Genomic DNA, 71,890 nt, shown 5'->3' with positions numbered 1-71,890 from the left:
CTGTCTCAACTGATGTTAAAGGTGTTTAAACATTCACTTTGGAAAGGCAGCCCTAACAGGATTTTCCTTGCAATGGAGTAAGAATGTACATGAGAATAAATTGAACAACAAGCAGGAGTTAGATTACACCATTTTTATGTCCATAAGTAACAGAGACTCTCCACCTGTACCTATATTTGGCTCCAGTTGCCAAACTGCGTATGCTAGGGGCTTTTACCTTCTGGAAGTTGCAATCCTTCTCTGACAAATTTATGCTTTATGGCTATGTTTTTATGAAATCATTTGTTAGAGAGCATTGGGCCAAAATCCAGAGCATTTCCAGATTGGTGTGGATTGCCAAGAACAATTGGAGATAAAAATAGATTGGATAACACTTTCATGCAGGGGAAACTAAAATCTGTAAACTCTTTTTTAATCTTAAGGTCCTTGATCTGAGAGATGAGTGATATATATTCCAATTCTAATTAACTCTTTGCTTTTTTGTCTGCTTTGTTCATTCCTGAACAGATTTCTATCATTTGCCTGTGCTGTTTAATATAATGGGCCTGATTCTCACAAATAATAGGTTTTTGTCCCCTTCTGACAGTGAGCAAAATTGGCAAGAGGAGGTTACACTCCATTTTCATGCTCCTTGTACGCTTTTGGAGCAAGGCCTGAGTCCATTATATATGGACTCCATTACATGATAATAAGAGCAGCTTTGCATTTTAAGAGGAAACGGACATATTCCTTGCACTGAAGCCTTGTAAGCACAACTTGGACTCTTGCTCCAGTTTGGCTACAGTAAGCAATACAGATAAACAGTGTCTACAAAGAGAATCACTAAAAGACTATGTTTATCCTCCTGGCTTACTTAACTTCTGCCAGCAGCCAATATATCCTAACACATTTCTAAGTCTCCCAAGAGGAGAGCTGTATCCTTTTTCTATTATTTCCATGCTAGTAGCAATGACCTGAAATATGAAGGTCACTGACTCTCCAAATATTCTCACTTTAGTGTGACTATTCACATTAGGCTGATTCAAGAGTGTAACCACAACCTCACAAATGAGGGTCATCTTTGAAACAAAATTAGACCCTCTTGACTACTTCTTAAATGACCCTCTGGATTCTCAATTAATTTACACAGAATAAATGGAGGTTAAATTTAGGCTTTGAGGTTGATGATGTATTCCTTGGAGTACACTCAGGATAGTCACTATCAGTGTCATTATAACAACAGACGTTGAAGCTTTGTCTTATAGAGCATCTACTCACATGTTCTCAGATTTTCTTGAAGGGGAGCTTGAATTCAGATTGCAGATTTAAGCTGGCATCTAATTTGATGCCAAGATAATATGTATCACTGCACATCATCAAGACAGGGATAAAGAATACCACTGAAATGAGTCTTTAGAGACACTCACAAGTATGGATGCTAATGAGATAATCCACTGCTTAAAAATCTCTCTCAAATCAATTGACATGACATGTTTCCAAACTTAAAAAAAAATGATTTATTTTATACCTTGCTTATTAACCAGCTTCACTCCATTGTGGCCTGCTAACCATCAGTAAGGGAAACAAATTCAGAGGATGAAGAAAATGATGAAGTATAATGAAGAAAGCTGTATGCAGTTCTATGTTAGCGCAGTCCATCGACAGACTACCCATAGCAGTTCAAATAGAGTCAATAGAAGTATTGGCTCTGGTGTCTGTGCATCATTTACTGCTGGAGAGTGCTTCCTTGCTGTTGTTTGTAGTGAAATGCGTAAGGCAAAATGCTACATTGAACAGGGGACTGGAGATAAGCTAAGAGAAGGCTTGTTGCCTGCAACTAATCTGTGGGATGGCAGTGTTTAAAGCATGGATAAATGCTAACTGAGCAGGGAAAAAAATGCAGTATCAGAAAAGACATTGCATATTTTCTCATCAGCCATAGAATATATGTCTCACAATATTCAGTACAGTGGCTGTCATAATCATATTCAATACAGCACGTGATTGTTTCATATGTTTAATTTTGTTATCTTTAATTAGCAGCAATTCTGTCTTTTTGTACATTAAATGAGTTTAGTTTAAGAATTCTAATTCTGAAAGTCTCTCAAAAATTAACAGAAAGGGGAAAATACATTCATAATTAACTAATTTTTTAGATTACAATACACTATTATGCAGAACAGAACAAATGTGTGAAGGCAAAATGATTAAACTGCATAGTGTTCCCCACACAGTACCACTTTACCCTGCCTTTTCTGTTTCAGAAAGACATATCTTGTCTCTTTCATGTGCACAGCTTTCCTTTCCTTCAGCCACAGTCATTTAGTTCCAGTGGAGATGCTTCCTGAGCTTCAGCCACCCAATCAGAGGAAGAACAAGAGCACAGTCACTCATGCTTCAGATCATCATTTTCAAAAGCTACAGTGACTGGAAGATTTTCTGTCACTAATATAGCAATGGGTGTAATCTTCCAGGAGACATTTCACTCTTCCGCAGCCTTGCCTGGAATCCTCTATGAAAGGAAACAGGCTTATATATATTGCTAAAACATCTTGAGCAGATTTTGACACTTCAAAGTGTCGGTGTACTCGGTGCAATGTGGACTAGCTAGCACTTTGAAAGCTGCTGTACACTGAGGATCATGCCAGTTGGGAGACAGGAGCAATTCTTCCAAAACAGATGTCAAAACTGACACAGCAACTGATCTCTCAGACACTTCTGCTGTGTACATTCACTGCTGAGTTTCGTCAATTCGCCACAGGGCAATGATCAGCATACTTGCAATTCAATACGTGTGTTTGCAGCTTTTTCATGATATATTACAAAACTACTGCCGTGAAGCCAAAAGGACACGTGAATGTAATTTCTTTTTCCACAGAGCATTTGCTGTGTTCTTAGAAAGGTTAACCCGCCTTAGTAAACTGTACAAACATTATTTCATTTTTATTGACATTCTTTTCAGACCATGAAATGACTTGAGTTTTAATCTTTTTTTTATTTTTTTATACTGAAAGGAGCAGACTAATTTAATAAGCTCCTCACACTCAGGTAGCTCAAAAACATATTTTTCCAAAGCTCTTTCTTGAAGTTGCAAAGAGGGAATGGAAATGGTGGGTAACGTAGAAGAAGTTATTGTTGAGATAAAAACAGTTATATATAGGGCGGATATTAGAGCTCTTTTAGTTTTTAGTCCAAATTATGCTTAGAGACTGTGGCATAGCTCTGACAAATATCACTTAGAAAGTGAATAGTAGGGTTCCATTGCTTGGTTGGCTTCTCTTGCTACATTTTTTCACAGAAAATGTGTATGGTGGCTGTAGGTTTGGTTTCAGGTCCCATGTGATGTTTCCATAAAGCATGTACCCTCCCACAGGAACATCTTGTGCCAAACCAGTGCAGTGGGCTGTGTTCTTCCCCCATGAGCAGCAGTGGACTTTTGGCACACTAGGCTGTACCAAGGCATTACTATTGAATACTCCAATCTCTGACAACAAAAATATTGCAGAAATGGGGGGCATCATGATCCAGCTCATAGCTTTATATACTTTATACATATACTTTACTGATGATTTTACCCTGCATTTTCTGGTGTGGAAATGATTCAGAGGTGACCAGGCCACAAGTGCTGCTTCCTAATTCAGTTAAGTATTTGAACATATGTGTAAGTAGCGCTGTTTTGCTCCACAGAATTAGATTTGGCTGTGTTCATGTACTTGGGTTTCAAAGTTCATGAAATTGATTCACAGAACAAAATTATAAAGAACTCATATTGATTATAAAGGCTATGTAGATTTAGAAAACAATGGCACACAGTATTAGACAGCTGATGCCTGGTACTTAAAAGGAAAAAATTTGTGCAGTTCAGACTGCCCTACTTGAGCCTATAGAGACTTCAGCTTGTAAAAATGGGCTGAAAAGTTTCTTGAACATCAAATTCATCAGAATGATCAGAGTAATAATTTCAATCTGTATTAAAGCCTTCAAAGTGCAACTGAGAAAACAAGGTTTCTTTACAAAACAGCCCTATCAATGCCAAAATCTGCAGCCCTTCTGCTTTCTTCTCCCAAACTTTTGGGCTGAGCATTTGGGCATTACTAATCCTGAGATTCACAGCAGTAAACTTTCAAGTAAGAGGAAAGACTGCACTAGGATTGCTGTTCATGAAGTTTCTGCCATGAAGTCTGTACTGATGAGCAATGGTGAGGCCACCAGTGGTGCTGGGTCTTGTACCAGGATCCCCAGCACAAAGGAGTTGTGCAAACACTGCAAAGTCCAACAAAGGCCCACAAAGATGAAGTTGCTGAAGCTCCTCTCCTAATAGGAGCTGCTGAAAGGTGGGACTGTTCAGCCTGGAGATTGAGGGGAATCACATCAATGTCCATAAATACCTGAAAGGAGGGTGCAGAAAGAATGGAGCCGGATTCTTTTTATTGGTGCCGAGTGACAGGGCATGAGGAAATTGGCTCAGACTGGAATACTGAGGTTTCCTCTAAACATCAGAAAGCATTTCTTTACTGTGCAGATAGTAGAGCACTAAGGTACCAACTGTAGGAGCCATACCCCAGATCAGCATTCAGTTTGGACCTACAAACAGGAAAAATTATGTCTCTCAGTCATCTTAAAAAAAAAAAAAAAAAAAAAAAAAAGCAAGTGCTCATTTTCTTACATTCAGCTAGTCTGTTCATTCATGATCATTCATCAGGCCTCCCCTCAGCTCCTCTGCTCTGGGCTGAGCAAGCACAGGGACCGCGGCTGCCCTTCGCGTTTAGCTCTCTAGATCCTTTGCTGACTAAGTAACCCTCCTTTGGATGCTCTCTTAATAGCTTCATGTTCTTATATCGTGTTGCCCAAAACTGCACAAAGGGCTCAAGATATGTCTGTATAAGGGCAGAGAATATTTCACAGTGCTGCAGTAAGCTAATGGCCAGAGCGTACCATCCACAAGGTCTGTTCTGTCAGGCAGTAGGAAACACCACACCCATTCAAGCATAGAAATTGAGCCCTATGTACAGTAGATGCTTCCAGATGGGCGCTGTATTTAATGTGAGATGGTATTTTCTAACTGCACTTTTTACTGACTTGTTCTATTTTAAGACCAAGTCCTTTTAAAGAGAAGAGCTTTAACTATGTGCCCTATCTATACCGTATAACCTGTAAATTTGATATGATGCTTTTGATATGAGGCATTTTTAAAACGGGAAATAAATCTAGGATTTTCCCACTTTAACGTAAAGTAAAAGTTTTAAAACTCATGCTTGTGGTTTTTTAATAGAAAAAATTTGAAATTTATTTTCCAGCCCTTGAAGGGCGTTTCATATACCATTTATTTCTGCAACTAATTAATAATTCCGCTTAAAGTCTGCTGCCTATATTTTCTGATATTATGTTAGGAGCCTGCTTTTTGCTTATCACAGAATCACAGAAACACCAAGGTCAGAAAAGATCTACAAGATCATCCAGCCCAAACATCCACCTATCACCAATAGTTCTCACTAATTATTTGAAATCTCTCACCTTCCCAGGTGAAAGTTCCCAGAAGAAAGTCTCCAGTCTCCTCACCCACTTTTAATCCCAGGTACCGACATTAGACAACACAGTCATCTTTTCTTCTTTCATTACTTTAAACCAGCCATGGGCTGCTTGGGACTCCATTTTTTTCTCTCATAGCATGAGAAGTCAGCACTTTCTGGAAGCCAGATCCATGTGCAAAAAGTAAAATCCCAACACACTACAACATCCTGGGTTCTCTCACCAAAACACAGTGCTCCATAAGACCAGCTCCCTAAGCACTTTATAAAATTCCATTTCTTCCCAAGTGGGATAGCACTGCAAATATCCTGAAAAATATACACAAATATGAGAGAATAATGTACTCAAATGTAAAAATTTAATGTCAGTTGTAATTCTTCAGTTGATGATTGTTGATAACATCTGGTTATGAGCACATAACTCAGGAGAAGCATTTCAGATGGTTGCAGTAGCTCCTGTTGTTGTTCCAATTAAGTTATGAAAGTATACATTAAACTGCTGTAGATGAAAGAACCATGATATGGAGAAGAGATAAACATTTAGCAGCTGGGGTCATAGCAAGCAAAGGGGTAAGGAAGAGGAGATATCATGTATGTTGATTTTCAGAAATCCTTTTTCATTTTGGATTGCTGAGCATTTCAAAACAAAATCTATGACAAATATTTAAGTATACTGGTGCGATACTAAAATTGAAAGTCTCTTTATACACTCATGTTCAGCAGCAAAAAATTATACTTAGATTCCAAATTTATGTAAGTAAATTTAAGTAAATTGATTTTTCTAAAATAACAAGAACAAAGACATTTTGCTAAATCTAAATTTTGAATTTTTTTTTTAATGGAGAGAAATAAATATTTATAATCTCATTAAAAATACCTGTTGTGATGCATCATCTCAAGTTTCTATGAAATTGAAAATTACGAAATTGTACAAGCTCTGCATGTCATACTAATTCCACTTTTACAGCATCTGCAGATACTCTCCTGAGGGTTTTTTTCATTAGTTCTTGACACCCAAAGACTAAGCAAAGACTTTCACAAGTAGCAAATAAAACAATTTAGGGATTTAATGGACTGTTACTTGGAAGCAAAAGTATCCAAACACAGTCAGCTATTGGGTTTCACTCTGAGCATCCTGCTTTCAGTGCTTTCCATTACCCTAACCTTTTGCACCATGGTTAAAATACATTAGCAAGAATGTGAATGTGGCTGAAGTAGTAATTTAACCTGGCAGATTCAGGGCCATGTAAAGTAGATTTTATTAGAAAGTCTTGTTAAGACGGACAGAAGTAATTTGGTTCCATCCTCCTATTCCATTTAACTGTATCTGAAGAAGAGCAGCAGTTCAATTTGCATAGGAGCTTACATTCCTACCAATAAAGAGAACAAAATTGGCACAAACTGCAGTCAGGAATTTGATTTCCTTTTTTGTAAGGGACTGGCCATTTGCTCTCTAGTTAAAATACATAGTTGCAATATGGGAAATATCCCTATTTATTGTTGCAATCAGTGCATGAGAGCCGGTGAAGAAATTTTCTGTTTACCTTTTCTCTTTAGAAATCAAATGAGGTGTGTGAAATTTAGCAAGAGAATGTTAAAGCTTCATTGTAAATTCAGTATATTTTTAGAGATGTGCTATCTGCTTTAAATACTTTCTAATTTGGATCTGAGCAAACAAAATCTGCTAGCTGAGATAAATACCTACGTAGGATGGAGATTTTGGCTGGTATTTATGCAATCATCCATATTAAAACCTTTAATAAAGCACTGAAAATCTTTGTGGTGCTTTCTCAACACATAATAAAATATAATTTTTAAGATTCAAATTTTCACAGATCAGAACAAAAGTATTCCTCGCTTGGGAAGTTGTGAATGTGGACATGGATTCTCACCACTGCTTCAGTGACCATCTTCTCCCACAAAACACAGAAGTCTTCAGTGACGCCTGGGTCTGGACACTCAGCACAAAGTTTAGACACCTATGGATCTGCAGCAAACGCTGCCCCTCGAAAAAGAGTGATTTGTATGTCTTGACATGAACACCTGGAGCCATTTTATTGGCGTAGGTTGTCCTGCTCAGCTGTCTTTTTCTAACAGAGTACAAGATCCCTGCAGGTAGGGATCCTGCAGGTATTACATCTGCTTGCACTGTGCAGACATTTTGGGTACACTGAGCATCAGAAAAAGCACTGGACACCTGTGGTTGGGCAACTGAATCTCAACTCCAGTCTGTTCTCATAGGAGTGAATATCTAAATAGCTTCAAATGTATAGGCTCCAGAGACTACGTTTTTTGGTAGCACAAAAATCATCATAGAATGCTACACTAAAAAAAAGTAGAAGTATTCCGGTAGCTATTCTTAAGTGTATTTTGAAAAAAGGTCTCTCCAAATTTGCATACTCTTCACCTCTAAAACTCCTTTTTTGACTTAATTGGATAATTTTTTGCTTGTGTAAAAGATGGTGTATTTGGCTACAGAAAAGCTTTTTTGACATTCACAGAGCACATTAAACAACATACTCTAACAATACTCCCTTAGGCTAGGCAAGCAGTAAGCATTTTTGGGAGTCCCATCACACAAGTGCAGGAGGATGTCTTCTTTAAGGCTTCTACACTTATGTAGTGGGGAGAAAAAAAAAGACAAAAATATGCACTCCAGTCCATTTGTCCAACTCAATCTGCTGTGCAAAGGGGTGAGCAATGACCTTTCTTCCTCTCTTTCTGACTCAGCCTGCTCTCACAGGCCACACTTCACTTTCCAAACTGCAGCTGCAGTGAGGTATAGGCCCCCACAGTCTGGTCTCTGATCTGAGGGTCTTTCCCATGCTTCTGTGACATTCCAGTGGAAAACAGCCCTGCAAAAACAGAATTTGCCTACTCTAAGCTATGACCTTGGCTAAGAAAAGTGGAGTCAGCTTCCTCAACATCTTCCTTCTGGTTCAGTGAATCTTGTCCTGCTCCAACACAGCTTGTATGGCTCTTACCGGCATGTAGCCTCTAAAAAGATCAGAGTCCAGACTTCACTGATTTACTTATCCCTTCTGTGAGCTGTCTGGAAGGAGCTCTTTGCTCAGGGAATGGCTTTAAATCATCTCCCTCAGTCCTTGGATTTCGTTGTGGTCAGCATGTGTCTAGAATGAGGAATTGCAGCATCCTAGTTATAAGCACCCAAGGCTTTTATTAGTTATGGTCCTAAGAGACTAATTCCATGGTTTAATCATTAGATAGCTCTTCCTGCTAAAGATCAAACTTCAAAGTCGGTCTTAGTTCAAGTTAACATTGTTTAATAAACATTCCCCAATAGCAAATTCTGCAGTGTCAAAAGGTTAGTGATCACCACCGCATCACTTGCCTTTTGCACCTCTGAAGTCAATTGGCTTCAGATAAAATCAGAGATGAGAAAAGATTTTTCTATTGTTTAAGAACAAATCTCATCTACTGAAAGTTACAAGTCATCAGTAAGATGTAACAAGTAAAGCAATGAACCTTGCCTCAGCTGTGAATGAGACTCATTCATCTCTGTTACATCAACACTGAGACTGTGAGATTTGTAAAATCAGTTAAGGAAAGGCACTCATTATATAAACAAAATAGCTTTCTTTCATATTTCTGGGAGGAATAAAGAGTTTGAGAGCAGTTACCTTTAATGCAACCCCTTCGTTTTTGTTCATATTGGGCACACCAAGGTTTTATGTATCAGATAAAAGACCCACTTAGAAACTGAGTATTTCTCTCATTTTGTGAAATACCCAAATTGAAGGAATGCTACTGCAGGGCAATACAACCAGAAAAGCTACAGCCACCTGACAGACAGCACCCAAGTTTTCAAGAAATTCTTAAAGTGTCCAAAGAGAATTGGAATTACTCTGTCCGTATAGTTCAGTCTTAAACTTTTGGCTATCAGTATTCCTCACAACAGGAGGGAGATTTGCCAAAGAATTTTGGATCAGGTCTCTACATTTATTCTAGGCTTTGAAATGTGTTTGCAACCCATGGAGAGAAAAATACGGAGAAATTAAAACTGTGAGTCAGAACCATCCCTAGAAGGTGTAAATTAAAGGGTTAGAAGACATCTCACTTTTAAATGTTATTCACATTCAATAGAGAAAAGCAGCCCCTTGATGTTGCACTGACTTTCTGATTTGGAGCTCAGTAATTAAAAGCAGCTATTTTTAAAATTGATGTTTGTTAATCCAAGATGCTGTTTCTTTGCATTTCATTCCAGGCAGCAATTTCATAAGTCTGCTCAAAAAAAAAAAAAGCACCCCCAAAATGAGAAGTTTTAAATCAGAAATCTTGTGAATATTTATCTACTGGATTTAAGCTGTAATGAATTTAAGAAGCTTAGGAGAATGCCAGGAAAAGTCCACCAGCTTTCTAGTACTGCAACTGATGTGAAAAAAAAATTGGAAATGAATTTCTTCCAGAAGAAAGTGGTCTCACTGAAAATTGTATGCTCTCAGTGGAGCACCAAAGCATGAGAAAAAAAAATGTGATTCTTCCTTGTTGGATCTCTCCATCACTTATCATCTCATTAGAGGGAACTGGACTGAAGGACGAAAATCCAAAATTGTTACCTGATTAGATATATGTAAATTGGTTAGATTTGAACCCCAAATGTGCTGAGCCACTGAAAGAAAGCGGTCACTGTAGGTATTTCAGAGCAGCTGTGGGGAGGAGTGTCTGGAATTGTATTAGGGTAGATTTCAATCAGCTAGGCAGAAAAGATCCCGGAGATGAAGTTAGATGTGAGGTTTTGGGTGGCTGGTTACAGATCTTAAAAGGACATCTAAACCCTATTTTTGGTAATACGTTTAAATTACTCAGTATTATTTCATTTTTCCATTTTATACCACTTGTCTGTAGGTTCCATATTCTTCTTTCTGTAGAACTGAGCTCTCATATTTTCAATCCTACCTATAAAGTACTAGAGTGTAGGCTTAAAATGAGAAGGTAGACAGCATGCCAATATTCTGGCCACCAGTTTCCCAGTTAATGGGTGCAACTTAAATTTTCATGATAACACCTTTCTCCAGGTGTGAAATCTGATGAAAATTTTCATCTTCATTGAATAGATTAACAAAAGGATGCAGGAGATCTGTTTTCATAGAAAAAAAAAATGCACAAAAAACACTTTACTTAAGGAAAATTCCTAGTTTGAATCATATAATAGAATGGTCTGGGTTGAAAAGGACCACAATGATCATCTAGTTTTAATCCCCCTGCTATGTGCAAGCATTGCCAACCACCAGACCAGGCTGCCCAGAGCCACATCCAGCCTGGCCTTGAATGCCTCCAGGGATGGGGCATCCACAACCCCCTTGGGCAACCTGTTCCAGTGTGTCACCACCGTCTATATGAAAAACTTCCCCCGATATCTAACCTAAACCTCCACTATCTTTGTTTAAAACCATTCCCCTTCTCCTATCACTATTCACCCTCATAAACAGTTGTATAATTTTTCATTGAGTGTGGACCACAGTCTTATTTCCAACCAAACCTCTTACCAGAGAAACAAGTTTTCTGCCACAGATGCAATGTAGGTATCACGGTTTCGGATTGAATACGGCTAATTTTCTTCATAGCAGCTGGTACGGTGCCATGTTTTGGATTTCAGATAAAAATAACAGTGATAACTCACTGATGTTTTTAGCTGTTGCTTAACAGTGCTTCCAAAGTTAAGGACTCTTCTATTCCTCATACTGCTCCATCAGAGGACAGGCTGGGGGTGTAAAAAGAGCTGGGAGAGGACACTACCAAGACAGTCAACCCAGAGTAACCAAAGGGATGTCCCATGCCATGTTGCATTATGCTTAGTAACGAAAGCTGTGATAAAGGTAGAGGAAGGGGGAATGTTCAGAATGGTGGAGCTTGTCTTACAAAGTAGCCACTACATGTGAAGAGTTATGCTTTCCTGGAAGTGGCTGAACATCTGCCTGACAACAGGAAGAAGTGAATGAATTCCTTCTTTTGCTTCACTGGCATATGCAGATTCTGCTCTACTTATTAAACTGCCTTTGTCTCAACCCATGTGTTCTCTCTTTTCCTTTTCTGATTCGCTTTCCCATCACACTTAGAGGGGAATAAATAAGCTGAGTGGTGCTAGTTGCCTACTGAGGTTAAACCACAACACTGGGTTATAGATATTACCCTGAAATTTACTTGGTAGATAATTTTATATATATATATTTTTAATTATCCAGTTTATTATAGATAATAACTGAGACAGCTGGGATGCCAGATATCAAGGGCTATATTTCCCTCCCTCCACTAATCTACATAATATCCCTACAACAGTATGGGACAGACAACAGAAACAGGTCCCTGAGCCCTATTTAATTTGGCAGTGCAGAGTCAAAATGTGTAAGTTTGGTAAATGCTATTTCTCAGGGAGACACACTGGGGACCATAGAATGCTAGGCTGGAACTTAAGTGGCATTAGTCCACAGATACATTTGCTCAATTAAACTTGAATGTGGGAACATCATTACATTTGATCTGAGAACTTCAGTAGGAAAACAGGACTCCATTCAGATAAGTTAATATACTTCAAATGCTTCCCTTCTTTTGCGAGCTTGTATTTTGTCTGTTTTGGACTAATATCTTAGATATTTGTCAATAAAAATGAGAGAAACGTAAGCTCAGAAGCATGTCAACACCTTCTGTTTTGTCATCAACTATGATAAGGTTAACCCTGAATATTTTCAAATCTATTTGGTAAAGAAGAAAAATGACATCTGTTTTGTAACCTCACATCTTCCTACACTTTCTGACAGCATGTAGCTTTTCCACTGAACTGTAAGATTTGCTTGTGAAAGCTGAGCTAATCAGAGCGGCTATCCAAAGTTCAGTCAATAAATAGCTCAGCTTTCTATCTTGTGACAATAGAAAGGGATATCAATAAGAATTACAAAGATTATTTCTCCACTTCTTTCTGCTTCCCATGAAGGATGGGCTGATTCCCCTCCATCCATATTTTTCTCCTTAACTGTTGTGCTGCCCTGCTCAGTGGAAAAAGGGAAGTGTTGATCGTAACATAGCCTTTAATATCTGCCTTAAGTAATACATTCCTAAGCAATACCTGTGTATAGATTTTTTGAATTTATACCATCAAACCATAATATTTAATAAATGCTGTAGTCCCTAGAATATCCATTGATTTTTCTTATTGTTCCTACAGGGCGTAGTTATGAATATTTAAACCAAATCCCTGTCCTGTTTTGTTGTCGTTGTTGTTGTGTTTGTTTTTTTAAGGAAAAAAATTCCTATCAATACAAAGCAACATTTTGTTCTGAAAAAAAGTGCATAGTTTCTACCTTAACAACAGGGAGTGCAGTCTCCATCCTGGAAGCCTACAAAAAACTTGTAAAATATCCGTTACTCCAGATTACCTTTCAGAGATAGTTGTAGAAAGCTATGTACCAAAATAATGAAGAAGTGTCCAATTTGAATATAACATGAAGATTAAGCATGATCAATGTGAAGAGAAAGATACTTCTGAGACAAAAATTGAAGAAGCTAAAGTGAGTGAAAACACACACCATTTACATATTTAATGTAGGCTGTAGAGAGGAAAATGTAAGAAGGATCTAAGAAAACCAACTCAGTTTTAAGTGTTTACCTAAAGGCCAATTATCAGCAAAAACAGTAGCTCTCTGTGTTGGGATTTATTTTTTTTTCCAAGCATTTAAATTAATGTATACTTTATTAGATTTATATCTATTCTACACTTAGGGCTATTTTTAACCAAATAGCTAATACAATTTTATACACAGGACTAGGAAACAGATCAGAATCTGGAAGAAAATGATTAATATTCATAGAGTTAAAGGTATTTTAATTGTTAGGATGGATAAATTTTCAAGAAAGAGTCTAGGGAAATAAGCCAAAATCATCTTGAAACAAGTCTCTTAGAATATTCACTGGGGACAAAGAAGGCCTGAGAACAGGAAAAGTTCAGAAATTACATCTAAAAAATAAAATCAATGAAGAAAACAGAAAGCTCAACTTCAGCACAATGAAGAACAAGTTATAAACTAGCAATTACTTAAAGGCAAAAAAAAAAAAAAAAATTGCCTACCTGCTCTCTAGGATGATGACAAATATTCAGTTGTGCTGTTCATCACAGATTTAAAGCAGATGCCAAAAGACCAATCTGGATTTGTTCAGTGGAGGTTTAACAGTTTTCTGGAGATTGCTCAGCCCTTCCTTCCAGCCAGCCAGTCCTGAGCTAATCACTTGTATTTGCCTGGGCTGCAGTGCTGCCTCTTGCCCTGTCATTACATACTGACAAGTCTGTCCCTGTCCTGTCTTTTAATTAACATCCATGTAAGAGGTAGGCAGCAATTCAATCTTCTTTATTCTTTGCTTTTTAAAGATGAACAAGTTTGTGCTCTAACCCCAAGCCATTTCTGTGGCATGCTCCAGCATGCCTGTACATTAAGAAATTACACAGCTTAGGGCCCAAAATAGGCCACAGGTCTCCAGATGTGATTTCAGAAGAGCTGAGAAGAAAGGAAGAAACACTTTGCTCAGCCTCTTCTCCATAATGCACTTATGCAGATGATTTCCACTGACATAAAAGTACATTGCTGACTTGTGTTAAACTCTTCCATCAAGATTCCCTGCTTCCCAGCCAGCAGGGCCCAGTGCAGGCACTGATTACCCCATCGTAACTGCAAGACTTCACTACTGTCTTTGCTGAGCATGAAAAGATTTGTCAGCTCACTGTTTCAGTGTCCTGAGGCTCCTCATCTTGCTGAGACTTCACTGCATCCCCTCATCCAGATGACCAGTAAAGTCATGAAACAATATAACCCCTATCAAATACCAATTTTATATGGTTGCCAGAAATTTCAACTACTTACCACCGTTTTACTTCAGCAACACAGACAGTTACTTATTCACCTTACATTACATCCACATAATCTATTTGTGTGCCTGTTTGCCTGGAAGTTTACTATCTTCCAGGGGAGATAGTAAACTTGTCAAGGAGATCTTGTCAAGGCAGAAGATTAATTAAAGGTGTTACATCAGGCACTGCTCTCCTTTTATCCCCAAAGCTCATGACTTCTACTGCAGAATGTAATCATGCTGGTTGGTCTCCATTTGCTCATGGTAAAGCTGTTTCCAAACACTTCTTCGTTCTTCGTGTACCTGGAAATGACTTCTGCAAGTATCTGCTCCCTGAATTCCCACCTACTGAGGTGAGACTGCCCAGCTGACAGTTTTTCACTTCATTACTTTAAAAGTGGACAGAATATTTGCTTTCTATCGGTCATTTCAAAGCTTTCCTGATTGAAAAAAATTTTGCATGACATTGACCATCTCTCCTTAGTTCCCTTCCTGAACACAAATCTGCTCTATCATGAAGGGGGTACATGCCTATCTGCCCTCTACTTCACTTTCCTAGACACTGTTACTAAGAATAGAGACTGGGAGGCGTGAGGTAAATCTTGCCAACAAAGGCTGAAGAAAGAGGCCTCGAGAATCTCACCCTCTCTGATATAGTCCTTTGTCACTACATTGTCTGCTCTATACTGTTACAAAGTCTACATTCCCCTTGGCATTTCTTCTCGTTCCAAAGTACCTACACCTTATTGCCTTTCACATCTCTCCAGTGTTGAACCCAACTGTGCTTTGGGCTTTCTCTTTAGAAGAATTCTGGGTGGTAATTCTGTGTAGCCTATTCCTGCCTTCATCTTTCTCTTTTGTGTTTGAAGATTGGTTGTCAACTACGTGCTTAACCCAGCTGGCATGCATCCTGGTATATGCTTGTTTTATTGAGCATCAAAACAGACTCTTTTTTTACCCTTTTAGAACTTTGCACAGTCAAGCAGATTTTCTGAAGCTCCCTGCCTCTCAGTGCAGTATCACCCAAGATTCCAGTTGCAATTTTCCCTGGTCAAGCTAAGGCTGCTCAAGTCTACAGACTACTTTGCTATTTGTCTTTCTCAGTGCCTGAAAGATCTTAAACATTATATCTTCAAGGTTGTAGTAATCAAGCCTGTCACATCCTTTACTAATTCTTCCTTAGTTACCAGCAGCTGGTCCTCGATCAGGTAAGTATCCCTGACACACTCTAGGAATCTTATAGACCTGTTTTCTCTTCGCCATGTTGGCCTTCCAGTGAATATAAGCATGGTTTAAGTAAACTATGGAAACAAGAGTCTACTACAGTGAGTCTTCTTTCAGAGATTAAGCTTCATCTAATTATTTTTCTTGATCCCATTCTGCAGTAGACATTCACCAGTATTTCCTCTGTTCCCTACCTATAAGCTCTAGATGGACTGTTGCTTACTTCAGGGTTCTGTGAGTTTGAGATACTTCGCTTCAGAGGGTACAGATTCTCCCCCCTGCATTCCCAGGCATTGATTCTTAAAGATCCTGTGTCTACTGGTTACAGTCATACAAAATATCTCATCTCTCTAGTCCTAGTGACATGATAGCTCCGTGGATGCTCATGAACTCCTAGCACCTCCTTCTTCATGGTATTTATGCTTAAGTCTTTGTCACATTCAGTTTATTAAAGCAAAGATATTCCATAAAACCTGAGCATAGACTCAAAAATAAGAGGCTATCTCAGAGCAGACACATCCACATACAAGATTCTATACACTCATCCCAAACCAAATAACATCTTTGTAAGTGACTGGACAGTGGGATCGAGTGCACCCTCAGGAATTTTGCAGGTGACACCAAGATGAGTGGTACAGTTGACACACTAGAGGGATGGGATGCCATCCAGAGGGACATGGACAGGTTTTAGAGGTAGGTCCGTGCCAACTTCATGAAGTTCAGCAAGGCCAAGTGCAAGGGGAGCAATCCTAAGCACAGATACAGGTTGGGCAGAGAATGGCTTGTGAGCAGCCCTAAGGAGAAGGATTTGGGAGCGGTGGTTGATGAAAGATTCAACATGAGGTGGCAGTGTGTGCTTGCAGCCCAGAAGTGCAAATGTATCCTGGGTTGCATTAAGAGAAGCATGACCAGCAAGTCAAGGGAGTTGGTTTTGCCCTTGTACTCTGCTCTTGTGAGAACCCACCAGAATACTGCATCCAGTTCTGGGGCCCACAGCATAAGATGGACATGGAGCTGTTGGAGCAGGTCCAGAGGAAGGCCACGAAGATTATCAGAAGGCTGAGGTACCTTCCCTGTGAGGACAGGCTGAGAGAGCTGGGGCTTTTCAGCCTGGAGAAGACTTCAGGGGGAGACCTTATAGCAGCTTTCCAGTACCTGAAGGGAGTCTTACAGGAAAACTGGAGAGGAACTTCTTATAAGGGCAGGTAGCAACTGTACAAGGCAAAATGGTTTTAAACTGGAAGAGGGTAGATTTAGACATTAGGAAGAAATTCTTCACTGTGAGACTGGTGAGACACTGGAATATGTTGCCCAGAGAAGCTATAAATGCCTTTTGAATGAAAAGCATTCAAAGCCAGGCTGGATGGGGCTTTAAGCAACCTGGTCTAGAGGGAGATGTCTCTACCTACAGCAGAGGGGTTGGAATTAGACAATCTTAAAGGTCTCTTCCAATCCAAAGCATTTGAAGTGTAAGTGAATTCTAAGTCAAACCAGACACAGATGCAGTATTTGTTAGTCAAACTCCAGGCTAGTGAGTCCTATCCTGTCAACATGGGTAGAGCACCATAGACCACCATGACTACGTCACGTTTGTACCTTACACACCCAGCAGTACAGGGTGCTGTCTGTCCAGCAGAGGATTGCTAGTCTGCTGAAACCAATAGTTAAGCTAAATAGTTAAACATGCAGTTAATCTCTGCAGATTTACGGGGAACGGTTCCAACAGCAGTGGACAAGTTCCTAAACAGTTTGGGTGACTCCAACCTGTCTGGATGGAAACCACTGTTGGCGCTTCTTTGGAAATTTCTTTACAATGAGCTTCTTTATATAGGCCTGTCTATAGGCCATGCTGAGACAGGAAACATTTCATTCTTTAATAAGGAACTTGATAAGGCACTGCAGAAACTCAGTAACATCTCCTAGTTTCAGATAGCCAAGGATCACAATGTTCTAAGCTCTCTGTTAATCTTTATTGTAATGCAGCATCCCCAAACCAATGCTTCCCAAACATCCTTCCCTAACAGCTTAACATCTACAGCAAGTTTGACTCATTCCTGTCTGCAGTGTGAATAACTGCAAACTTCACCATATGATACACAACTTGAAGCGTATGACGTTAAGCTGTCCTTGACATTAAGAGCGCCTTTTCATATGGTATAGCCCACCTGTTAAAAATAGAAACAGACTAAAGTCTTTCTCAGGAGGATTTTCTCTCTCCCACCAACACATAAAGCAGTTCAGACCCATAATTTAACTGTTTGTCTCACCGTAGAAGCATTCAAGAATTTGTGAAAAGACTTCAGCTACCAAGTCTGCAATTTAGCTTGAAAAGTTTATTTCTTCCCATTCTTCCTACACTTTGCATAAAGAGATAAGAGGGATAATGCCTGCTTGCCATGGTAGGTGCATGAGCTATAATTTGCAATGAAATATCATGAACTGTGCCATACTACAGAAGCTTTAATTAGAGTAATTTAAACATATTGTAACTTACCAGTGATTTTGCATTCAGTATATTTTAAACAGCTGAGCCCTGAAAAAAATGCAATGATTTGCTCACCACCACTTATCAATGGGCTTCTGCAGCTGTGGTATCACACTCAAATCGAGCTTGCACAGGCAGCCAAATTATCCTTCAGGAACTGGAGAAAATCAGAGAACAATATTCCTAGAGACAGAAAGTTAAAGAAAAATTAACTGTTGGATCTCCTATGTGATTTCTGGCTATTCAATTGGAAGTCAGACTTGAGAGGTTCTTTTAAAAAGCAGTTTAATACAGCAGCTCCTAGGTATTTCACTTGTAGCCTTGCACATTTTCTGCTCTCTACTAGGGCATGAGGTGAGTCACCAGTTAGCACACAGGGTCATCGACATGTCTCTCCAGTTAGCCAAAACAGAGAACCATGTTCCAAGAGAATACACTGTTGTCTGAAGAGTGCTGTGAGTGTGGACTAAGGCCAGGCAGATAGAAAGGGAAGATAGTAGGTACTACAAGTTAACAGTTTTAGAACATTTGTTAAAGGATAGTCTCACAAGATGCTAGTTAAGATCAAGATTCTGAGAGGAAGAATGGGGATTAGAAATCTTTTTTTCTTTGCCCTTTCTTGTCAATTACATTAGCATTGTGAATATCCCTAGTGTACTCTATAAGAAATGGCCTCGCCACTTCTAGAAGCTAGATAATAATTGATTATTTCGTTCCTCATGCAGCTGTTTAAATAACTGCCAGCAATGAGTAGAGGATATCTAACTTGAATGCACTCTTATACATGTTCACAAGGATTTAGTGGGAAAATGTGCAGAAAAATTAGCATCACAGAATGACAGATGAGAAAGGGCCGTCTGGGTCCCTCTAGCCATGTTCCAGGAGCGCCACCCAGAGCAGGGTGCCCAGGCAGCTTCTGAAGATCCCCACAGAGGACACTCCACAGTCTCTGGGCAGCCTGTGCCAGTCTCCCATCACCTGTAGAGCACAGAAGTGCTGTCTGGTGCTCAGAAGGAACCTTCTGTGCACCAGTTTGTTCCCATTGTCTCTGGTCCTAGCACTGGCACTACAGAAAAGATCCTAGCCCCATTTTTCCAACATTTTTCCTTTAGTTATTTATATACATTGATAAGATCCCACTGATGCTCCTCCAGGAAGAGCAAGGCCAGCTCTCTCAGCCTCTCCTCAAGGAAAAATTAACTGTTGATCCTCTCTCTGATACTTAACAAAACTCTGATACATAACAAAAAATGGGACTGTTAGGTCACAGCTACTTGCCTGCCAGCCATTAATTGATTTTACATAACTGACACAAAGATTGAAGAGAGTCACTGGGGTTGTTCTGCCCACAAAGAAGCAAAACTGCTTCTGACAGGTTCTTGGTGATACCAGATGAAGAATACCTTATCCAGTAATTGTATACAGAAAGAATAGTCAAACCCACTCCCACTGGTGAAGAAGGCTTGCTAGCTATACATCACTCCTCAGGAAGCAACCTAGGACCAAGAGCTGCTCTCCTTTTTGTGGCTGGCCCTTGTATGAGCCTAGCATGGTTCTGCCCTTGACCTACTCCTTATGGGTACATGGGTGCAAACAATTTTTGTGTGCTCTCAGGGCCAGGCACGCCCCCTTCACCCAGTGCTCTATCACCAGCTCAAGCTGTGACCTAGTAGTGCCCTAGAGGGGGCTCACATAAGATAAGGTAGTCCTTCTGGTTGGGACACATGAGCACCTGATGTGGACAGAAATGCACCAGATGTACAAGATCTTAAAGATTTCCTTATGCAGAGCTCAGATATAGAAGATTTTTATACTTTAAAGTGGAAAAGAGTAACAGATTAAACATTCACCACACCATCTGTAAATGGTAGAGAAAGGTATCAAATCTGTAAAGGGAATTCAATTTCCACACAAGAGTGGTATTTCTCTAATAACATTTCTAAAAGGCAGCACAAAAAAACAGCTAATCATTTTAGACTCCCGGAAGAGTCTCTACATAGTTAATCCAAACTTAAAACCGGGAAGAAGAACAATACTTTCACACCATTGCTTTTTTCAAGACTACCTTTCTGAAAACGTAATCAAGTCAGCTATTCAAGTGACAGCATTCACCATGGGGAAAGGATGAGTCTTCAGTGAGTGATCAAATTCTGAAGCAGTGCATTTTGATTACTGTGAAAATATTTTATTGCTGGTCTAGACCAAAGTCAGGAATGCATGTATGCCATAGAACAAAAGAAATAAAAAAGAATTTCTCCTCCTGTGGTAGCATTTGAAATCTCTAGATTATTTCGGAGAAGAAAATACATCACAGAGGAGCCACTCACTGACTGCCAGGTTATGACATCATGCCTTTCATAACCATGAGTACCTTCTGCCCACACAGTAAACACCAAATTTCATTAGTTTTTATCCAACAGGAGACCTATTAAGGGCTGTGACTGCACTAAGGATAAGGATGAACCTTTGCTTAATTCAAATACTCATTTTGCATACTAAATTGACAGAGAAATAATAATAAAAGTCCATAAAGCAATAATAGTAATAATAAAAAAAAAAAAAAAAAAAAAACCACACACAAAAAAAAAGCTGACTTCAATATCCACTGTAGCTCTAAAAGCCCACAACAGATTCATCTAGTTCAAACACAAACCGTTACAGTTACTGCCCATATATGTTCCCATGGAGATCAGGATCCCCATACATTGCTTTGACAGGGAGCTAGGTGGGACAGCCTGTTTGGCTGAAGTTACCAAAGGGAATGAGGTCATATCAACTACAGTCCAAACCATGCTACAAAGCATAGTTATTTTCATCCCAGATCCCACAATGAGGATGAGGGTTTGATGTTTCCTTCCAGAAGGTCTCCAGAAAATCCTTCCTCCATATAATATAATACTTCCTCATTTGTGGTTCACCTGTTCCTATGATGAACATTAAATAAATCAACCCCTTGCTTCAGATGATGTTATACAGCTGTTAGCCCTCGCTTGTGTTAGGTATACAGTCACGAGGGACAGCACAAACAACTCCTCCACAAGAAGCATCCTTTACATTGGCATTTGAGGCAGAGAGATATCTAGCTAAGAGAAAACAACCTAGCTCTAGGCCTCCCTAAATCAACTGGGCATACTGCTGCAGATGAATGCTTGTGCTATATTTACTTAAGAAAAGATAGCCTTGGCCTCTGGATATATTGTGTAAGATTTCCAGATCTTCCTGCTTTACTAGCCCATTCATCTTTTAGTTGACCTTTAATAAGTCTCAAATGAAGAGTTTTCCATAAAACATACACTACCACTATATAAAAACAGCATTAGTTACTGTGACCTAGGGTGAGACAATTTATTTCTTATGATTAAAAAAAAATAAAAGTTTCATAATGTACTAGGGAGAGAATTATCAATAAGAAATATAATGCAAGGTTTCATAGTTCCTGCAGTATAATCTACACTCTTCCTTGGGACTACAATTAGAGAAAGCAACATTTTGTAGTAACAGAAATTTACACAAAGCTATTATTTACTGCCCCAGCATTCTTACCTTCTTAAAGGTCAATCTAGTCTTGTAAAAATCATTTCCTGAACTCCTGCTATTCTAACTAATTTTTTTTGCTTACTAAAGGGCATATATTTAATATTTGCAAATATATTAATATCAGAATGCTGGAATAAGCCTTACAGCAAATCACTTTGACTTTCCTCACCTTGCAATGCAATAAAGACCTCCTATTTTCTGTAAAGCTTTATCACGTGCAATTTTTCAATTTAATTTTGTCTTTAAACACCACCAAGAACCACTTTCTAACAATTTCAAAGAACACAAAGGACAAAAGTGAAAAAGAAAGTAGATAGAGAAACTCTTATATAAGTAGGTTGTAACCAGTCCTAGGCATTTATTCATTAACACTTACCTGGGAGTAACCAAGAACCCTAGATGTTCTGAGTAAGAAAAACAGTCTGAAGCAGTCAGTCTTTGGAGGAAATACTTGTTTCAGCTATGTTAGTGTTTGTCCTATTGCCTCCCTAGTTTATCAGATATATTTTAACTTTCAGTAGTTCAGCTTCAGTGTTTTTCTCCTGAATGACTGCTTTATTCACCACAGGTGCAGGTAGTTCACATTCATGAGGAAGGCTGTCATGTGAATTGGACCTGGTATAAAAATTCATGCCAGGAACACAGTTTTGCCTATAGTTGGCATAAGTTGTGGAAGCTTTGGAGGAAGTGTAGCCTGAAAGGCGTTACAAGCAAAAAATGTTTGTTCTGTTTTAAGGAATTCATGAACAAGTGGCTAGTATTGCTTTTCCTGGTAAGTAGGTAGTTAATTCAGTTTTACATATAGATATATGTATTTTAATGCTGTAGTTTGTTATATTTATGTGTTGCACTTAGTTACTCTGGCCTGTCCTAGTGTATTTAGGAAATGGTTAAGGGTAATAAGACTTCATGTGCTAGGAAGCAGAAAATAGAATGGTGTGTCTTGTCTTAATATGTTATTAGTGAGAGTAAAGCGTGTAACATATGTACAGAAAATCTAATTGCTAATTATGTCTGTACTGTGGCTTATGATCCTGCTTATGTTTCAAGGGAATCTTCCTTAAAGATATGTTCCTTGAGGTATTAGTTGTACTTTGTTACTGTCCGTTAGTACTTATGTAAAATATAGTAGGGACTTCTAGTTTGCTATGAATCTAGACCATGAATTGTTTACATCTTTCCTATTTTAAGTCCTTGCTTTTAATATTTTTGATTGCATCTACTTCCAAAGTGTTTAGAGAACTTGAAAGGAGCAGAAACTGCCTATTTGAGCTGAATTCTTGGCACCTTTTTTAAGGGGTGGGGTAGGGAGATAACAATAAATGTTTTGTATTAATATTTCACTAATGTCTGTTTCTATAATAAGTTGGCTTCAAACATGAAGTTACTGGCTAATGTATGTTTCTGGAAACATCAACATCCAAGGTGGAGCTACTTAATAGGCTGGGATATTTTGCTGTTGGCTGTACTTGGTCTTAAAAGATACAGACCTCGAATAATAGCCAGTAGATAGCATCATCCTATTTAGGTAATAGGCCTAATAAGCCACCACTTCTGGGAATAGTAATGACAGTGTCCCACTTGCTTGTGATTTATGCGTGCTATATGTGTTAATATTTCAGTATTCGCTTTCACACAACTTTCAAAAAAAAAAACAAAACCAAAAACAAACAAAAACAAACAAAAAAACAACCAGAAACAATAGTATAATTCCTATTAGTCTTAAGATTGCTCTTCAGGTTTATCATGTGACTTTGATAACAACTTCAAGTTGAACTTTGTGTCTGTTGGCTAAATGCCAGATCAGTAGCTTTGAAGTGTAAATGTCCTGTTTTGTTTTCCCAAGAAGTGCAGATGAGCACTGGTAATGCAAGTCTACCTTGCCCCTGGAGTACTTCATAGCATGTCTCCCGGGAGGGTGGCCTGTAGATGAAAGCATTTAATAATCTCCAGAGTGATGCTTTGTGGGTTAACAGTATTGCTGCTGGATGGGGGAATGCTGGTTGAGTATAAAATGAGGTGATCCTTGTCCCTCTCTTTATCTATGGCAGCCTATTTTGCCTTGCTGCCTGTCTGAATCTGCTTCCCTTTTATCTATGGAATAACTGTCTTGCCTGTAATCTGCCATTTTCTCACTTGGCTATGCAGGAAGTCTGCAGTGACTTTCCTTAGGCTTTCTAACTGCTTCCATACCAGCATGACCCTAGGAGGCATCTTAATCTGGGCAGCCAAAAAGAGGATACTGGGAGATGAGAAGTGCTCTGAAGTTTCTTGATCTGATCTGTTAGAGTGAAGTTGTGGATACTCAGCAACCTGCTAATGGAAATGAGTGCTTTCTGGTCTCTGTGATGTCTTTTGGGATCCTTTTCATTCTGAAAGAAGCATATGAACACAGGGTGTAAAGGATTTCCACTGTGTAAATGAGTTGATTTATACTGTACTGTAGAAAACACATCAATAATCTGCATGAGTAAAACTCATGTTTAGGTTATATGTGTATACGAATGCATATGCACGCACAAATACTGTTTGTATATGCATACAATACGTAATTTAAGACTCCTGTTGCAGTATTCTTAGTTCTGAGAAATGACCGTCTTTCAACCTAGAGCATTTTTAAGTAATTAATGTTCACTAATTGCTAGGTTAGTAGTGTTCTATATTTCACATACTGATGTTTCATGTAATGGCATCAGACTGCACTAAGATGTTGAAAAGGCTCAAAAAAGATACATTTTCTGCAAGGCTAAATTCAAACAGTTTCATATTCCCGCAGCTCTTTTCTGTGTTTCCAAATATGATCTCATGAATTTAAATAGATCAACTACATTGATGTCTCGATCTATTTAAATTGCTTCTAAAGCTACTGATCATATGCTTTTGTCTCATCCATGCTGATGGTGCAGCTGCTTGTTCATTAGAAGCCTGACTTCTGAGGTTCTGGGATTATTCTATGCCTCTAAAGCAGCTCTGTAACTGGTAGTTCTTACCAGTAACTGGGGCTAGTTTCTTCTCAGCAAAGATGTAATCCACCCCAGAATTCTGATGGAAAAGTTCACTTACTCTTTCTTTTAAAAATCTTGTCAGAAACCGAAGGAATAAAGGTGGGACAGTTTCCATAACTCCTAATGGCATTATGCCTTGCTCTGTTATTAACAGTATTTGTATTTTAATGTAATCTCTCTTGTCTCCTTCATAAAGAAAGGTAAGTTACAACTTCGTAAAAATCCATAATAAAGACAAAGCTCCTATAAATAACATTTTATTGTATATTTGAACTGGTAATTGAGTAGTATTATTTCTCTTTTCAGTGACTGAGCAAAACTCAAAGCCGTTTCTAAAGAAAGTATAAGTCTATATGCATGATGGATGTATGTTCTACAAATGTATAGTAATTGCTCATCTTGAAGCATTAAGTAATATTTTTCCTTTCCTTTGAATGTTTGAGCAATATTTTTCAATTTCTGTAAAAGTGATCTTGTCATTTCAAAAGTACTTATTTATTTGTTTACTGGAGTATCTAATCTAGAAAGTGCTGTAACTTCCTTTTCTGCCTGTTCTACCATCTTTTTGTGCACTGAACTTTATGTATGTAGCACCATGCACTGAGGTAGAAATGGCTGATCTATGAAGGCCTCTTCTTGCTGACCAGTACCAGGTTGAATTTAAGTAACAGACTTTAACTTTTTTGAGAAAACTTGCTAGGAAATGGTTGGAGGTAACCTTCCAAACTTATCCTACCACAAAATCCTTTCTTTATTCATCCATCCTGAAAAAGGCGATGTGAGTGCTGTGTGTTCCTTCTCCCTATGTGCACTGAGGGTTTACTTCTTTGCAATGCATCCTGCAATAGTGGAAATCCAAGAAAGCAGTATAACTTTTCCTTATTATACTTGACATGTAAGTAAATACTTTAATGGTGGGAAATGGGAATAGGCTGCTCTTTACCCTTTCCTTGTCAGTGAAGTAAACGCCTTTTTTGCTCTCAGATGAAAAGAGCAGCAGTGTAGTAAGAATTTGACAGGAGCATGTTACAGGATGCACTCAGTGAGATAAGAGCAGTAGTTCTTGACTCTCTCTGTTGGACATACTACAGTAATACAAGTGGAAATGTTTTAAAGAAAATTGAAACAGAAAAGTGCAAGGGAAACTTGGAAAACTTAATGGGCATCATTTATAGTGAATAGAGAGAAAGGAGCTTTAAAGATAACTGTTTTCTTTATACTCAATAACTGTCCTTCAATTTCAGAAGGAAATTACTTTGCTGATAACAGTCAAGAATCCCAAATACTCCTTGCTCTGTTCAATTGCCCTGCCATGTGTTTTCAGGACATAAAGGTAGTGTCATGGTTGGACTTGATCTTTAAGTTCTTTTCCAACCTGAGCGATTCTATAAATTGAGTTGCTAACTGATACTTGCACAACTGTGACAGTTCACTGTTCTGTAGTGAAATTGCATGATAGTTACTATTTCTGGCTTTAATCCGAAGTGCATATTACCAATGTGGCATTATTAATTTGCTAAGGAAAGCTTATTATTGCTATACAGGGACATGTCTGTAAAAGCATGTTTCTTTGAAGAATGGGGAAAAACAACCAAAACACTCTCTTCTGGTGTTGGAGTGTTAGATACACTCTTTGTGTCTAAATGTGGTGAGCATATGAATGTGAAATGTAAGAGGAGATTTGCCAAGTGCTGATATCTTTATTTCTCTACTTCCATATGGCATTGCACTAGCTGCCTCTTGCATTATAGTTTCTACCCTTCTGCTTTTATATCACATTTGAAAGAAGGATCTGTGTTGCTCTAACAGAACATATGCATAATATGAGCTGCTTAGTGAATCAGCAGCATTTTCATGCACTAAACCTGTGCACTAATTTTACTGGGTCCTGTTGAATAGGGAGACTGGAAAGATAAGCATTTGCTTTCCAATCTAAATAGGTCTGCAGTGCAGGGTAAACTGCAATGGGAGTGACTCTGCAGAAGCTTTTGTTTACACAGCAGAAGAATCATCCAAAGTTGCAACTCAGTGGTTAGTTGTATTTGCACCAATACACAAGATTAGCTTTTATTATTCAAGCCTTTCACATCCCAAGGAGATATGTAAAAACACAGATTGTTATACATTATTGAAAAATATTCTGAGTTACTCTGCCCGGTACAGACTGATGCATTGTTCCAACTGAAGAATAGGAAATACTGTTTCAAAACCTCAATACAGAATTAAAGAATGTTTAACAGGAGTCTTTTTTTGCAAAGCAATACTTAACTGACATAAAACCTCTGTGTATATACCACAAGTGTAATGTTCTCAGAACTGCTTGAATGCTGCATAATTTTCATTTACTTCCTGATGATACAGAGCTTGTGAAACAGGCCTTATGCATAAAGTACTTGGTCAAACGGTGACTCTTACTGCCTCTTTCAGGCAATTAGAAACATACCAACCCAGCTTGAAGAAAAATAAGTTAGTAAAGTAAATCCATCACAAGTGTAACTTGCAAAATTGTTGCAGGTTTTTTTTTTTGTTGTTGTTGTTTTTTTTTTTTTTGTTTGTTTGCTTTTTCAAAAAAAAAAAAAAAATCAACTCTGGTCCCTGGGTGAGTGAAAACAAACAAGATAGGGTAGTTTTTAAATTCAGGTTGAGAGTTGATTTGTCCAGTCTGCGTTCTGCCATGTGCAATTCTAGCCTAAAAAACACTGAAAACTGAGTGCTTTGCTCTTGTTACACAAACTGCTAGTCTGATTAGTGAGGCTATTGGCAGGCATGAACTTGGTACCTGATGGCAAGTGGCCTGGATGCTTGTGCTGAGTTTGGAAATATGCATAAGTTAAATTGGGTAATGAAGGCTTAGCTGCACTCTCTCTACAGAGTTTGGTACTGAATCATTTATGATGGAGACTTCCAGGTACTGCAATAATATTTGGAGAATATTTTTTTTAAGGAGCAAATAATCGCTATTGGCTTTTCAAAGTGGATATGAGGTACTTAAGAAGAGCCATTAGTCTGAGTAAACCCTTAAGGTTGCAGGCAATAAAATCTTTAAAGTTGTGGCTGGTTATCACTACAGGCTATTATAAGTACAGGCAGGAGTGATGTGATGATGTATCTGTATTTCTGACTGATGAACTGTATTTCTGATTAAAGATTATCTCCTTAATTGATGGAAAGCAAACACCTAGAATAATATTCTGGCTTGTGAGATATTGCTGAGATGATGGAATCTGTAGGACTGCAGTGAGAAATTTTCTGTAATGGATTAATGGGACAGTATCTGGACAGCACATTATCAGAGCCACAGTTACAGGTTTTGGTGTAAAGCTGGTAATGTTGCTTTTGCATGGCTTTGAAAGAAACAAAGAAGCAGGTGGGGAGAGGGAAGAAGGTAACTACTGCATGGAGCTGGCTTGGTGATGGGGAAGATGTTTCATAGGTTCTGTAGGAGTTCTGGTGTCACATGGAAATGGTCATGGCATTGCTGGGTCTGGCTGAGCTGGTGGCAAGTGGGGCTGACCAGGTGTAGAGGAAAACTTGCTTATGGTGTTGGGAGGTGCTTCCAAATTGGCCATGGGAGATTCCCATCTGTCTTAGGAGTCTTCCTTGTGAAGGAGCAATACAGGACAGGCCTGCAAGGTCTGCTGATGAGCAACTAATTGTGTGTAACTGTATCCTCTTTTAATTATTACTTTGATCCTGGTATTTCTGATTCTTGTGCATCAGAACTGATTGAATCTTACTTTTCTAAAGAATGATTTTTGTTTGCATAAATGATATGCCTACTAAAATCAGAGTAATCTCAAGTGTGTGCTAACTGATTATCTTATGCAAATAACATTAAATTAATCTCGGGTAACAACCTAGTTTCATTCTAGGGAGTACAGAGATGCAATTTGAAATGCAGACTAAATGAATTACACCTTAATAAAGTTTTATTTCACATAGGGCATGGGGAATTACAGTTTAAACCAGATAAGAAAGTACAGGATTTCACCTTCTGTTGTACATTAAAGATCAGTACAGTATCAAAGATAATTGGTGTTTAATATCTGCTCAGATCTTAATAGAAGAAATAATGATTAAGAGACTTTTCATGGGTGTACCAATTTTGTTGAAATAGGATAGTGGTGCTATTGTGTGATTTCAGTCGTATAAAGATATTTCTACAGACTTTTTAATACAGCATGTGTAATCACTACAACTTACAAGGAAATGTGTATATTACAGGGAAGATAGTTTATCTTGCATATTTAACATCTTTACTAATTATAGTGTTTAAAGGACAGATAATAAAGCAGGCTACCCACAGTTGTTTAAAATCCAATAACCTCCGCTTCTGGGAAAAACTTTCTTTCCTTTTCAGTTAGGTAGTGGTGATCACCATGGTGAGATGCCGTGATCACTACTATATGTGTACTACATAAGAAAGCTGAAACTCTGCCCACATACAGGTATGATAATGGTGGATCATTAAATACAAATCAAGTCTTCCTTATCTTTCATCTGTTCTCTGGGAACAATTCATTCAGTGTGCTCTGACAATGTGTTGAATTGTAATGAGTCACTAAGAGGAAAAAATGTCTCCACAAGATGCGTGTTGCCTTTATGAACAGTGGGCGTATCACTCAAATGTCTTTCTATTAACCATATATATTCATTTCATAGCTTCTGTTGTGTTTTCATCCTCTATCCCTTTGTGTTCACCTTTGCAAGTCAATGAACTCTGAATTTATAACAAACTTCTTGGTAAGGAGTTGGTAGTCTTCTCTTAAATAAACTTGAAACAACCTACGTCTTTACTTGGATTACTGAGAGGTGAAGGTAGATAGCATCAAATATGCATCAGTTTCGACAGAGAGGTGTGAGTTGCCTGATTTTTCTACTTTTGTACTGGGGAGATGGAGCTAGAATTAATGTCAAGAACCTTTAGCACCTCAGTGCTTCTTGATTAACACTTAACAAGAAGGCAGCAGATGAATTTTCTCCAGCCAAAATGAATTGGGTTTAAAGCATGATGAGATTACATGCAGGGCTGGGATTGTGGAGTTCTTTGCTCACACACTCCCTTCTAGTGTTATTTAACTGGAACTCTCTATTCCCACATGCTCTTCTACCCTACCCCTTCCTATTATGTTAGACCTCTACCAAAAGATAAGATAAAACAGGATAAAAATGCTTCAGAGAAAACAAGTTCTGTGCAATTTGATTTTAGCTACAGATGACTTATTGTATTTAAACTTAGTTCCTTACTCCTTGTATTATTTCTTGTCAGCTGTGACAGAATTTCACACTTAGGAAAGTGTAATAAACCAGTAAGAATGAGAAACTCAGCTGCAATAAACTCTGTACTTCTTCTGGTCTAGATTAATTTAGATTTAATAGATATAAAATGAACAGATTTTGGGGAATGTCACTTCTGCAACTACAGTCTTGTTATGGTTGGATGAGTTAAATGTTCTAGGTGAATGTTGCTAGCAAATGAGATAGCAAAAACTTTCCTGCTGTGCTCAGGTCTTGTTTCAAGTTCCTTCTACCTCATGCACATCTGAATATTTCAATAAACTGACAGCTTTATTGAGAAGAGCAATGTAGTGTGAGTGCTATGGCTCCACATGGCATTTCATATTAAGGGTAGGGCCTGAGAGGTGGGCAGATGCTTATGCTTGAAAAGGATCTTGGTGAATTTGCCCTTTATCCCAGACAGCCTCTTGGGACATTGGAGGCAATCCCTGTCCTAGGTTTATGGATTGCATTAGCATCCTGCTCTGCTGCAAGACATTAACAAAAGGAATGATTTGGGGAAGAAAGCAAGGCCCATTAAGAGACTTCTATTTTGAATTTCCTGGATCAGAAACAGGAAATCTGCATGTCAGTATCTTTCAAACAATTCAGGAATTTCAGAACTATCTGATGAAGCAGAATTTTGTAAAAGCTTGCTATGACTTATATTCTGCTCAGGGAGGCAATTTGCATGAGGCAGGGTGGCTGCAGCAGAACTTAGTGTCATACTTCAGAGATACTGGAGCAGTGTATCCCCCTCTCCAGTTTCCAGTGAGTTGCCAGTGGTAATTCCCTGGAGTGCAAGAAATTTGTTTCTGGTTGGAAACAAATGTTGTGTGGCCGCTGGAGTTTCTCTTTTGTGTGGTAGTTTAACAGTGCAATTGTGGCAATGCTATCAATTGATCCAAGAATTGTCTCACTCTAAGAAATAAAGCTTAGAGCAATGGAGTTTAACTATCTGTTGTCAACTGCATTGAGCATTTGATTCCCATAACTTGATGTGAGAAGTAAAGAGGGTAGACTAAGGTCTTAGCCTAAGTAAATGTCTACAGGAGTGTGGGACATACCAGATTTTCTTTTTGGGTATTTCTGGATTAGGTTACTTTGAGAGTTGCACAAGTCAGAAATGCTTCTTTGGATGTGGAACTTGGGGTAGAGAGATCTTCCCTTTGAGCTTGTGCATTTGCTGTTTCAAGGCTGCAGATGTCTAAAGCTAAAATCTGTGACTTTGGTAGTATCTGATGAAAGACCTGTCCTCAGTTCACATTATGGATGTGGTTGGGTGGTCTTCCAGTTTTATTCAGGTGCCCCTATGACCAGGGGTTCTGATGTAATACAGGAGCAGGAACTTTTCTTACTTGTGTAGGTTGCATTAGTCTTCAGCAGTTGGCTCACAACTATTTGACTCACTCAGGGAAGACAACTGTTTGGTGTTGTCACCTGGGTTAAATGGGTCTGCAGGGGAGGCAGGCAACTTTAAGCCTTCAGCAATGCTATCAGTCAGGATCTCCAGCAACTGTTTTTGTTTATTTTAATCACAGGTTCTAAACTGTTTGAAGGACCAGGATGCTACTACTTCATCAGCCTCTGAGGAGCTCAAGTTGTACTAAGCAGAGGCAGAAAATTTTCTTGAAAGATGTATGGAAATGTTAGGGCATGGGTATAATACGTATCTGGCACTGTTCTTCTCACAAGTCTTCTATATGTCCTGAATAATGTGGGATGGCATGGCATGTTGGCTGATGCTAATATGAGGGCTTAACTTTTGTGACATCTTCTCTCCCCCTGAGCCCTTAATTCTAGGCTTGTTGACAGCATGGAATGTCTGTAAAGTCTATGAGCTTGTGAATGATGTTGGTTGGGTAACAGATGCTTCTCTTATTCTTTTTAGGTGGTGAAGATATCAACAAAAAATTTTGTTGATGCGTGTATGAAGAATACAGTTTTAAGAGAGCAAAATAGTTCAGAACAAGTACTGTAAAATTGAAGAGACTAGTTGGATGTTAATATCAACAAAGTTTCTATTATGCTGTGAAGTTCATGCCTATGTACTCCTTTTAGCCTCAGTATGAGTAGTTCTTCATCACAAATCTAACAACCTGAAGAATCCCCACTGAATCCCTACTGTGGGCACAAACACAGAACTGACATGGTTATTCTGTGTTTATGAGGAGCAGGGAAGCTTGTGAAGCCTCACACTTTCAGCCTACTGCAGAATATTTTTTTCAAATAGTGGGAGAGCCGTATTACCTGTGGCTTGAGTTGCCTAATACCAAAATATGTAGCTACTGTATGAATTTTCCAGATTTTGCATATTTAGTGGTTTTTTTTTTGTTTTTTTTTGTTTTTTTTTTTTGTGGATGTGGGTTTTGTGGGGTTGGAATTTCTGGTCTTCCTGTGAACTTTGAACAAACACTTAAGTTGCACTGGAGGGCAGGTCTGTGCCCATGTCTTCATAGGTTCAGGGGAAAAACGAGTGTTCTCATGACTTGAAAGGATTTTGAAGTTTAGGAAGGTTATAATTTACTTGCTTAGATGTCTTCCTTTGTGGTACTGCTGTTCATTGCACCTGCCATCCAAGGGTCTTTTATTTACATTATAACTGTTAATCTGATTGAGAAAATATCTTTGGTTCTTTGGATTTCTAAGGAGAATGCAATGGAAACAAGTAGCAAAAATCTTTGGACTCTTGCTGCCTTTACTGCTTGTGTCTGAATACTGTGGGTGAGGGAAGTCATGAAACCTTATTGTAGTGGAGAAGGAAATGTGATAGGATGAATGGGAGATATTAAGGTAAAGGAGGGAATGGTAGAATTTTGAGCATAAATACACAAATGTACATTTAAGGGTGCAGGAGGGAGTGGGGAAGAGAAAAGTAGTGTGTGCTGTTCTGATCAGATCAGACTATGTTGCACTTAAAGATGACCAGAGCCTGATGGGCAAAGTTGATTCAGGATATAGTCAATTTCTGAGTACTTGGCTCACGTTATCTTAATCTGGATCTCTTTAGGTAACTTTGTTCAGGTAACACTCTCTCAGTCTCTTTAATGAGGTCTTTGTTTATATACCACCATGTGCTATTCAACATTATACTCCCACCTTAAAATATGAAGAAAAAAAAAGTTGAGCAGAAGAGAGAATGCAATAGAGGTAGCAGTCTAATCTAGAAGTAGGCTCTTCATGGTTGAGTGGTTTGTTCTTGTTGGTTTTTCGTTTTGTTTGAACTATTTGGCATAACTGGTGCTTCTTGCAGTGAGTTTTGAGTTCAGCAGACCTGAGTCCAGACTGAACTAATCTAAGTCATCTTTTCTTGTTAGCTGATGGATTCTTTTCTTTATTTTTCCAGTTCCGTAAAAAAATAACTTCAAGTCCTGAAGAAAGAACAAGATCTCAGTGAAGCTCTGAACTGGGAGGAGAAAACTTTGGCATTGTAGGATTAATATCATAAAAAGACATTTAGTCCAGGAGCAGGCTCAAGTGGGTGGCAGTCCTGAGGGATTTCAGCAAGTGTGCTCTCCAGTACAGCAGGGCCAAGGAGAAGGCTGTCTCCCAGCAGTACAGCCACAGACATTGGCCCATGGTCAGCAGCCTTAGGGGGTAGGTGCAGAGCATATCCAGCAGCAGAATCAAACAGTGCAAGGAGGCATGGCCCTAAACATGAAACCACAACAAGTGGACAAGGGGCGGGAGGCCCTGGAAGTGACTGTACAGGTGAGGCTTCAGAAATTGGGCGAGGGATGGGAAGCTCCAGAGATGACAGTACAGGTACAGCCTCAGAAGCTGAGCCCACAGTGGGAGATGCCAGATGTGACTGTACAGTTGCAGTTAGAGCAGCAGGGCAAAGAAACAGCTCTCCCGCAAGTTACTGTGCAGGTACAGCCAAAGGTGCAGAGACGAGGAGGAACTGATCTCAAGGTCACTGTACAGATGCACTTTGGCTGTGAGCCGAAAAAGGTGAGCTGTATGCAGGACCAAGGTGAGGAAATATTAGAGAACGGAGAGCAGCAGACACTAAATGAAAATCAAGGAGATTCAATAGCAAGATCTGAAGGCAAGAGAGAACTGGCTGTGATGGAGTTGGTTCCACAGGGAGCTCATAGCCAAAAGCAGGATCAAGAAGGAAAGGTGTTAAAATTCCAGCATGGACAAAGCCAAGAAGATGGGAGAGAAGAAGTAACGGAGATGCAGGCTGAAAACAAAGCAGGCCTGCACGTTGAGGTGACAGATCAGCTATATGATCAAAACCAAAAGGAGGAAGAGCTGAAAGCAGACCTATCACTGCAGCAGGAAAGTCAAAGAGATACAAAGATGGAACAGGGCCAAGGTGATGGCCAAGAAGGCCCCAAAGGGGTGACTGAAGATCAACAAGAAGGCCAGGAGCAAGTGCTTAGGAAGCGCCCACGAGAGACTCCAAATTACTTTGTCTCTATACCAATAACAAATGACCAGGTATTTTTAATTTGTTGTTCCAGCAAACTGTAAAAGCCGTAAATAAGAAATGTCTCTAAGCTTGTTAAAAAGCATAGAATAGCAAGACTTTGCTACACTACCAGTGCAATAAAAAAGATTGTTATTTTATTCTCACAAGGTCTGATTGGTAAGTCTCTGCAATAGTATAATCTATTCTGTAATATTTTTTTCTAAAAGAAAGCAGCGGCTTTCACTGTCTTGAGTTGTTCCTTCCTACGTTGTTTTAAAGCTGTATTTAGTGCAGAGAAGACCAAAATTAATTTGTTCACTTCCTTCCCCACTGAATTGGAGAGTTATCATAAAATCAAAGAAAGTTTTAGACTGGAAGGGATCTCAAGGCTCACCTAGTCCCACCCTGCTGCTGCCTGCTGGCAGGGCTGCTGCCTAGCAACTCAACTGACTGGTTCCCCATTCACCCTGGCCTTGAGCACCTCCAGGGATGGGGCTTCTCTGGGCAGCTGTGTCTGGGCCCCACTGCCTTCTGAATAGAAACTTTCTTCCTAACATCCAACTTAATTCTCCCTTCTTTTAGTTTGAAAGCATTCCCCCTTGTCCTGTAACTGTCTGCCCATATAAGAAGCTGGTCCCTCTTCTGTTTATAAACTCTCCTCCAGTACTGAAAGACTGCAGTGAGATCTATCTAGAGTCTTCCCCAAGCTAAACAAGCCTAATCCCCTCAGCCTTTTGTCATAGGAAGGGAGCTCCAGCCTTCTGAGCATCTTCATGGCTGTTCCCTGGACCCACTCCAACAGCTGCGTCTTCCTTGTGCAGGTCTGGATGCAGTACTCAGGATGTGGTCCCATGAAGGCAGAGTAGAGAGGAAGAATCCCTTTCTTTTCCCTGCTACCTACCCACCCTCCTTTTGATGCAGCCCAGGGTATAGCTGGCCTTTTGGGCTGCAAGAGTTAACTGCTGGCTCACGTCTAGATTTTTGTCCATCAGAACCCACAAGTTCTTCTCTGTGGGGCTGTTCTCAGTCAGTTGTTCTCCCAGTCTGTACTTACATCTGGGATTGCCTTGACCGAAGTGCAGCACCCTGCACTTGGCCTTGTTGAACCTCATTAGGTAAGTGGAGGATGAGAGTTTTCTTCCATTACGGAAAGGGAGATGTTGATCTATTCTCCTCTCTTGCCCTCAAACTTATCCTGAAACCTTAGGTAGACAGTTAATTCCAGGAACCCACAAGTAGAGTGTGCATGCTTGTATTTCATCCATGTATATTCTGTGATTTCAATGTTTCTGAAATGTTGAGAAAGCAACAGATTTTTTTCACCTTCACGTTGTTAAACAGCAACAAACAGCAGAAATAAGCATAAGTAATTTCTTCTAGAGGTTTTGTGAGGGTTCTGAAACATTCCTGGTTAACACAGATGGTATTTCTGAAATATGTCAGGCTAGCCTTGCAGTACTAGGATTGTCGTGAAAAGTCTTATGATACAAAGACACTGTGAGAGCTGGAGAACGGTTTCACACTTTACTCTGTAACTACTTATGTAGTGCTGATTTGGAGCCTCTAACATAGGGGATTGGACTAGATGATCTCCAGAGGTGTCTTCCAACCCCTATGATTCTGTGAACTTATGCATACTATCATCCATTTTTCTCTTTTTAATATAAGGGAGAAGACTTGGCTTCCTTTGAGCTCCTCATCCCTTTTCAGCTGCTGTGTTTTGAAGCTCATGTAATCTTGTGAAAGACAGAAACAGAATGCTTCAGTCCCAGATTTGGTACTTCTACTGGGAAGTCTTATGCCATTCAGCCTTCCCCCAACAGTTGACTTGCTGACAGTATTATCTTAGTTTCTCAGTGTGCAAAAGCAGACAGAGCCCTCTGCTCTGTACTAGCACTCACCACACTCTCTTCAGCCTTTTCTTGACCCCTTACTGTGCACACAAATGTACTATGAAGAAGAAATAAAGACAAGCTTCGAGTTGGAAGTATTAAAAATAAAAATGATGCTATTACACTTGGTCGAGGGAAGTTATGATTTGAATCACAGACTGCTGTGTCCTGGCATGAGTGCAGCTAAAACAGTGTTAGTAGTGTGAACTATTAATATTAATATTCATAATGACTATGTTTCTTGAGGTCTTTTCCTGCAAAACATAAAATGCGAAATCTGAATGTTAGCTCTGTAGATGTGGAAATATACCCCTTGGCCACCAGCTCCTGCATTAGCTTATAGTGTTCTTTAATAAATTACTGTTGTTTGTTATTGTTTGTTACAGATCTTTTTTTTTTTTTTTTTTTTTTTTTTAGTTTAGGCTTCTGTACAGTATTTGGGGCAACTGAATTTACAATTCTAAAATGCAACAATTAAATAGGATGACTGTTTCTATTATACATCTTTTGTAATTTCTTTCCCCAGTGTGAGAAGTTGCAGTGGCTTGCTCTGTAAGGCTTTTGAGTTTGTTTTTGACCATAGTTAAATGTAGAAACTCTCATGTATGTGTTAGGGGAGATGTTCAAAGGTGCCTTCCTGTTCATAGGCAATTATTTTCTTTGGCTTTGTCCTGAGTGAAATAATTACTGAAGGTTATCTGGGGGATGGACCCATATAACTTTCAGTTATTCCTACGTATGACTCTTTTGAGAGGTGAACGAAAGTGCAGAGCACATTGAGAAGACAAATTCCAGGAAAGAAAAATAACTGTGTAAGCTGGAAGACAATGCTGGCAGAGGAACAGATGGGTAAGCAGTGGGCAAAGAATAAATAGAGGCTGGCAACTAGGAATGAATCTGCATGTAATCTGAGGAGTGAGATCATAGGGGGAAAAAAACATGAGAGCTTGGAAAAAAAACCATGAATGCTTAATTTATACTGCTATTTAATGAGATTTGAGTGCCCTAATATATGGCCTGTAACTGCATCCTGTATAGTTCTGAGTGTCACTTCTACCTTTCTCCTTTTCTGTCAATCCTGTTCTTCCAGATTTCCTTGGTTTTACAGCAGCTCTGGTAATCTGGCAGCTCTCTGATGTCTCTAGCTAGTTACTCTGCCCAATATATTTGGAGTTTATGCTCCTTTAAGGGCCAACCTTCAACAGTAGCAGTGACTGACAGACCTGAGTAAGGGTCTGTGTCAGGGAACAGGGTAAGGATGCTGTTGCCAGTGCTGTAGGCCTGGTATTTTCATATGGTAAGTGTGTGAATGCATACATACGTATATAGTGATTTTGAGAGCTCCCCTGATAATAGGGCTGAGGGCTTGTCTGTGTTTTCTTCCTTTTCAACAGAACAAAGGGAAAAACCCTGTTGCAATCCTGGTGGATGCATCAGCCCTTTCCTTTTGTGTGTTTCAGGAGGCAGGACGCCAGCTTCCAGCAGTGGGTTGGGGTGGATTTACTTTGTAGTCTGAAACTTTCAGTATTTTTACCAGTGCTTCCTTCCTGTCTCCCACTCCAAATAAATAAAATAATCCCATTAAAAACACAGTATTATAGGAAAATGTTACAAACTGATTCAACAAACCCTTCCAAAGCACAAAGGTATAAGAATACTTGACATTTTCTATTAGAGAAGAGGCAGAAAGCTCTGAACATGCTTTTGTGAAGCTTGCCCACTGACAAAAAACGGTAAGAAAATAATGAAAACTGTTTTGCAACCATCAGATATCTCTGTGAAGGAGTTTCACTCAAGTTTGACTTCTTAGTTGTCTGATCCTCAAACTGAGGAGGCAGAAAGGTCATCTTTCAATTGTATTCTTGGAAAGATTGTAGAAGGGGGAAGTGTGAGACTGTCTTGTGGAATTGCTGACAGTGCTCGTCCTATTCTGTTGAAGTAAAGGTTTCTAGCTTGTGTGGTCAAATATCTTGATTCCTGCTGTTTTCAGGATCTAGGCAAATATGCTGAAAGTAGCAGGCAATAATAAATTGTCCCTCAGTTACAGTAGGAAATGTCTTAGGAGTCTTTTCAACTGTATTTTTATCATAGTAATAAATTTACTATCAGTCTGGATTGAAAGGGCTCACTGTTCATATCTTCAAATGAGTTGTCTTAATTGTATCTGGCTTTATCCTGTTATTTACACTAATTTATTCTACTGTCCAGGTTGTGATGTTGTTCACGGGTCTGCACAACTGCCAAAGCTTTATGTAAAAACACTGGGGAAAAATAAACATTGACCCAGCTGTTTCAGCCTATGCAAGAATGAAGAGCTCTAACATATGTGAGCATCTAGGCATGTAAGCCAGCATGTGCTCGCTGTAATAGTCTGAAAATCCACAAATATCTGTATGATGGCTTTTACCAGGTGCTTAGTCCTTGAGTGACTGAATTCTTTTCCCACCTGCCTTTTTCTGTGATTTGTTTCTAAAACTTAACAGACTGCTACAAAAAGAAAGCCTTTCTTTGCAATCTCTGGTTGGAGCCACTTGAGGAAAAGTCATGGATGGACTCATAAGAGCCATGCAGCTCTGGAAAGCATAAAGTTGGACAGCAGCATGTTTATCAAACTGATCTACTTTATTTGCTGTTAGCTTCCTTTTGGGAAGAGACATCAGTTTAATCTGTGATCAAACTTGTAATCAGAAAATGGTGTCAGATTAATTATGGGAATGCTATTCAATTTCCTAGTCTATTAAGAGCTGACTACTGCATGATGATAGCATTAATATTTACACACTGCTGTGAGTTTTATTCAAATGTGCTTAGAGTCAGATCCAGACCTAGTTTAAGATCTAGGGTGCTGGCTCACATGAGAGCTATGTGTTTAGCCTGCAGGCTTAAAAAGGGAAAACAGATCAATCCATTGGTGGAAAAGCTAACCTAGGAGCTGAATCTGAATGTTATGTAATAGATCTTGGGGAGTGTGGGGATGGATTTTGGTTTTGCAGTTGGACTCAAACTGGGTCTGTATTTTTGTGTGTGAGATGCTTCAGCTTTCTCTATTACATATTTTTTTTTCCCTGCAATACTTGGGCACTCCAGAATAATATTTTACTTTGCTGTTTTCTATTTACTGCATTGCAGATTTTGGATAGAATTGAAGATGTCCAAGAGCTCATATTCACAAAGGAGCCTGACTTGTTGAGAGCTTTTATTCCTGTTCAGACTATGCACCTAACTGTAGTTGTTGCTCATCTGGGAACAGAAGAAGAAGTAAAAAAGTAAGAATTCTTCCAAATTCTAGTATAGTTACATAATCTGTAAATGTGATAACCTTATTTCTGTTGTGAATAATAATTTTAATGGGGCATAACCAGTTTCTTTCTGGTTTAGGATTTTCTGATCAGTTTCTGGCTTTTTTTTTTTTTTTTTTTTTTTGATACATGATGACGAAAAGGTAGATGAGATGCTTCAGGGTCTGAAATTTTGTGCATCTTTCATGGGGTGGGGGAGAAGGCAGCATGGCTGTGAATGGTATTACTGCTATGTTTTTACCGTAAATTTTCCCAAGCTGCTGCCTGTTGAGAAGCCACAGTGTTTCAGATCAGCCATGCTTGTATCAGCTGGAAAACATTACCTGATAGATCATGTTGCTGTAAGGAAAACAAAAGTCTGTCTAGTTCCTTTTCAAGATGTACTCGTTTAATTCAAGCTGGGGACTGTCAGTGGGATCCTCTAAGTTATGATGGGCAGAGCGGAAGAGGACTTATGAAAACAGCCTCATGGTCAGAAAGCTGCTAAAATGAATGTCAAAGTAGGCAGAGTGTGCTGGAACTTCTTCTCTAAGCCCTTTGCACTGAGCATGAGAAAAAAGTGAAGGAAGGTCCTCTGGCACTGGGGGAGGTATTGCCTGGTAGAGATGCAGAGAGCATCTTTCTCCAGGGGCCTTTGCCCACGTTGTGGTTGACAACCCTGCCCATGGCAGGAGTGTGGAACTAGATGATCTTTAAGGTCTTTTCCAACCTAAGCCATTCTGTGATAAGCAAGGAAATGGGGGGGGGGGGGAAGATTAAACAGAAAAAATAAGCCCAAATGTAGAGATGGCTAAGCAGGATTACAATGGAAATGCGCATACAAATCTGTCATTTGCCTTGTTCTAAATTGATCTGGTTTACTGTTCATTCAAGAAGCTTTTGGGAGGGCCTGAGGGGAAGTAGAGGAGAACCTTTATATAGGCTGAGGAGCCTGTGTGTGAAAGTCACTATGTACAGTAATTTGGTAATAAAAATCCCTGTCAGTGCTGCTGACTGGGCAGGCTGTCATCCAAGAGGATAGGAAACTAGAGGAGAGCAGTGATCAACATGGGAATCAATCAGTAGGAGAGGTGAATGAAGCAAGTGGGGTTAATGAACTTAAGAGTGAATGTGTGCCTGTAATGCAGAAATAATAGGCATACCTAATGAGAAGCAGATCTTACTTGCCAGATGCTTTTTGTCCTTTATCTTCTACCTACCTGCAGTCCTACTAAAGTTGCAGTTCAGTGGCTATGGCTCTACACTGTCATGTGGAAGAAAAGATTGCCTTAATTGTTAAGCCAGCTATTTATCTATTCATGCTAATAGCATTGCTGAAACTTACAGCAGTAGGAAAGCATCTTCAGATCTCACGACACAAGCTCTTCCAGCAGTGTTTAATGGCAGTTTGGAAACTAAGTGAGGGACCAGGTTATCTCTGCTTGTTAAGTTGGAGGAAGCAAAATTCTCTACAGAGAATTAATTCCTTTTCCACCTTTAGTGCTGTCCTCAGCAAATTCTCATTTGCACAATCTCCCGGAGTCTCAAGAAGAAGCAGCTTTGATGTAACAATTAATAATATCAATACAGTGCTCAGAACTGGTCATAATGCTGACTGCTGTAGGCTAAAATGACCTTCATCTGCATGAAATGCTTTCCTATGAAGACCAAGGCACAGAACTTGTGCCATCTGGATTGCAGTGCTGTTTTCCTGTTTGGAAAATGTAATACAATAGTAAGATAACTTTTTTAAATAATGAAGCAATGTAGTTCAAACTTCTAGGTGTAATGATAAATTCGGAAAGCAGCAGCCCACAGACTGGTTTCCTGTGATCCTCAGTTGCAAAGTATTTTGTTATATGCATAAGGCATAATTACTGGAAGGCCTCTGCTCAGATCATGGGCGTGAAGTCTGACAGGATCCCTTCTCCAGAGGCACCTGTAGCACTTCAGTGGGTATTATATTACTGAAAGACATTCACTTTTCAGGAACTAGTTAGTTAAATTCTGTTAGAATGTTTAAGTAAAATGGTTGCAGTATTTTTTTGGTAATCCAAATCTCCAAAGATTTATGTGCACAGCAAGGTGTGCATCAAAACTTTGTTATGGTGGGAGCTCTAGGTCCCATTTCAACCATGAGTTTAAGAACTGTCCTTGAGTACTGAAATATAATGGAGATGAATGTTAAATGTGCTGCAGCTGGAAATGTGGGTTTATTTAAGTTTTAGAATAAAACTAGTGAACTGGTTGAAAATTGCAGTGACAGAGGTTTAAATTTCATGACAAATAAGTTCAATTTTATCCCTTTGACTGCTTAGCAGTAACATATTTGCACAGACGTTTCTGGCATGTTAATGACTTGAACACTCACTTTTCAGCAAAACTCACTTCTACTGTGTGAACTAAAATTGAAGGTATTGAAAGACATAATTTACTTAATGCCTATGCAAAGGTATTTGTCCTGGAATATAGTGCAACTGTTACATCTTATATAGTGCTACAGAGTGACCAAAACCAGGTATATTATCTGATATCAAAAAAAGTATTTCCACATTAAGTCAGACTTTTTCAAAATACAATGGGTTTCTTAATTTTTTTTTTTTTTTTTAAGGGCTGTTTTGGCACTGAAGCAAAGCAAGACCAAAGTGGAAGCCATTTTGCAGGGTAAAGACCTTATTATGACATTTCACGGGATTGGACAGTTTAACAATCAAGTGATATATGTGAAAATGTCAGAGGAAAATCGGAAAATGCTCTGCAGAATTGCAGGTATGTGCTTAATCTGACTCTTTACTACTTGTGGTAAACTAATTTGCAAAGTCAACTTTTCCAAGTGCTGGCCTGAGCTGTTGTGCTTGCTTTGTAATATGCTGTCTTTCCTTAGTCTTTAAGTATTTAATATGAAGCTGACAGCTGCAGAAGAGCATACAAGCAAATTCTGTGTACTAATTTGGGACAGGTGAGAAGCAAAGGCATTTGTCTTGTCAAGACACAACAGCAAGGCTACTCCAGCAGACCCTGCAGACTGGATCTCACAGCCTGGTGATGTACGCAGGTTTTCAAAGTGAAACCTCAACCTTGGGGCCCTATCCATTCTAGTGAACTGGAAGCCTTGAGAGCAACTTAACTTGAATTTCCTCTAAATTAAGGCATGCATGGAATGGCTATTACTGCTTGAACAGGATGTTACAAACAGCAGTGTTTGCATGTGCATGTGTACTTCCAGCAGATTAATTTTTGCTTCCATTGCAGAAGGTGCAACCAAAGTACAGGAGTGGCTTCTGTCCCCTATTCTAAAATCTCAAAGCAGCAGTGGGTTCACAGATGTTCCAGTTCTTAACTGTTTACCTTCATCTGAATGCATCATCTGAAGGGTTTGATGCTCCTCCTACCCCCCCTTTCCCTCACTTTTTTCTGTTTTTTTTAGGAGCTTGTTTACCTGCAATGCAGAACCTACTCTGTGTTCTGGGCTTCAACTTCCAACAGAGCAGAAATAATCAATATATGCTCTTTGTTTGTGAAAGGAGGCATAGTTCAACTAATGTTTCTCAAAAAGGCATACAGCACAAAGACACTTGATCTTCAAAAGATATTTTGCTTTTTCTTTTTTCAGAGTAGTCTGTTTTCTCTTTAATGTTGCTTTATTCCTACTCCAGTTCCTAGCTTTGACAATTAGTCTTGTTCCCTTCTCCTTCTATTTATTTTTCTCTTAGTAACCAGTGTTGCAACTAGACAGAAAATGCCTCTCAACATCACCAGGTTCTTTGCATCAGCTAAACAAACCACTTCACTGCCCACTACCTTCCACTTCAGCATTCTTTTCCCTCATTGTTCCCTTCGTGGTAGGGGGTAATGTTAACTCAAAACAGCTGTGCTTCTGTTGAAAGTAGTCTGCCATTGCGCATACTTGTTAGGTTAGGTCCTCAACAAACTTCTCAATGCCCAGACTGTTTCTTCAGAATTGATCCAAAATAATCCTGACTGAAAGATGGCTAATTGGAATGTGTGTTATGTAGCTTCCCAGACCATGAGATATACGCTTCAATACCACTGGAAAAGAACTGTTTAGTGGTTTTGATGGAGCCATACTAGTTCTCTCCTCACTTTCTTCTGAAAGATGAAGTCAATGCCTCCTCTTTTCTCTTGACTATTGCTGTTTTTCCCCCTGCTCCATTTTGCTTTACTGAGAATTTTATCCCTAATGAATCAAAACACACACGATCAATCTTTATCATGCTATTTTAGCAACACCAAAAATGTTTAAATTTGGTTCTGCAGAATGTGCTATGTTTTTCTTATTTTTTTTTTTTTTTTTAAAGGCTAATGGAGCTGCATTAATACTGAAAATCTTTACAGTAGTGAGTGTCTTGATTACTTCCTTATTCCTTTTTGTTCCCTGCCTGGGTCACCTCCATCTATAGGATTCTGTAAACCCAGGGTCCGCCCTCTGATCCAAACCCCTTTCCAAATAAACTGGAGAAGAATAATTTTGATTCCAAACCATAGGAATACTTCATCTGTACTTACATCTGTTTAACGTAGTGTGATTGTTCACTGATTGTCTGAAATACTTCCTTGGCTGAGAGGCAAGCTGCCAGCTTTCAAGCTGTTACTCTGTCACCAATGGCTTTGCTATTCAGAGTGGTGTAACTTCCAGTGTTTTTCTTTCTGCATAGTTTCTGTCCATTTCTAGAACTTAATCCGGGGATTATACAAATATATAGCAAATTACATCATTTTAAATACATCTCAAATTCTTGTCCGGTTTTCCTTCTTTGCTCTTTCAGCATAGAGTAAATTGTTATATAATAAGTAGGGATTTCCTTTTCCTAACTTATAATCAGTATTTTTTAGTTGCTTGTGAGGTAGGCATGGATTTCCAAATATTGCCTTGTAAAAAAAGCTTGATGGCAAACAACTGGCAAAGGTCAAGCCACTCCTGGCAGCTGCCTCTGCCTCACTGTGCCCTTATCAAATTGTTGAAATTATCAATAACTTGTCAACAGTTCAGACCTGTTTTAATGGAGTTTTCAACCTCTGAAGTGTTCCTGGGTGTAAGAAAAAAATAAAAATGTTTGGTTGTTTGTTAGTTCTCATATCATAAACATAGAATCATTAAAGTTGGAGAAGACCTCTGAGATCATCTGGTCAAACCATCCACCTACCACCAATATTGCATACTAAACCATGTCCTTTAGTACCACGTATGTCATAGACTTCATTTTTAAAGTGGAAATTCATTCTGCATCGTGATTAATTCACTGCAGTTAATTGGTATATACTGGATAATACTGATCTCTTCTTGTCACAGTGACATTGTCTACTGTGAAGGAGGTAAAGTTTAATTTGTCATAGGATTTTCTTATTAACAAAATGAGCTAGAGAAGATAGTGCCTGGAAAACTGAGTGGTAAGCTTTGTTCTTAAACTTACTTCTTGAAGATGCATCCCAGCCTTGACTTTCCTTTCATCATCAGCCTCTTTTGTAAGATTGATAGGAAGACCTTCACTCTGCAGTAATAACTTACTGTTGCTTGGTGGGGCTGGTTTTGAGTGAAGGTAAGGAGATACTGCTCTGGTCTGATACTGTTATGCTACAATTTACTAACTTCTGTGCATCCCAAGGATGATGTTTCTCCAGATGTGTGGAGAAAAACAACTCATCTCTAGAAAGGAAGAGTTTATATTGGCCTTGTTGTGCTTTGGCCTAATGGTATAGGTGCTAGAGGAATTAGCATGTTTCTTTGTGTTAACATTCTATTTGATAAAGTACCAGAGATGCTGTAGAGGTAGTTTGGCATGTCACCATAATCACCTAGTACAGTTTTCAGATGGCCTAAAGTATCTATGTTCACACTGGACCTACAGCAAGGCTTTATTCTTTTGCAGCAGAAATTGATAGGGGCAGGTGGGCATCCTGTAAGGCATCTGAAGTGGTATGAAGTGCTTGTTCAGGTAATTGGAGACTATTTATGTATTTTCCAGATGGAAGACATAAAGCAATTGCCTTGGCAAAGTGACCAGACAGCCCCAGCTGCTGTTTCATTGCAAATACTGAAAAGAAACATTTTAATGTATTAATTAGCTAAGCTACAGGCTTGCCTTGATATGAATGCTTACTACAAACTAGTAAATAAACATGCAGTTAAACTTCCTGAAAGATGGAAACAAACAAACAAAAAAAAAAAAAAAAAAAAAAGGATGTAGGGTGCTTTCAAGCAATGTACTCATCAAAATATGATATGCTATTTGTAACACATGCTTCTATGCCAGACTACTTCTTCCAGTGCTTAAGTGATTTAGGAGTAACAGATTGGTTTAATGTTGTAGGCTCTGGCAAGAAGAACCATATAAATGTTGCAGGTTTCCAGGGCAGGTGTTGATCTTCATCTTTTTGTCTCATTTATAGATTCAAGCTATAAAGGTTCCTGTCAATAAGAAAAATTGCAAAATACTCCAGCTTCATTCAGAGCTTTCAGTGTTTTTGGAGTTATTGTTCACTGTTGAGGTGTTTCTTGTTCTGCAATAGCTGTGTTTAATTTTCTATGTTTGTAAGATTTGCAGAGGTCTGCCTGCTGGCTTCACCTTGCTGTCCTTGTGAGGCTGCATCCCACCCTTTGACATTGATGAAAACCAATGCATAGATCAACTTGATTTAATTTGGTTGGTCTTTACAGTCCTTGGCTGAAAGACCTTGAATATAAATTTTGGAGTCACGGTCACTTCTTTCAATGGGGGATAAGATCTTACTGCTTTAAACTGTGGCCAGAGTTTTTTAACTGACTTCTCTATAAATGATTCCTATCTTATCTGGAAAGGAATTCTATGGTTGTGACTTTTCCTTCTCAATTTCTGTCTTGGCTGTGGAGTTGTACTTGCTCCGTGGATCTTGATATTTCTTTTTGGTTGTATTTTGTCTACTTTGTTTCTTATTTTGTCTGTTGCCCATGACGATATGACAACTCTTTCTCTCATGCTGTGTTTTAATTACGTGTCTTGTTCAAGAAAGGAATGGTAAGTCTTATCTAACTCTTAACCTTCTAAATATTTTTCTTCATCTCCTGATTATTAGTTTTTCTTTTCCTTTACCAGAAGCTGTGGAAAACTCTTTTAATGAAATGAATCTCGACATTTCAGGGAGCAAGGATTTCAAACCACATCTCACTTTTTTAAAGCTCTCCAAGGCACCAAGACTGAAAAGAAAGGTAACTACATTTAAAACACTTCTTACTAGGAACTGTTCAAGAGACTTTCTTTCTAATGACTTTCTTTGGAGGTGTGGGAGGCTATATGGTTAAGTGAGTTCTATTGCAGTTGGAGGAAAAGGAATATTTTATTGCTTAGCAAAGCTTGTAGATAGACTGGCCAAAACAGTTAAATTTCTTCATACCCAATAGGAAGAGACAGTTTCCCATATTGTATTAAGGCTTTAAAGATAGAGTACAGAGCACTTTCCTTCTGTGGCCTGCAGAATCTGCATGAAAATACCATGTCAAGCTGATTCCATTGGATGGGATGGCTTCTAAATAATATTTATGAGAAAAAGATAAATGTCATGTTGGAAGCCAGGCTGGTGCTTTGATTTATGCTAGAAATGCATGATATGCTTTTCTAAACTTTACTGCAGCACTGTATGGTTTATCATATACAATTAAAATAAAAAAACAACTCTGATTAGAATGTTCATTTCCCAGTGGAATATGGTCCTGCTTGTTTCCAGGAATAGTTCTTGTATTTATGAGGCCAATATATTGCAAACCTGAAACAGTAAAGGAGTGTGCACAAAGAAAACAGAAAATGTTATAATAGCTGGGGAAAATGACCTTGTATTTGTGCACTTCAGTACTTCATATTGACTTGATAGCTGCCTTCTGCGTACATGGTACAATCAAAGTTGGATAGCACTGATAGTTCTGTGCTGGAGGCCTTTTTCTTTTATACTGCCTATAGGGAATTTAATGAGCACAAGTATCAGCAATATCTAATGCAAAAAAAGTACTATAGGAAAGTAAGAATTACTGATTTTTATCTAAAGCATAATCACACTTCCTTTTATTATCCAAGTCTTAAAGTTTTGGGCACCACTGAAAAGAGCTTGACTGCATTCTTTGCACTCTTCCTTCAGGTATTTATATACTTTGAGATTTCCCTGAGCAGATCTGCAGACTCAACAGCCCCAGCTTTATTAGCCTTTTCTTATAGAGAAGCCCCAGTCCCTTCACTGTCATGGTCCTTAACTGGAGTTTCTCCAGTAGTTCCATGTCTCTTACATGGGGGAATCCAGAAATGTATGCAGAGCTCCAGGTGTGGCCTTGCCAGTGCTAAATAATGGGAGGGATCATCTCTCTTCACCTGCTGGCAATACTTGGGCAGTATAGCTAGCCATCTTCGTGTGAACAAGGACACACTGACTCATGTTCAACATGGTGTCCACTAGAAGCCCCTGGGTTCTTTTCTACACAGCTGCCTACCAGTGGGCGCAGAGCTGCACTTCCCCTCACTGAGCTTCATGAGGTTCCTGTCAGCCCATCTCTCAGCCTTTCCTTCTGGATGACAGCACAATCCCCGGATGCATCAGTCACTCCTCCCTGTTTTGTATTATCTGCAAACTTACTGAGGGTGCAATCTCTCCCCATTGTCCAGATCATCAAAAAAGATGCTAAACAGGACTGGACCAAATACTGACTCCTGGGGTGCTCTGCTAGTTACTGGCCTTGTACTAGACTTCACCAATGACCACCACTCTATATCTTGCCACTCTGAGTTTTCAGTCAAGCATGTGCATCAGCAGATACTCTGAAGTTCTTAGAGGAATCAGTGTCAAAAGCATCACTGAAACCTACATAAATATCTGCTGCTCCCCCCACCTTCCAGTTATGTTGCTCATTTCTGTCCTCATTCATATGCATCTTAATGCTCTTGCTCCTAAAATACTGTTGCACTCACTGGAGCCATAATGTATAAGCAGAGTAAGGTTATGTATTCAGTTGGTTTTGGGGGCACATATGGCAGCTGAATGCTCGCATACAGTCTCTGTAGGGCTTAACCATAGATAAAGGTTTTAATCTCAAAGAGCACACTGGAATATTACCACATGGCTTTTGAGATCTGACATACCAAACTGAAAATACTAACAACTTGATTTGTCTCTTCTCAAGTCTAAATCTAAGGGGTAGGGAAGGAAAGCTGTGTATTTTTCTAATAGCCCCTTCCAGAAGACTGTTGGAAAGAAACAAATCTTCACCTTCTTAAGCACTAGAAGATGCCAAGATATAAGTTAGACAAAATATTTTTTCATGCTAGTATGGCATCACAGTTATTATGATGCCATCTACTGGCTGTAATTACTTTATAACATAAATGTATCCCTGTAATTTGAATGCTATTTACATATTTCATACAACTTCAGTGCCTTTTATATAAAGCTTAAGAAATGATGAACATATATATATATATATATATTTTTTTTTTTACATCTCAAGAATGCTTTTTCATAATAAGGTGTGTGATACAATGCAGTTCTTGCAGCCTTTGTTTCTTTCTATGGGAAAGAAGGATTTAGTCCTCTTGAAAACTTCTACAAGTTCAAACTTTAATCTCAGGAAATTGTGCATCTTTGACTTTGAGTCTGAAGGTCCCAAGAGGTCTAGGAGGGCTTTGCTTGTGTGCCATTTAGTTTGAATTACTACCAAAGGAGCAGTATATGCTGCTTGTTGATGACATTCAAAATGTGTATCACAACTCTAGCATAAATATAAAATATGGGCTCTGCAGGTTTTTCTGACCTCAGTTTACAGTGAGCCAAAAGGGAGTAGCTCACATCTTCAGAGAATCCACTACAGTGTCTGTTGCTGAAGAGCCTTTTCCAGTGCAAAAAATCAATCTCCAGTGCTGGGCACTGTCTTGCTCAGCTGTGTCAGACCAAGGCCAAGTGCCACCACTCAAAAGTGGGGGAATGTTTGCTCCTCCTTTCAAGATGCATCATGGTGCTTGATGGAGACTCAGTTGGTGCAAGTCTGCAGACGGATGCTACCCAGCCTGGACGATAGCAAGCCTATGGCATCCCTTATATTAAAATATTCTGGTTTTGATGAAAAAGGCTACTTGATAAGCTGTCTTTGATGTGATCTTACAAGAGTTTCCATCATCCTCCTAAATGTGTGGTGTACAGTTATAGCTAGTAGTGTTGAGGTGACTGATGTGCCTGGGTACCTGCCTGGCTCTGACTGATACATATGCTCAGTTATGCTCTGAAGTGCTTTGGCCATCTGGGTAGTGCTGAGGGGCAGCAGCTCCTGAGTGGTTTGTGGTGTTTGTTATTGGAGCTGCTTGCATCTGGCTTTGTCTGGGTGCCACTGGCTGTCTCTTGCCATTCCCACATGGTGCATGCCTGCTCATGCAGAGACTTGCCAAAAGGGCCGTTACAAGGAGGCTTGTAAGGAGATATCTTGTTCTTTGCGGATGTACACCCCTGAGCATTTGAGAATTAAACAAAATGATTGAGACTTCTTTGAAGGGATGTGTTGCAAAGGGTTCCTCAGAGTCTTACTAGTGTGCTTTCAGTTAGGTTCATCCTCCTCCTTCACTCCTTTATTTAAATTGGCAGCCTGTTGCTGGCAGGGACTGTGTTGTCAGCCCTGATGATCTCTGCACCGAGTAGCTAGTGCTGCTGTGCTTGAGTTTTTTGGGTGGGAGGGCTGCAAGGAAACTGCTTGGACTACAAATCAGCGTATGGGGGACTTAGGAACTATTTCCATCTTGGCAGTCCTAGTTATGGTGCTTTGATAGGCTTTGATTATGGCAGAGGAAGCTGCTTTTTCTTTGTCTGTGAAACAAATGTATCAGCATTTCAAAACATATTTGTAAGAGTAAGTGCTTCCATTCACATACTGTGTCTGCAGTAGCATTTGATTGTTGAGATACTAACAGTATCTGGCAGCTACATCAGAGTGGCAATTTTTTTTTTTTTTTTTCCTGGCTTGCTTACACGAGCTTGTTTTCACAGTCATAGAATTGTTAAGGTCAGAGAAAACCTCTAAGATCATAAGTCACAGAGTTAAATTTCTTTTGAATACTTCTCTGCTGGCAGAAGTAGCTCACCAGCTGTATTTTGAACTTGTGACATAAATACTACTGTGAAATGCGCCCATCAAGAAGGATAAATCTTTCAGTCTGTGAAGGTATCGGTGGGTTGAAAAGCTAAACAGATTTGGCTTTAAGTGAAGTAAAAAAAATCCTCCTGAAGGCAATTTGGGACTCTAGGGAATAGTTTGCCTGTGTTGTTGTGACTGCTAACTTGCTTGCAATATCTGAAATTCTGTGGATGTGCTTAAGTAATAGTAATGGAGTTAAACCTATCTGTTTCTGCATCTCTGTCTCTGTTGGTATGTTCTGGCTTGTGGGGGATTCAGCAGAAGATAAACTTAAAAATCAGCTATTAGTACTGTTATATCACTATCAACTTCAGCAGTACATTTGAAGTAGATATTGTTATCCTAATGGGGGTGGGTGGGTGAATATTTAAGCTCTACGTAAAGTACATGATATGTGTAACTTATTTGTGCATGTGTAAATGTCACAATGTTCTCTCAACATTTAGGGATTCAGAAAAATTTGTTTGGATCTGTACAAAGAATATGAAGACAGTTACTTTGGCACAGAGGTCTTCAGTCGAATTGATCTCTGTGCCATGCGCAAGAAGAAACAGGAATCTGGTTACTATTACTGTGAATGTTCAATTCATGTGGGCTCCAGAGGTGCAGAAGAGAGCAAAGAACAAGGAATGCAGACAGAAGTTGTGAAAGCAACAACCAGTGAAGCCCCTTCAAGTGCTGCTGGGGCTGAAACAAAAGTGACTGCTGTGAGCTGTAACCATGCCTTGCATTCAGTAGTAGCTGGCGATAAACCATCTGAAAACATTGCTGAGGCTTTAATTGTGAGTGAAGAGAAAGAAATCAGTGAGATGAATGGACAACCTGAAGGCACAGATGAGACTTCTCTTGCATCTGATGAAGTCTGCTCAAAGTTGGTACATGGCCTGTTGCTGAGTGTGGAAGAAGGACAAGAAAAAGCCAATATTATAGATGGTAGTCTGCAGGAAACCGAAGCAATGGAATCTGCACCTGATGTGCCAACAAGTTCAGGATGAAGTTATTATAGCTCTTTGGATCTGGTCCACCTTTGGTGATGGTGAAGGAAGGCAAGTGGTGTGGCACAGAACTGGGGAAGGAGGTAGGGACAGTGAATTTTTGACAAGAAAAAGACTTTCTTGGAGACTGACAGAACCAGAAGTAGAAAAAAAGCTCAGAAAATATCATAGAATACTGTGTCCAAATGGTGAAATGCCTGGGTCTAAAGAAAAACAAGCTGCAGGTGTCTATGTTTGCACCAAAAAGATAAATTTGTCTGGAGCATACAGGGTAAAGCAGAAGCTATGCACTGAAGCCAAAGCAGATGTCAGAAACGTGTGTTTCAGAAGCAGAGGTTTCCGCCTTGGTCACATCTCTTCCCCCTGCCCCTCTGCCTTTACCTTCTCTGTGCTGGCAGCTCCCGGCTCTGCCCTCTCCCAGGAGTGCACACAGCTGCTCTGGGTTAAGCAAGGTTCTGCGCTGTTCCTGTGACAATCATGCCTGCAAATTGTAGGGCTTCAGTTGTTGATGTGCTTTTGTGAACTATGTGGTTTAGTTCCACTAGTAGCTACTTAATGCAAAAATGTTGTCTGACTTATGGAAATGGATTGTTTTATTGCACCACAAGATACTGTAATACTAAGTATTTTTCCTTACAGGTGAGCTGTTAAGGACAGGATGGGTGATCCATAATGAACTAATTGTGTAAAAAGCCTTGGAGCAGATGAGGCACCACAGCCTTTCTGTAAAGCTTTCTCTCTTTTCTCCCTCCGAAATGTCATGGTCCTGGGACAGAACAAAACAGAACCGCATTCATTTCTGACAGGATGAGATTAAGGGCTTTGTGCCGCTGCTGGGGCTGAAGCCTTTTTGCTTTTTTTGCATGTTATCATCCGAAGCTGCACATCCGTGCTGGCGGCTCCCGGGCATAGCAGGACAGGGCCGGCAGGTGGCACTGCGGGAGAGCGGCGGCACCGGGAGCGGAGGGACAAGCTGCCCTGCTACGTACATGGGGCTTGGGCAGCTCCGGAGGGGCAATGGAGGCGGGAAAGGTGGCGAAGAGCCTGGAAAATGCTGGGCATCCCGTTCTGCTCTACCCGATTATTTAAAAATGATGTTGGTTCTTGAAAAGCCTTATTTTTTCAGGGAAATATGTGCATTGTGATGGGAGAAGTGTAGTAGTTCTTCAGAAGAAAAGTATCAGGAATATTGTGTTTGGCTTCCATACATGGTGCACAGGAATATGGCTCTGGGCAGAGCATCCAGTGTGCACTCTGTTAAACTAACATTGTGAAATTAAGCTGTCCAGCTGGTTACTGGCCGTGTGATCCTGGATGTGTGCCCTGGTTGTGGGGAACGGAGGGCAGCCAGATTTGGGGGTTGGTGTTGAGTGGGAGGACAGAGCTGGCTCTGCATGCAATAACCGCTTTGTGCTCTGCACTGAGGTTTGGAGCAGTGCTTGGCACAGCATTTATTTGTCACTCTGCTGAAGGTTGTGCACTTCTGAAAGCCTGTCCCCCAGTGGTCTTCTAAATGCAAATCTGAGAGCGGCTATTCACCGCTGCTCTGAGGTCTTCAAAATGCGGCTCAACTGCACAATGCTAGAGGGAAGGCTTTGAGATTAATTTCAGAGAGTAGTTACCAGCAAGGCTCGTAATTCTCTGCATCAGCACACTGGGGACAAAACTGTTTTCCAGAAAACTTTGCCATAAACACTGTTTCCTCAGTGTGTTTAATGATTCCCTAATTGGGCAGAGGATTGGTAGAGTCATTCATCTTGTAAACCTAAGTGGATTCAATGGCCTAGGACGGAGCACACTTTACAGTGAGCTGTACTTGTTCTTGTTGAAAATGTTAATTATCTTTTTATAGACAGATGGCACTGGAGTGTAGCAAATGTGTGGTGAACCTGTGTTCAGAAACGTCTGGGTGTTAAATGCCTACAGATTCCAATTTAAGTTTAATTCTGTTTTAGGAATTTTGTGATTCTTGCAGGGTAATTAATATCACTTATCTTAAGAGTATAGTAGCCTTGTTTTGGTATATTAAGTTAAAGTAAACACTTAAGTTATATTGCTACAATTAATCTTCATAATTTAAAATAGTGCTTAAAACAAAATGTCTACCAAATACGGTGTTCAGCTCTTTATCCTTTAATGACAACTAATTCAAAACAAGTTTCAGTAATGTTATTCAAGTTATAACAGCATATAAAAGTATACTTACACTCTCCATCATGAAAATATGTAAGTTGGGAATTTCGTTGCTCTGCTTTAGGCATAGGAATTCCTGTTTTAGTCCCCTGATGTAATTTATTCAAAATTAATTGAAATATATTTCATTATTAGTAGGTGAGATGTAGCTTATAAAAATTGCACTGAATAAGTAGATTAATTGCCCTTTGTGATTTCTATGGGTAAATAATACCTAAAATCTAGGTCTAGATGTAAGTTTGATTCATTTTTATACACTTCTGCATTTACTGTTATTTTCACGATAATGTTTTCCCCTTTGTGGCCTCTAACTTGCCTTTTTTTTTTTTAATTTCCTGTATAAGCACTAGTATTTTCTATAGAAGATGGATATAATCTGATTATTTTTTTTATTTGGGTTTAGTTTGTAACTTGAGTTACTGAAACAATGGTTCAACTTCAGAATGAGAGAGAACTTGCATTAAATATTACCCACTGGCTGTGTTTTAGATCCATATGTGGAACTGAATTACCATGATGATTGTTTTCAAAGTAAGTTAAGGAAACTTTGAGACCAGCATTTCCCCCATTCTTGGCTGATTTACTTTACTTGGATATATGTAAATTGTTCTAAGAGACAGGATGCAAAAGCTGAAATGTTCTGTAGATACCTTACTCTGGATGCTGCTAGACAAACACCAGGCCACTTGACATTTGAACAGCTGGGGTAGTTTGTGGTTCTGGACATTACACTTTTTTTGGGTGTTAAAAGCAACTGAGCAAGAGCCCGTTATATGTTATCTGGAAATAAATAAAGGTCTTGGCTAGTCCAGTTGGATTTCCCTTCCTGTAGTCCTGTATTTTCTGCATGTGCAAATCCTTCACATCAGGAAGATGTCATGTTCTCTTGTTGCTGGCATGGCAGAGCCACCAGAAAACCAGTAGCTTTGGGTTGGTGCCTTGTGGTCTTCTAGCTGTGGGTGTTAGATGCCTGATCCTGTTTTAGAGGGGATGAGTAGTGATTGGATCCTTTTACTTGCTGGGTCTCTGCTTCTTGCTGGGTTCATCTTGACAGATGTATTCTGCTGTTATTAGCCAAGGTTTCTGTCTTTGCAGTATTCTATATAATAACAGCCCTATTTTTCCTCTATTTGTGCAGTTAGAATGGAATAGCCATCTATTTGGTAGATGGGTGCAACCACATTTCTCAAAACTTTCCCATTCCTGACATTTTTCTTAGTTTTTGCCCTCATTAGTCTAATCTTGGCCTTGAAGCAGTTTATAGCACAGTCCCATTCTTGTATGGTTATCCTGAACCCCAGCTGAAGGGCTACAATTGCATAGCTTAGAGTGTGGCCTGCCTGCGGTGCTCAAGAGCCTTGATGAGATGAATCCAAGCCAAAATTACAGGTTTTCCTGTGAAGTAAATGGAAGATATCCACGTATTACACTGCAGTGAAACTACAGACATAGGACTGAAAGACACTGCTTGACGAGTACCTTCAGTCAAAAAGCATTATCCTGGGGCATACTTACTCTGCTGAACGTTCTTTGTGGAAGTGGCTAATCAGACATGTAGACGGAAAGGCACACATCTGTGGGCTGGTAAAAACCTGAGCAATTTTATGTGATTGTGTTGTACAGTTTCCTCCTCAAAACCACTACCAGATAGGCTAAAGTGTAAGTGCTGTGTAAGATTAACACATCCAGAGCTGGCTTCCCAATGTAGATTTCAGCCATTAGCCTGTGCAATGAAAATATGGGGCAAGCCTCATAAACAGTCTTTAAAAATCATAGATGGGGTTGGAAGAGGGACCTCAAAGTTCACCTAGTTCCAGCCCCCTGCCACAGCAAGGTGCTGATTGCTAGATCAGGTTGTCTCAATCTGGAGATTCAAGCATGGAAGGGATGCAACTTAGAATGGTATAATCAATCCTTTCTAGACTACATAAATAAGAAGGAAGCAGATAAGTTTAAATGATTTCACTAATGTAAGTAAGGTACTCAAAAATCATGTCATTTCCTAGATTTAAAAGAGAGTGCTTTCTAAGAAACAAGATACTTCAGGTATTCAATCCAGCTTATCTTCTGGTTATTGCATACCATTAATCCTGATGGCTGCAGGACTTGCAGTGATTCCATGCTGGTTTTTAAGAAGTGCATGTGAGAGCTGTTGCTTAGCTGACAATTATTTTTCTACCTATAAAGCAGTTACCAGCACTTCTAAAGGTGATTCTTAAAATCAGCTCTTCTCATCTCTTTTATACCCAGGAGATGCACGGTCCCCAACTGGCCACTTAGAACAATGAAAGCATGTCTACTTTTCCCACTGTTGAGAGCAGGTCTTTGTAGAGATTGTGAAGCTGCTGCTTTCATGGCCTGTGGATGGCTATACCTTCAGTTACTACTTTTGCTGAAAACTGGCAGATTGAATCTACCCTTCTGTTTCAAACAGCTCTAATTAACATACTTATGGCTTTAAATCATTGCTGTGATGAGATCAGCCATTTCCTAGTTACCTTCTCTGCCTGGGACACCTGTTTTACCCTGAGTGCATATGTTATTCCATGTGTTGCACCAGAATTTCAGCTTTTCATTATTTGGCTCACTTTTCAAGGCTCTGTAGAAGAGATGTATTTTAGTTGTGCATAAACATGATGATTTATATATGCTGTGCTGATGCAGTATGCAGATCTGAGGCCTTGTAACATAATTGCTTACACTCTGTGCTGGAAGAGAATTATTTGTTTAAGCAAAAGCTGATGAGGTTGTAGCCCTTGACAAAGGAGAAGCAGAACCAAGCAAGTCTATGGGCTGTCCTTGACAGGACCTGCTACCACTCCTGTATTTTAATATGGCAAGTGTACACTGACCGTTGTCTTGGAGTCATGAAGATGAAGTACTTTTATTGTTCATCAACCATAGAATTTGCAAGAGAAGGCTGTGTATGTGATACTGTGCCCACTTTCTATGTATAGTAACAATTTATTACCTTGTGTGGTAAGAAAGAGTGAAAAAGATAAAGCAGTCCCATGGTATCAAGCATCTGTCAGCATGTATTCAAAATAAGTATATTCCTTGCTGCCATTACCAGGACTCCTGAAACTCCTTCAGACGAAGCCTTCCCTGCTCTTGATGTTGTTAGTTATACCCCATTTCTGTGTTAAAGAAGAAATGTTTTAGGAATGCCTAAAAATATTTTGGGGTAATCTTTGTTTTCCCTGCAACTGATAAGCATTCCAGCTGCTCAGAGGAATCTGCTATTCATTTTAAGATAATCCCAGTAACTTATTTCTTACATTTCCTAATGTTTTGACATCTTTGATTTACTGAAGTAGCTGGGGATTTCTGTACTCTGGTGGAGTGGAAGTGCTGCTTCTACTTGGTAAAATTCGGTGAAAGAGACAGCTGGAAAATGGCGTCGCTGAGTATAGAAACCAAACCTGATTCCTGTCTCCTACCCTGCTGCTTACTTAGGAAGAAACTGAACAAAATATTTGGTTGGGTTTGATGGAGGGGGAAGAAAAAAAAAAAACAACCAGTTCTATTGCTACCCTCCCCCTTTTTTTTTTTTTTTTTTTTTTTATGGTGGCAGCATGACCTAGATTTGTCTAAACTACAAATGAGATTGTTTTATCCATAACTGTAAAATTAACTGATACTCTACTGTATGTTTTGGATACCTACTGCAGCTTTTTGGAAAACATTGCTGTTGAAATCTCTGCCCATGTGAGAATTAGTTCAACCTGCTGGTGAAATATTAGGCACCACATTGTTTGCTTAAGTGGAGGACTGGACCAATTTGTTTGTGAAATTAAAGGTACAGTAAACAGTGCTGTTATAGCATAATTACTTTGAATACATGAGCTTCCTTTGCCTCACCCCTCAGCACAGGACCAGAGATCCCAGAACTGGGCTGTGCCTTTCATTTGGGGTTCATATGGGGGCTACAGCCCTCCATAGCAGATTTAAGGCAGAGAACATCCTAGCAAAGAGCATTGCTGGCAAAACAGCCTCACCACTCCTGCATGTTCTGAACAGTTCCTTAAAAAGCTTTGCTGCTTTGTTATGGGGGTGATGGACCAAAGCTATACTTAAAGGCTCTAAGAGAGATTACTAGCCTCCACATCTTCCAGTGGGTTGGTCTCTGATCAGAGGTTGAGAGATGCAGCCTTAGTACATGCCCGTTTCAGTGCTGCTCGCCCAGTTCATACAAGTTGCAAAGGTAGGCAAAAGGCTGCACCAGCAGGTGGATTTAAGTCTCCAAACCTGAAAGAGCTGCTATCATCACCTTCTGTGCTACCACACTGGTGCCAGGCTTCATCTGTTCCTATTAAATTTGCCACCTGAAAAAAAAAAAATGGCATCAGCTGTCCAGAATTCACTCTGTCTTAACCATTCTGTAGAGGTGTTTTAGGACAGTCTTTAGCTAAGTTATTTCCTGTAATTTGTGTGCAACAAATCTGGAAGAAAGTGAAATACATCAGTGCTTCAGTGTCTTGCCTGCAGGAGGAGGATGCCTCAAAGATGAGAGATGACTGTCCTGGTTGAGGAAAGGCACTCAAAAGGCTCTGTTTCACAGAAAACTAGTTAAGTGGTTCAGAAAAGTCACTTAGAGACAGATATTTGCATGGTATCATCATTGCATACAGGTGCCTTCTTTCTTCTCTACTTAATGTAGATCTGGTCTTTCTGCACTTCACCTGTGGCTGTATCTCTATATGTCTGGTTTTGCAGAAGAAAATAATTGCTGAGGATGGTGAGGTGAGCTGAGCTGAGCTACAGCCCTCAGGGAGAGACCTAACGTACAATTTAGGAATGAGGGAAGAAGGCACTTCTATGGTGCGTTGTGGAAGTACCACATCAGCTCATGGGGAGTTTATCCTGATGGAGCTGCCTCTGGTGACTTCTGGCACATGGCAGCAACATCAGTTTGTCAGGTGCTTGTGCTGTGCAGTTCTGCTCTTTTAAAATGGCTGATTTGGCTTGTGGCAGCTTGAAAGCTCTGCATGAGTGTGCACACAAAAAAAACTGTGTGACTTGGCCTTCTTTTACTCCCAGACAGGTCAGAGAAGATGTGTCAGCACCATGCCAAATGTTACTCACAGAGATGAGCAAACAGCACTCCCAGGTTGTGTGGTGGCTCTCACTTCAGGGATTCATAAACAGTTTTTTTCCACAGTTCCCAGAAAATTAAAACAACAATAAAACCCACCAAGGTTTGTCTGAATGGAGCTGGATATTTCAGAAAATAGTGTGATGTGGCTTCCATGTGCCTGATGGCAATTATTCTTTGTCCTTGTAGGTTTTCTTCAAAACTGGAGTCCATTGTGGACAGGATATATTGGACAAAAGTGTTAAACATTATTTGATGTTTTTGACATTGGCTGTAAAGCTTAGTTTGCAATCAGCTGTTTCTCTGAATCCAAATAATCTCTTCTAACTTCTAAATTCAGTCTGAGAGCATCTCACCACTTATGGAGAGAAAGTAGAAAGGAAAAAAGAAAAAGCAGCTTGTAAAATCTTAGCCCAAATCACCTTTGTACAGATGAGGGCAAAGAGAAACAAAAAACAATGTCATGGACCAAGATCTTAAAAGTGAGAAATCGTCTTTCTTTTGATCTTTGCTATGAGGTGAGTTCAAGTGTTCTAACCTCTGCTCTTTGCTGCTCTCTGAAGCTCAAGCTACTGTTTAAAACTTCTTCCTTGAATATAGAAAACAAACAAACAAACAAACATGAGGAATTGTTGGCAGATGTTGCTGGCATATGGACGCACTAACTTAAGGTGACTCAGGAGTCAGCATAATTCAAGTACCATGGGAAGAGTGGGCCTCTCCCTCCAGGAGGGTTTGATTGATCATTTCTCTGCTAGAAGGAATCACAGAATCACAGAATCACCCGGGTTGGAAGGGACCCCAAGGATCATGTAGTTCCAACCCCCCTCCCTAGCAGGGCCACCAAACATAGACATTCAGATCAGGTTGCCCAGGACCCCGTCCAACCTGGCCTTAAACACATCCAAGGACGGGGCATCCACAACCTCCCTGGGCAGCCCGTTCCAGGGCCTAACCACTCTCCTAGTAAAGAACTTCCCCCTAACATCCAACCTAAATCTTCCCTCCTTCAACTTAAAACCATTTCCCCTAGTCCTGCTGTTATCAGCCCTTTTGAAGAGTTTACTCCCCTCCTGGGTGTAGGTTCCCTTCAGGTATTGATAGGCTGCAATGAATCACAGAAAGGCCTGGGTTGGAAGGCACCTTAAAGCCCACCCAGTCCCACCCTATGCTGTAGGCAGGGCTGCCACCTCCCAGCTCAGCTGCCCAGGGCTCCATCCAACCTGGCCTTGAGCACCTGCAGGGATGTGGCAAAACTTAACATTTCCCACTGGTGACTCCCATGTGTCACAGTCTCTAAGTAAATTTGCAAATAAACAACTAACTAGCAGATAAATGCATGCTTCTCTAGTGTCTGAATTGTACCATCATCTGTTGCTCTTAGAGGGAAAGCTAAACAGTGGAAGATGTTTTTCTTATGCACTTGCTTAGATGTTTCTGCTTTGGAGATCAGTAAATAGGAAGGTTAGCTCTGAAGAGGAAGACAAAATAGCATACTCTTCTGCAGCAGATTTTCTTCTGTGTCTGTGAGGCCCTATTTATTCTCTCTGCTCATGCCTGCACACACTGCACATCTTTGCTATTCGCAGGTCCATACTGGATCTTTGACTCATCCTTGGAAGAGAAAAATAATAATTAACCAGACTAGATAAAGCATTCCATTACTTCTTGCAACACTTGGAAAAGAGAGGAATAAAGTTACTTTTTCTGAGGGAATTTTGATGTACTTGCTCCACAAGAAAAAAAGGTACTACTTAACTACTTTAAGACTGTAATTGCAGCTTCCAGGGAGAGCATCTGTGCTTTTTGTGTGCAGAGTGATTTCTGGCTTGGTTATGGCCAGGGTTTGGGCGTTGTTTTCTTGTTTCTTTCTCTCATCCCCTCTTTCCTGATGAAGTGAAAACTGAGAGACTGAAATGTTAATGGTGCAAGGCATCAATGAGTGATCTACTGGAATTAGTAACAACTTATATTTTTCACTGTAAATACAGTGCTGTTGTTTTGTCATTGTTCTAAGCAAGAATCTATTCACATGGATGCAACACCTGTTACATTTGATCAGATTATCCTCACATAAAAATCCAACAGCCTTTATCATCATGCCACTTCCATTAATTTTATTTAAATATATATATATATATATATATAATGCTACTTCTGTGTAAATCTTGGAACAGTTTTGGTCATTATGGAAGTACGTACACTACTGCAGGCTGGCAACTAGGTTGCTAGCTACCTAATTTGATGTTTGTACAGGCACCGTTACTCACTATTGGACAGCATGATTTCTTGTAAGGGCTGTTAAAAATGTACCTAAATAATATGGTGCAATAAATCTGGGCTACTGCATTTTGTAGTAGTACAGCTGATATGCCAACAGTTGGAGTTGAAGTTTAGAGTTTACAAGTACATTTCCTAATCCACTTCAGTGTATTAACACTTTCACTGAATGTGTTCTATGGAGGATGCCTATGTGTCTCCTGAACATATTTACAGCATGATCCACCTTTCCTTTTCCTTTTATATGCAGTTTGGAAATAAACAGTAGAACACTTGAGGTACAATTAGGGCATTTACCTACGATCTCAGTCTTGTCTAAGCAGCAGACATACTCATAATGCAGAGATGCTGCCTCGTACTCAATGATGAGAGTACTCTGAGAGTTCAAGCAGAAATTAGCTTTTCCTTGAGAAATTTTGTATAACTACCATAGCATTTCTTCTATGCTAAAATAAATACCTCTAGAAAGCAGATTTTGGAACACACTAAGATTTTATGCAGGGGTATTGCAGCTTAATCATTCCATCTTCAAAATTTTTTTGTGTGCAAGCCCATCTTTCTCTGCAACATGTAGGCAGGCAGATACAACAGAAGCAACTACTCAGCTCTTGACAAGGACTGCGGAGGAAGCACTTGATGGCAGGATAATGGGGAAGAAGGTTAACGAGGAAGACAAGATGGGAGGAAAACACATAAACATGAGACAAAAAAAAGCAAACAATAGCCAAGAGGCAGTCTGGTAGTTTAAAGAAGCAGTCAGTGTCATCTAGGAGAAAATCAAGAGGTCAATGCACAAAACTGAGCACTTGTGTCAGCTGCTGGTGTTATCAGAAAAGGTTCTGTTCTGGACCAGTCACTGTTTGTTTCTGTACTGCTAATGGTGCTATGAGCAGTCACATCTGATGCACAAAGGTTGAATTTCTCATCCACTTTCCAGTGTTAGTCAAACTAATTTGCTCATCTTGAATTTTGAACAAAACTTTCTGACGTCAAATCCACTGCTATATGTGTTGTTCAACAAACAATTTGAGGAATACATTCACAAAAAAATGAGAGATTTTTTTTTAAATACTTAAAGGCTTTATCTGCCTATTAATGCATGTGTTCTGAATCACTTCTAGCTGCTGTTCTAAAAATCCAGCTCGTCTGATGAAACTTCATGTTTCAAATCTTTTTTTGGCACACAGGAAAAGGCTATAAATTTACTTATTGAAAACCAACTTCACTGTAATTTTGTTATTAAGAAAGCTTTGCAGAAAACTAATCAGCAGAATTACTGGAATGCTTTATTTTAATTGATCTATCTAAGGAGCATCCAGAGGTTTTTTTTTTTTTTTTTTTTTTTTTTTAAAGAGCACACTGCAAATTCAGAGGACTAAAGAAGTATTTACTAAGAATACATATACAGAAATACATTTGTCTCCCTTTCAGAATGAATAAAAACTTGTCATGCTTTCATGAGAACCTCATCCTCCAGGAAGCAGTACCCACAACCCACCTCTTACCTGTGCCCCTACAAAGTTTTCACATAGATAGCAACAAATGAGGTATCTTCATCGGCACAAACAACCAGCATCTCCGTCAGCACCAGGTAATGCTGCTCAGATACAGCTCATAAATCTTGCTGGAAATCACAAGAGAAGCAGAAGCGCTGGTTCACTAATGACTTGGAACTGGGAGAACTGTGTGCCACTTCTTGCAGGGTCTCATCAATCCACCTTCCAGCTCAGGCAGTTCTGCAACATATTTTTTGCCAGCTGTGCGTTAGCAGTTTGATAGCAAAAAAAATGTCATGCTGACATTCATGTTATTGTTTTTTGTGGTTGCCACTGACAAGAGAAGAGATATTGCCATCTGGATACTCTCAGTTGCTCAAGAGAACTGCTTCCACAATTTCAGAATTCTGACATGGCAAATTCTTTGTGGGCTTTTTTTTTTTTTTTTTTTTTTTAAATTAGCCTTATTTAATATAGGACTTTGCCAGATTACTCTTTGCAATTGCATTTTGTGACTGTTATATTCAATTTTGCAATGCACTGCAATATAACTAGATATTTCAAGGCATGAAGCCATAACAAAAATTTTAATTGCAACAGAAAAACAACTTTCCCCTCTACACCATGTGTTTGTTTAATGTCAGTTTCCCTTTGTGTATGATGAAATGACACATCCACATTCGAAACCTGAAACACTGATGAAATCTCCTGAGTATCTAAAGCTGCAGAGCTGCTTTAACAAAATAAAAGAACGCCTGTCACATTGCAGGTTCAAAAATAAAACAACTCATCAATCTACTAAAAGTCTGCCCACAGATCATTAAAAAAAAAAAAACAAAACAGCCGTAAGGAAGCCTGATGCTTTTCTCACTCAGAAGAAACTCGCCACTCCAAAGTCACTGAGAACCTTCCACTGATTTCAACAGGGTGAGCACCTCAGAGACATTCAGGACTATAATTATGCTTTAAAATTAACATTATGCACATACTTTCATGAATATGAAAACCTGAACAGGGGAAAGGCTCAAAGCAACAATTGCGAATGAAGACTCCTAAAAGAACATGCTACAGTTTGAGATCAATTACTCAGTGTTACTCAGGAAAAAAATCTAATTTTAACAGGTCAAACCTATAATTTTTTTTTTCCATAGCACGTCAAAATCTCACATTCCTGCAGATGTCAGAAAGCACTGTTAGAAATGGAGACAGATTTTGCTGACTGAACCAAAGCATAGTTTCTCAGAGTCAAAACCACTGTTTATTTTGAAATTACTCCTACATGGTTATTATCCACTTAAAAGCATAAGCAAACCTTTGGCCTTGTAGCATCTCTCTAATCATTCACACTACAAAAACAGAAATTTATGGCATCATAAGTACTTACCAAAATAAAAGACTTTTTATCTCTCAGTTTTGTTTGCAAATGTTTTATTAAAAAAAAAAAATCTTTTAATGCTATTACTCAATACATGTGTAATAATACTTGATAAAGTATCACATCATAGTAGGTATTTTGAATTGAAGAACATTATGGTTTTAACTAAATTATCAACACTCTGTTCTGCTCTATTCTGTTCTAAATTGTCATTTTTTCAAAATTTAAGCAAACTCCTTCTTTGTCAAGGTACGTCATCCTTAAGGCCTTGCAAACTTTTTAGTGATTGAACCAAAACAAAGAGAGAGCTCAGCTTTCTTAATCTAAAGAGCACTGTGCTCTTGAGCTTAAAAAAGTGCCTGTGGTTTTCAAGCAGTTAGTGGCAAATCAGCAAGAAAGAAATCGGAGGAGAAGGAGCACTTGGAAATCAAGACAATTAAAGTGCACAGTTATACTGTCCGAAATTGTATTAAGCTGATCTCAAGAACTTGCTGGACTGTGGATATTTAATACAATTTGGCTTGCAAGGAACATACAATCGGACAGAAGGATTTTCTTCCTGAAGTCATCTACAGGATTTACTGAATTCAGATTTTCAAGGGTAGCATACTGCAGCTCTTTGGATATAGACTGGTTTCCTAAGTCCACAAAAAGATGAAGAAGGGGGAAAAGGTGTGGAGGGCTGCAAGGTGTCTTTGCGCTTTCTTGGTTTTTCAGATGCCAGTACTTTCCAGCTCCCCATCCTCCAGCCCTAATGCAGCGTGCGACCTAGAAATCATAAAGAGTTTCTCTTTCTTTGTGTACTGTCTTTGAATTTGCTGAGATTGTTCCTCTGTTTGTTCTGTGCTGGTAGCCTTGAGGGGGTCCATTTTCTCAACCGGTTCCTCCTCACAGTCCTGGATTTTACTGGCTGGGGTGTTGGCAACTGACTCCAAGGAGGTGCCAGCCTCCTCCAGGTGACTGTAGCCCTTATTGCTGCTGGAAGGCTCAGACTGTGAGCTCTGGGAGTCCATCCTGGTGATGGCGGGGGGAGTTGAGGGAGGTGATTCCCCCAGGTCCAGAGATCTGGAGTGGCTAGAAGTTGCCAACAGGCTGGAGTCCAGGCCTCCCCTGACAGCTGGAGACCGAGGTGGCTCAGGAGAAAGGGGACGCCTTGCATCAGGCAAGCAGCTGGTGCTCTGCCGCCTGAGAACCAGCTTGTGCCTTCTTGTCCTGTAGCCTCCCTCGACGTGGCTGAGGTCAGTCAGGCTCAGTTCAAACTCCCCCTGTGGGATTTCCTGGGCTCCCCGCTCACCAGGAGGCCTCCGCCAGCCTCCCCCTCTGCCACTCTGCGTCAAGGGCAGAAGAGTGAAAGCACTCAACGAGGATCCAACAATGGAGCTGGCTGTGCTGCGCTGGCCCCAGCTCTCTGGTGGGCTGCAGGGCGGACTGGTGAAGGTGTGGCCAGTATGGGCAGCATGCTCCTGGTAGATGCTGTACACAGCCTCGGCCAGGCTGGGAGGCTGCGGCAAGGTGCAGAAGGAGGAACGTCGTGGCGAGGATGCTAGGTCAGGTGGGGAAAAAGAGGCAGCCAGGCCCGGTGGCCAAGAGCTCTTGGCCAGCATAGCCGCAGCACCCAGGCCTTCACCACCAGGCTTTAGCTCCAGGCCCCGTGACTGCACATAATTGACAAAGCCATTAAGAGGAGCTGAGGCGCCTCCATCCTTCGCCCGCAAACTGTGGGCATCAATAACAGTGGAATAGAGGTCCCGCAGGTTGATGATCTTGGTCTTCTTGTCACGGTTCTCATGCAATACTGCATTGGCGCAGATGAAGAGGAAGATGCCAATACCCATGATGAGGGGGCCCAAGACCTTCAGCTTGTCTGAATGCAAGTAGCTTGAGAAAACACGGAAAAGGAAACCCACTGAAGCTTGGGGGGATGAGGAAGTGGGATAGGACTGCGGGAACTCCTGGCTGATAGCAGCGGTGGAATTGGCTCTGGAAGGTGACTCCAGGTAGATCTCAGCTTGTGCCCCTTCCTGGTTCTGGGAGCGGTTCTTGAGGGTGCCACCCTGAGGGGCCAGGTGCCTGCCCTCACTAACTTCTCTGTATACCTGGCTGGACTTAGGCCAGTAGCCCACAATAGCCAAGGCGATGCCCACTAGCAGTACCAGGATGCCACAGAGGGCAATGAGCCCTGAGATGGAGCACAGCTTGAGCTTGCCTTTCACAACCACAACATCATTTTTGCGTTTCTTCTTGGCCTTACGTTTGCGTTTGGGGATTTGGCTTTGTGGTCGCAAGGGATCCTGTTTCCTAGCTGAGATCCTCAGGAGGCCTCCAGTGGCGATCATGGCTGGCTACCCAGGGCACTGCTCCCTATAGCTGCTCCAGCTCCTGCAGGGAAAAAGAGAAGAGGGTGAGGATCAGTGACAGACCTATAGCACAACAGGTGTCTCCGTTTCTTGTTCGTCCTCCATTCTCCCATTAATTAAACCCCTCAACAAGTGGGACAGTGGTAACAACAACATGGTGATCTCTCTTGTCCATGCAGCTTCTGTATGTAAGAAAGACAGGCAGACTGATGAGACAGATGATTAGGCAGTTCTGCAAAGAGAAGCAGCCCCACTAGACCCTTGGCACACAGCTAATTAATTTCTTTATACTCCAGATAAATGATAGATGGGGTAGTACCTGCTAGCATAAACAGAAAATGATCATGCTAGTCTCAGACAGTGCTTGCAAAACTCCATGCTTCAGAGGAGGCTGACAGCTTCCCTGCCCTGAAGCCCCGTTCCCACAGGTTTGGGGTTATGCCACACAGCAACTTAACCACACTGTGGTTAGTGATGTAATGCAGGAACTAGATGTGAGGTATGAAGAAAATAAAAGCAGGAAGGATTACATTTGATCTATAGATACCATTCATTTTACTACACTATTTGCACATTAGTGGTGGAGAGTTAAGCATATTACTTTTTCTAAAGGAGAGGAAAAGAAATTACTGTGAAACATGCAAGGGAAACCAGAATAATAGAAAGCAGTATCCCATGAAAGTTTCTTTCACTTCCTTAGAATTCTATCTGCAATATTAAAAAAAAATTAATCACTTGCCTGTGGTCAGGGAGTGTCAGCTGGACAGCCTCCTGCTTTGGGAACATGTGTGATGTTCAGGGCAACTGTTATGCAACCACGGCCACATCCCCCCACCTCCAGAGAGGGGAGATGGTGGCTGGTAGGTAGCATGTCACATCTTATTAAAGGAGGCGCAAACCCCTGCAAATCACCTGGGGAAAAGGCAAGGATTGCTCGTAGAGAAACTGGCAAGTGACTGAACAGCTATCATTTATAGCTTTTATTTCACTGACTGTCAGGACTCATCTGCGTGTTCCAGTGACTGAAGCCGCAAAATGCACCATGTAGGAACAATTCCTGTGCTGTTGTGATTTTTTTTTTTTTTTCCTGGACTCTCTACCCCTCACACTTCCAAGAAGAAGGCTTCCCCCCCTTGCTAACAGTCCAGTTTGGGACGGTTTAGCTTTGTTTTTTCGAGGGAACAAAAAGACGACAGCACTGAATATAATCTGGTTTATAAAGTTCAATTCATTGCACTGAAAGACAATTAAGCAAGCGCCTAAGAGGAAAATAAAAATACTTCTCGTCCTTTCCCTGTTTAGAGTTTAAATCTCATTTCTCCCCTCCTCTATTCCCAGATTTTACATGTAGGTGAGGATTCTATACCCAATTTACTCTGTTCGATTTTTTTGCTGCCAGCGAGGATGTTGTTAAATTACTCTCTGAGGTACGGCGTACTCAAAACAAAGGGCAGGAACGAGAAGTCTCTATCACCAAACTACTTACTTTAAAAACAACTAAAAAAAAAATTTTTTTTTTTTCAGTGCAGAAGTGTAATTACCGGGGCAGGATTTGCTGTAATCGCCGCTCGCTGATCTCATTCCTTCTCCTGCCCCCCCGACAGGAGCCGGTCTCTTCCACAACGACGAAAACAGATGGCAATCATTTCGGAGCTGCCTTCCTGAGACAGTACCGCCCGGCACTGAGTTTTTCCCGTTTAGAAAGGAGCGCAGAGCACGTGAAGGATGGGACCGCCAACGAGAGCACCAGCGACGGCAACAGAAGAAAACAACGCAGAGACTCGGGGACACTTCCGAAAGCTGCGGAGCGAATGCACAAGCCGATAGCGGTGCGCAGACAGCGGGCGCCCCGGGGCGCAGTTCTCACGCTGTTCTGACAGACGGACGGACGGGGAACCGAAGAGGAGAGAATCCGGGCTTCGCGCCCGTTCTTCAGGTACCGCTCGCGGAGCGAATAAACGGTCTTCGGGAGCCGGGCGGCCAGGCTGCTGGGCGCTGCTCCCGGCGGCAGGGGCCGGGGTCTCCCGAACACCGCGCAAAATGGCAGCGGCGCCGCCGAAGGCTCCGTGCCCACTTACCGAGAAAGACCGGCGAGAGGTCCGCGGCCGAGCCACAGCGGGGAAGAAACTTTCCGGCCCGAGCGGGCATCCCCGCGCGGCGCCCGCCCCGCCGCCGCCTCACCGCCCCTCACGGCCCCGGGCGGGCGGGCGGCGGGGCTGGGCCGAGCACTGGGCTCTCCCACGGCCCCGCCGCCGCCGGCCGCCTCAGGTTGCTCGGCGGGAGCGCTGCCCCCGCGCCGTGCCGCATCCTTCCCGCCGCGGGGCCGCCCCTTGGCAGCGCCCGCCCGGCGGAGCCGCCGTCTCTGCCGCTTAGGGCGGTGCGCGGCTGCCGCGACTAGCGGCCGGACTCGGAGCCGTTGCTAAGAGACGGAGCCGTGACACAGGGAAATGGCTGCAGGCCGGCCACCACCGCCCCCCCACCTGCGCACCTGCGCACCTGCGCCGGCCCGCCGCGGCCCTGCCCTCACACGGTCCGCCCCCGACCGCCCGGCCCCGCCCCGCTCCGGCCGCCACGCCCTGCCCCACCTCGGCCCGCCATGTCGTGTGTGCTGAGTCGGTGGGGTCGGGTGCTATTCGGCACTCTCTGTCCCTTTGCTTTGGGCGGCTGACCGTGCTCCTTGTGGAAGGTTGGAGACGTGCAACTCCTTCTTGTGCCTGCCCCACAGCCGCCCCTCACGCCTTGTGAGAGAAAGGTGGCACTCCCAAGCACAGGTGTAGTGGGCTTGGAGCGAGTGTCCTTTCTTGTGCTCAGCTATGGTTGTTTTTCTGGTCCAACAAGCAGCTAGCCATGGGAGAGGTGTAGCGTCTCTTCCTGTCCCTTCCTCTTAGCCTATCATTTAGCATTGTGGACCTCTCCCAGGCTGCCCGAGGGCTTGCTTCACCAGGTGGCACTCATCTTCTCCCAGCTCTCCGATTATAGGAGCTCACCAGCTGTGTGAAATCATAGAATCATGGTACCACTAAGGCTGGAAAAGACCTGCAGGAGCATCCTGTCCACCTGGCCATCTACCACCAGCATTTCCCCACTAAACCATGTTCCTTAGTACAACAGCTACCCATTTCTTGAATGCCTCCAGGGAATCTTCCATCATCTTCCATCAGTGTTGTCCCTGTGCCCTCACAGCCAGTTGTCTTTGAACCTATTTAAAAAATGCTCATCTTGAGCACAGATCTCAAGTAACAGTAGAGAGGATTTAAAAGGAAGAATGGCACATGCAGCAAGATCAAGATATTTTTTTCCCTTGAGTTTGCAGGAATTATGGGGAAGACAGCCAAGAAGCTTCTTCTGAAGGAAGATGGAAGTCAGAGCTGAGATGTGTCAACATGGTCACTGTGGATCTCACATTTTCTGCAGAGACCAGGAAACAGTATTCTGATCTGAGCATCTTTATAGAAATTTTGATTAAATGGAAGCCACATTAAGCTGTCGCACAAGTGAGATATAATCTAGCACATCCTATCATACTGCTTGTCTTATTTATTACAAGAGACTGCAGTTCATTGCTTTAGTAGAGCCTTCTTAGAGGTTCACTGTGAGCTGGGAAGGGAAATCTTAGGCAGGTATCTCAAAATGTACTGAAAACTTGACCTGTGAAACTTGGGCTTCCTACAGACATGTATTGTGTGATTTGCTGGGGTGGATGAATGGAACCCACCTTTTTTAAGTAGTCTTGGATAACTACTGAAGCTGAAGTGTGCTTAGCCTAGGCTAAAACAGCCCTCTTCTACCTCTGCTTGACCTCTTTTTGCGTGGGAGAACTCTGTTTTGTGTAACAACCTGCCAGGAACAATCAAGTAATAAATATAATTGTTATGGTTCGAAATGGTGATGTTTTGTTTTGTTGTTTTTTTTCTTTCTTTTTTTTTTTTTTAAGATCCAACACAGGGTGACAAAATTGTAGGAGAGATTATGAATATTCATTTAAGTTTTACATATTCCAGCCTCACTGATTCTGTAGTTCTATGAATTTTCATCCAGACTGCTAGTGCACGTTGTTTACCCCCAACTATCAGTGCCTGATTTGAGAACAAACAAATCCTAAATCTGTACATATGCATTTTGATCTCAGTTGCAGTCTGTCTACAGAATCACTTGGGGCACATTTCTTTTAGTACATATATAACTTTTGGTTATGCAACAGGCTTGAAATTTAAGATTTATTATTTAAGAACTTCTTATAAAAGTCTGCTTTGAACACTCTCACTGAACCTGAGCCTTCCAACATTCGATAATTTGCTTTGTGTTCAGCCCAGACTATCAGAGAAATCCAAACATATCACATCTGTTTCCACCAGAGACCTGTATCACATCAATAATGCAGCATCATCAGACTCTCCCTGAAAAGCTCCTGTGTTAGAGGGAAAACAAGAGCAAGTTTTTAAAGGGCAAAGAGCTCTTTTCCGTATCTGAGTCACATTTTCTATTTCTGCCAAACTAAACCATTCTATTTAGCTATCTTTTTATACAACAGCTTTTCCATATTTTCATTGCTAAAGTTTTGAGTGATTAGGCTATCATCACATTCACAGTTTTCAAATTTCTCCTTCCAAAATTTGATGTAGGTGAGTCCAAATCCTGGAAAAATAGAAATATGTTCTTGGATGAAAAGCTGCTGAAGACGTTATGCAGTAGCAAGCAATGCAGTCATAATTGACTCTGCATGGTAAGGACTTTGTAAGCCTACAAAGGCAGGCTGAATCCCTTAGAGAAAGTTACCAGGCTGAGTTACATATCCTTATGCATCCTACAAATTCTTCTTGTTCTTTAAGAAATACATTGGGAGCTTTAATGAAACATTTATTTTATTTTAATTGACATGGATTGTGTGTTCCCAGAAGTGGAATGGTTGCAAAAGACAGCTTTCCTATTACTCTGATTTACTAGTTGCTTGAGTTAATCTGTTACTCTGTAGTGTTTGAGCACTACTGAGCACTGCTGGCAGTTTCAGAATAAGCCTTACCTTTCTATAACTTAATGCATGATGATATTTATCATCAAACTGTGGTGAACGTAAATATTTATTAGGAATTGCAGAAAAGCCATTAGACCTGGGTTTCTCCTCTCCTCTCCTCTCCTCTCCTCTCCTCTCCTCTCCTCTCCTCTCCTCTTTTTTAAGCATATAGTTGTTTTCTTTATATTGTTTGTGCATAAGATGATAACCTTCACATGGTCCTTCTTGGAAAATGCTTCAGTACAACCACACCATCAATTTGAGTATATCCACTTGAATAAGTTCCACTCCAGGCTGGCTGAATATGTCAGCTCTAATCCAGGAGATGTGTAGCCAAGTTAATATATCTCAGCTCTCAGCAGGCCCAAGGTCCAAAAATGATTCAAAGGACAACCTGAAGTACTTGGTGTACTTACAGAAAATATTGCAGGGTCTATGTAATCCAGCCATAGACATGA

At 40.4% G+C, this 71,890-nt stretch overlaps 2 protein-coding genes across 4 annotated transcripts; one reads left to right on the top strand and one right to left on the bottom strand.

The window, feature by feature from the left end:
* The first annotated feature begins 22,207 nt into the window (after nt 1-22,207).
* On the top strand, nt 22,208-53,738 carry LOC122178952. Its single transcript, XM_042869520.1, has 6 exons — nt 22,208-22,378; nt 33,235-34,337; nt 39,330-39,466; nt 42,090-42,247; nt 46,570-46,682; nt 51,077-53,738. Exons 2-6 carry the CDS (start codon nt 33,534-33,536, stop codon nt 51,623-51,625), a joined length of 1,761 nt encoding a protein of 586 aa, XP_042725454.1. The 5' UTR covers nt 22,208-22,378; nt 33,235-33,533; the 3' UTR covers nt 51,626-53,738.
* Nucleotides 53,739-64,021: 10,283 nt separating this feature from the next.
* Nucleotides 64,022-68,563, bottom strand: TMEM200C (transmembrane protein 200C). 3 transcript variants are annotated; one of them, XM_042869429.1, is made up of 4 exons: nt 68,500-68,563; nt 67,963-68,221; nt 67,161-67,333; nt 64,022-66,443 (listed from the first exon to the last, which is right to left on the bottom strand). In XM_042869429.1, exon 4 carries the CDS (start codon nt 66,398-66,400, stop codon nt 64,778-64,780), a length of 1,623 nt encoding a protein of 540 aa, XP_042725363.1. In that variant the 5' UTR covers nt 66,401-66,443; nt 67,161-67,333; nt 67,963-68,221; nt 68,500-68,563; the 3' UTR covers nt 64,022-64,777. The 3 variants fall into 3 exon arrangements, with proteins under 3 accessions (XP_042725363.1, XP_042725364.1, XP_042725365.1); XM_042869430.1 differs by lacking the exon at nt 67,161-67,333; XM_042869431.1 differs by lacking the exons at nt 67,161-67,333; nt 67,963-68,221 and having other exon boundaries at nt 68,500-68,549.
* Nucleotides 68,564-71,890: the final 3,327 nt, after the last annotated feature.

The sequence above is a fragment of the Lagopus leucura genome, unplaced genomic scaffold (assembly GCF_019238085.1).
Source record: "Lagopus leucura isolate 7727_CA_CO unplaced genomic scaffold, USGS_WTPT01 Super-Scaffold_100002, whole genome shotgun sequence".
In the NCBI taxonomy this organism is placed as follows: Eukaryota; Metazoa; Chordata; class Aves; order Galliformes; family Phasianidae; genus Lagopus; species Lagopus leucura.
The sequence above is the reverse complement of the archived record's forward strand: the minus strand, read 5'-3'. Positions and strand labels throughout refer to the sequence as shown.

Coding starts and splice junctions, on each gene's coding strand:
- LOC122178952 (XM_042869520.1), top strand. CDS start 33,534: ATGGCCCTAAACATGAAACCACAACAAGTGGACAAGGGGCGGGAGGCC. Junction 34,338..39,329: donor TACCAATAACAAATGACCAG/GTATTTTTAATT, acceptor ACTGCATTGCAG/ATTTTGGATAGAATTGAAGA. Junction 42,248..46,569: donor AATGCTCTGCAGAATTGCAG/GTATGTGCTTAA, acceptor TTCCTTTACCAG/AAGCTGTGGAAAACTCTTTT.
- TMEM200C (XM_042869429.1), bottom strand. CDS start 66,400: ATGATCGCCACTGGAGGCCTCCTGAGGATCTCAGCTAGGAAACAGGAT.